General features: G+C 46.7%; 3 protein-coding genes across 8 annotated transcripts; 2 read left to right on the forward strand and 1 right to left on the reverse strand.

The window, feature by feature from the left end:
• Positions 1–14,270: 14,270 nt before the first annotated feature.
• TNFAIP8L2 (TNF alpha induced protein 8 like 2) lies at positions 14,271–35,341 on the forward strand. 6 transcript variants are annotated; one of them, XM_044275209.1, is made up of 3 exons: positions 14,271–14,565; positions 20,455–20,525; positions 33,951–35,341. In XM_044275209.1, exon 3 carries the CDS (start codon positions 33,954–33,956, stop codon positions 34,512–34,514), a length of 561 nt encoding a protein of 186 aa, XP_044131144.1. In that variant the 5' UTR covers positions 14,271–14,565; positions 20,455–20,525; positions 33,951–33,953; the 3' UTR covers positions 34,515–35,341. The 6 variants fall into 6 exon arrangements, with proteins under 6 accessions (XP_044131144.1, XP_044131146.1, XP_044131149.1 ...); XM_044275211.1 differs by having other exon boundaries at positions 20,460–20,525; XM_044275210.1 differs by lacking the exon at positions 14,271–14,565 and adding an exon at positions 15,612–15,754.
• Positions 35,342–40,026: 4,685 nt separating this feature from the next.
• On the reverse strand, positions 40,027–45,005 carry LYSMD1 (LysM domain containing 1). The gene is made up of 3 exons (XM_044275207.1): positions 44,626–45,005; positions 41,263–41,552; positions 40,027–40,935 (listed from the first exon to the last, which is right to left on the reverse strand). The coding sequence occupies exons 1-3, from the start codon at positions 44,788–44,790 to the stop codon at positions 40,773–40,775; spliced, it is 618 nt and encodes a 205-aa protein (XP_044131142.1). The 5' UTR covers positions 44,791–45,005; the 3' UTR covers positions 40,027–40,772.
• A 105-nt stretch (positions 45,006–45,110) lies between these two features.
• SCNM1 (sodium channel modifier 1) lies at positions 45,111–59,838 on the forward strand. Its single transcript, XM_044275206.1, has 8 exons — positions 45,111–45,198; positions 45,743–45,813; positions 46,121–46,209; positions 54,411–54,508; positions 54,598–54,689; positions 54,870–55,021; positions 59,290–59,413; positions 59,519–59,838. The coding sequence occupies exons 1-8, from the start codon at positions 45,148–45,150 to the stop codon at positions 59,616–59,618; spliced, it is 777 nt and encodes a 258-aa protein (XP_044131141.1). The 5' UTR covers positions 45,111–45,147; the 3' UTR covers positions 59,619–59,838.
• Positions 59,839–60,948: the final 1,110 nt, after the last annotated feature.

The following is a 60,948-nucleotide window of genomic DNA, read 5'->3' on the forward strand; positions in this document are numbered from 1 at the left end:
TTTGTATGCTATGCAATATAGAAGGGATTCAAATAATGTTGGTGGCGATATATATTCCCCCGCCATTCACATTGACCCCTTTGAGAATGATCCTAGACTTTTTAGCAGGATATTCGTGAATCCCTTGGTTGCTTATAGGGGATTATAACTGTACTCCGGATGACCGGCTAGATAGATGTAGAATGGGGGGCGCTGGGAGATCTCCAGGGAGCTCTGCGCTACGCAATATCATGAATGAGGTGGGTCTGATAGATGTATGGAGGGTGAGACATCCTGCAGAACGTAAATACTCTTGCTGCTTGTCCACATACCAGACCTGATCCCGAATAGATTTGGCATTAGTGAATGATGCAATGTTTCCGTTTATCCACTCCTCCGTTTAGAGCGCTATCAGATCACTCCACATTGAAAGTGGAACTGAATCTCGGGGGGGCTAGGCCGGGGCCGAAATTATGGAAATGCAATGCAGTATGGCTACAGATTTTGGGCGACCTGACGGGCATGGCTGAATCCATTACAGAATACTTCACTTTAAATGCGGGAGCGGATACTATGAAGTCATATCTGAGGGGGCTATTGATTAAGGCGATTAGTGTCCATAAAACTAGATCTAAAGAAGCAGATGTGAGGGCTCATACAACCGTAACGGAGGCGGACGATGCCTTTTGGGGCAGCACCTTCACAAGTTACCAGCAGGACATTGAGAGATGTCATCTGCTACAGGCTGTAGACTGGAAACGTATCTTTTATAAGCAACGCATACTGTATTTGCAGAAGGAGAAAGAGTAGGTCATATGTTAGCTGTCATCTCTAGGGCCCAGCAGGTATCGTTATGCATAACGGAGCTGGTAGATCCTCAGGGGAAGCCCTTTGTGGATACAGGGGATACCCTGAGAATATTCAAGTATTTCTACTCCTCCCTATATACCTCTAGGGCCTCTACTTCGGAAGAAGAGCTATTAACGTTCCTTAGGGAGGCGGCATTGCCTACACTATCTGCAGATGATAGGCTCCTCTAATTGTTCCCCATTACTCTGGAGGAATTAGAGGTGGCTCTAAAAGATATGGCCAATGACAAAGCCCCGGGTTCGGATGGTATTCCAGTGGAAATGTATAAGAGTTTCCAAGGAGTATTGCTGCCGGAATTACTCAAAGTCTTCAAGTACTCGTTGGAGGCGGGCTTGCTCCCGGCTTCTATGCAAGAGGCCCTTATAGTAGTGATCCCAAAGCCTGGGAAAGATCCGCGCATTCCAGACTCATATAGACCGATATCCCTTTTAACGTCAGATGTCAAACTTTTAGCAAAGGTCCTAGTATACCAGTCTACAAGTTCAGGTGGATAATTGTGGAGATAGAGCTATTCTATCTCTTGACGCCGCTAGGGCATTTGACAGTGTGGAATGGGGGTTTCTTTGGGCTACATTGGGCTGTATGGGCTTTGGACAGAGGTTTATCAAATGGGTGCAGGTCCTGTATTCAAGCCCGAAGGTGCGGATTAGGTCTAATGGGGGAGTGTCTGACTACATTCAATTGGCTACGGGAACAAGACTGGGGGGTCCTCTCTCGCCTCTGCTATTTGCTATAGCCATTGATCCTCTAGCGGCAGCTATTTGCTATAGCCATTGATCCTCTGCTATGTTTGTGTACAAACCTTCTTTCCTCCAGACGCAGAGGATGTCCCCTCGTCACACTCCTGGGGATAAATAGCTGATGGGAGAGATCTCTGTACTGACCCCTGATATATTTATACATAGTAATTAGATCTCCCCTCAGTCGTCTTTTTTCTAAAGTGAATAACCCTAATGCTGATAATCTTTCAGGGTCCTGTAGTTGCCCCATTCCAGTTATTACTTTAGATGCCCTCCTCTGGACCCTCTCCAGCTCTGCTATGTCTGCCTTGTTCACAGGAGCCCAGAACTGTACACAGTCCTCCATGTGTGGTCTGACTAGCGATGTGTAAAGTGGTAGGACTATCTTCTCATCACCGGCATCTATGCCCCTTCTGATGCAACCCACTATCCTATTGGCCTTGGCAGCAGCTGCCTGACACTGGTTTCTACAGCTTAGTTTGCTGTTCACTAAAATTTCTTGGTCCTTTTCCATGTCAGTGTTACCGAGTGTTTTACCATTCAGTTTGTACGGGTGACTTGCATTATTCCTTCCCATGTGCATAACTTTACATTTGTCAGTGTTTAACCTCATCTGCCACTTATCTGCCCAAGCCTCCAATCTATCCAGATCCCTCTGTAGCAGTATATTGTCCTCTGCAGTAGATATACAGTATACTGTCCTCTGTAGTATATATACAGTATACTGTCCTCTGTAGTATATATACAGTATACTGTCCTCTGCAGTATATATACAGTATACTGTCCTCTGCAGTATATATACAGTATACTGTCCTCTGCAGTATATATACAGTATACTGTCCTCTGTAGTATATATACAGTATACTGTCCTCTGCAGTATATATACAGTATACTGTCCTCTGCAGTATATATACAGTATACTGTCCTCTGCAGTATATATACAGTATACTGTCCTCTGTAGTATATATACAGTATACTGTCCTCTGTAGTGTATATACAGTATACTGTCCTCTGGAGTGTATACACAGTATACTGTCCTCTGTAGTATATATACAGTATACTGTCCTCTTCAGTGTCAATCACTTTACACCATATACGATGGTGGATATTTCTAGGGGGGGGAGATCTAATGTGGATACTGGAGGGAGCAGGGATCCATAGATTGGAGGGGAATTTCCCCTTAATAGGGCTTATAAAAAAAGTATGGACTAAGAAGGTTAAGCAGCTGAGAGGGGTCCTGGGTGTCAACGAATTATCTCCGCTATGGAGCTGCCCCCTTCTACTGGAATTTCTCTCTCCATCAGAAATACAGGATTGGCAGAATGGGAGGAATCTTAGGATAGGTGATCTATTAGATAATAGAGGCTTTAGGTCCTTCATGGATTTACAGGAGAGATCTCAGATCCCTTGTACAAGTTTTCTTCAGTATCTTCAGCTGCATCGTGCGTATGGTACCACGATTAAAAAAGGCACTAATATAATTAAGTTAGAGATGGCCCAAAAATGAACGCTCACTGGGGGTGATATCTGCGCTATACACATTACTAATGGATACGTTTTTGGAGTCTCATCCGTTGACACAAATGAAGAGCTGGGAGAGAGAGATATGGGGAAATATCACAGGATCAATGGGAAGATATTTTAGAATCGGCCCCCCCGATGTCATTGAGTGAACAGGGGAAACTGTCCCAGCTCTTTATTATTCATAGAGTGTACAAAACGCCAATATTTTTGCAGCACATTGGAGTCAGAACTGATGCGAGATGTCCGAAATGCTCGCGGGAGCCATCTGACCTGCTGCACATGCTGTGGCAATGCCAGAGTCTGGACGGATATTGGAAAGGAATATTAGAGACAATACATCAAGTATTCTCGGTGAGAGCGGACAGAGATCCCAAAATATGTGTATTAGGTTATGTCTCTAAAATTGGGACAGATGAATATAGAAAGGTCGCGGTGGGGAGGCTGTTATGTGTAGCCAGAAAACGGATAGCCCTGCACTGGCTACAGGAGAAGCCTCCATCACTGGAGGAATTCCGGATAAAAGTGCATAATATGTTGCTGTGTGAAAAAGCTATATTCCTCAAAAAAGGATGCCCACAAAAGTATGATAAATTATAGAGTGACGGTTGTCTCACAGTCATATTGTGATTTAAAGGAAAATGTAGGCGGAGAGCCATTGCCGGAGGGAGTAAGGGAGGGGGTTTGGAAAGTAGATTTCAGTGAACGTATAAATCTCTCTCTATATAAATAACTTGACAGAACACAACGGATTGTACCCAATAATTTTTATTTTCTGCTAAGATGTGATATACTAAACGTGTATCTGTAACAATTATTTTGTTAATAAAAAAAAAGGCATATGTCACCCACCGAACTAACAGACAGATTAACTATATAAATTTCCAGAGCAGGTATACCTCACACCAAAAACGCCACCTTCACCCCATCTCTGACCTCCTAACTGTATGAGCCGGCCTCGATGGTAGGGGGGCTCATACTCCGGGACCTATAAACCCTGGAAGTAATGTTGGGGCTCAGAGACGACCGGTTCATCCACAATTCGGTCGAATCAGAGTCTCCCACAAGCCTAGCAACCATTAGCAAAAGGGAAAACAACAACATTACAATCATGTTCTAGAGCGGGTCCACCTGACCCCTAGAACATCACCACAACTGTAGGAATCCCCATAGAAACACATAAACAGAAAACACAGTGAGAAACCAAGAGGGTTGGCAGGTAAGAACCCAGAGACAGGAATCAGACCTGGATAACAAGGTCTGGGGTACATACACTCATCTGCCGCAGCAAAAGGAAGAAAGATCCTCACTGCCTAGACTTATGGTTCACCCCTCCGGGAACCATGGAGCCCACTTCCGCAGGCTGGTGGTCAACGCTGTTCCCCCTCCGAGGAACACAGAAGCCCCCTCACCGGAGGCACAACACCCAGGGTAATGCCTTGCATACATACCAAACATAAAACTGACCGGACATGTAACAACAACAAGACGAGACGCCACACCCTAAACATAAAACCCACGCCAAACAACCACACAGGTAAGGTATGGGAACAAGAAGGATAGAATGGGAAGACAAGCTATGTTTAACAAGATGGCTCTCAAGCTGGACAGATGGAAAAGTCCAGGATGGCAGCATACCTCCAGCTCCACCAGAAGCTGAAGTCAACTCTGACCTCAGGCTCCAAACGCCAGTACTATAAGAGCCAAGAGGCCACACCCAGCTCCAGCTTGCTCACACCTTAACCCCATACACACCAGAAATGGGAAGGGAACCAGACTAAAAGGGAAAGTGTCAAAACATGCTACAAACTACACGTTGCCACCAGCAACAATCGCTATAGGTCACCCACAGAATTAACAGTGAGATTTGTTATTATATTTCTGTTTCAGGGGTGCAAAGCTGGTGTATTGCACCCACAAAAAATCATTATAGGTCACCCATAAAACAAATAGCCAGATTCCTAACACTCTCCCTCGCTTCAGTTGCCTGTCCCTACACTACTCAGAGCTGATGGGGGTGCTACACGTGATCCAGCTTGTATAGAGGCTGGGTCACATGATGCACCGGCCAATCACAGCCATGCCATTAGTAGGCATGGCTGTGATGGCTTCTACGTGCCCACAGCCGGGGCGGACACAGACCTCAGAGGGCCCCTGTGCAAAGAATGTGCCTGGGCCCCCCCCCCCCCAAACCACACATACAGAAGTAAACATATACAATACGTGCATAATCCTGGAAGACCAAGCAGCAGATAAGGACCAGGAGCGCAGCGCTGGCCCAGGAAGCAACATTTAATAAGTACAGTAACAATGAAAAAGGGGGGGAAATGAAAAAAATAAAAAATTTGATACAGGGACCCCTTTAAGGCTGCACAGTGCTTTTGGGCAACAATGTGTCGTGCAACCAAGGATCTCAGCAGCACAATTCTGCTATGCACCGAGTTAAAATGAATGGGGTCGCATTGTGACCTTGAAGTTTCTTAAAATCACAATCGAAAAGTTGCAGGAAATTCAGCAGGTTGGATTTTTGTGACAGTCAGGTCACGGCCCCATTTACTTCTACTAGTTGTGATGTATCGTAGTGTCACTGCAATCTTTGCTGCACAATCTGCCACAAGGTGGCGCCAGCCTAAGGGCCCATTTAGACGGCTGTGCTTTACAGTCCGCAAATTGCGAATCCACAAAATACGGAGACTGGCCGCTTGCGTCCTATGATAGAAAATGTCTATTCTTGTCTGCAATTGCGGACCAAAATAGGACATGTTCTATCGTTTTTGCGGGGCTGCCGAACTGGCTGCGGACAACACACGATGTGCCGCTCGCATCTTCTGCGTACCTGTTGAAATGAATAGATCCACACCTATTCTGAAAAATTGCGGAACAGATGCGGACTCCTTCATACGGCCATCTGAATGAACCCTAACACATACTGGACTGTCATACATGCAACCACACATCCTCACACATGCAGTCACTGTCACATACACACACTGTCACATACATACACTCACATACTCTTGTACACATGCAATCACTCACATACACTGTCACACATGCAGGAACTATTTTACACTACATTACATATAGATCCCTTCCTCACCTCCTGGCTCTGTATTGTATTGCTGTTTCTCATGTCCTCAGCCAGGCTCCTCCCCTCTCTGTAGCAGGCTCAGGCTCCTCCCCCTCTCTGTAGCAGGCTCAGGCTCCTCCCCCTCTCTGTAGCAGGCTCAGGCTCCTCCCCCTCTCTGTAGCAGGCTCAGGCTCCTCCCCCGCTCTGTAGCAGGCTCAGGCTCCTCCCCCGCTCTGTAGCAGGCTCAGGCTCCTCCCCCTCGCTGTAGCAGGCTCAGGCTCCTCCCCCTCGCTGTAGCAGGCTCAGGCTCCTCCCCCTCGCTGTAGCAGGCTCAGGCTCCTCCCCCTCTCAGTAGCAGGCTCAGGCTCCTCCCCCTCGCTGTAGCAGGCTCAGGCTCCTCCCCCTCGCTGTAGCAGGCTCAGGCTCCTCCCCCTCGCTGTAGCAGGCTCAGGCTCCTCCCCCTCGCTGTAGCAGGCTCAGGCTCCTCCCCCTCGCTGTAGCAGGCTCAGGCTCCTCCCCCTCTCTGTAGCAGGCTCAGGCTCCTCCCCCTCTCAGTAGCAGGCTCAGGCTCCTCCCCCTCTCAGTAGCAGGCTCAGGCTCCTCCCCCTCTCAGTAGCAGGCTCAGGCTCCTCCCCCTCTCAGTAGCAGGCTCAGGCTCCTCCCCCTCTCAGTAGCAGGCTCAGGCTCCTTCCCCTCTCAGTAGCAGGCTCAGGCTCCTCCCCCTCTCAGTAGCAGGCTCAGGCTCCTCCCCTTCTCAGTAGCAGGGCTCGGTCTCCACACAGCAGCAGTGGGTCCTTCCTCACTGATTAGCAGAGTTGGCCCATTGGAGGAGAGGCTGTCAGCACTTTTGAGCGACAGTTTTTAGACCAATCAGCTCTCCTGGTCAGTAAGGTTGGGTCCTATTTTTGAGAAAATCGCAACAAAATGCGGTGTTTTTTTGCTGTGCCTTTGTAAAAATCAGACCCTGCGGACCAGAAGTGCTGATTACACTGAAACCTGTCAGCCCTCCTATGAATCAGCCCCTGAGCAGCACATTATCTTTCAGTCTGAAGTTCAGGAAGGGGGCCCATCTCACCAGTGGACCTGTCCAAGCTGTATGGGCCCCCCGCACGCTGGGCCCCTGTGCAGCTGAACCAGCTGCACAGGCAGTATGTCCGCCCCTGCCCACAGCCTAAAAGCTTGTTGATTGGCTGCCCTGCAGCCTTTCAAAAACTTTATTAAATGCCCGAACACCGAACTCGAACCCAAACTTTTCCGGCAAAGTTTGGGTCCGGGTACCCGAACTCGCAAAGTTTGATTACGGACCCGAACTTTACAGTTCGGGTTCGCTCAACACTAGTGACAGAGGACACCAGGGGCTGTGGCACTAAACATATGGACACCAGGGGCTGTGGCACTAAACATATGGACACCAGGGACTGTGGCACTAAACATATGGACACCAGGGACTGTGGCACTAAACATATGGACACCAGGGGCTGTGGCACTAAACATATGGACACCAGGGGCTGTGGCACTAAACATATGGACACCAGGGGCTGTGGCACTAAACATATGGACACCAGGGGCTGTGGCACTAATACCCTAGACACAGGGACTAAGCACCAATCTACTGTAAACCTTAGGACTAAGGTGTTTTACACTTCCCACCAGGGAATGGATGCCTGACGCTGGACACCATATGAACCAACAAATACTGTATGCCCTAAGAACCTGATGACTAATCCACTAGACATCAGGGATCATCGTACTAGGGACTTGAGTAATAGCAACACTGGACATAATGGTTTGGGGAAACCCTAAGTAATTATAAGAAACTGGGATAGTAACCCTTTAAAAAAGAGGTTTTAGTTTACTAAACCACTAGACAGCAGGGATCAAAAAACAAAACCACAGGGACTGAAATACTAAACCACTAGACAGCAGGGACTGTAGTAAGAAATGACTAGACACTACATTAGATAGCAGGTGTCTGGGTAGCAGGGACGTTGCTAGGGCCTCAAAAAATCCCAGGCCCAAGCCCCAATACATATGGCCCAGTTCTCTAAGTCGAAACCCCCTCCCGCATTTTGCTGTACTTGCTATACAGCAGAACATACCTGTCACATCCAGGGCCTTGACGTCTCCTCCGATTTATATCTTCTTTGTCATCATCTTCTCCACTCGGTCCAGACTTCTTTCAGCTGCGCCTCGTCTCTGCAGAGTGTGACACACAGACATCTTAAGTTCCTCACGTTTCTATCATCATCCCCCAACTTGGAGTCCCCACAGTGTTATCCTGCTGCTCGCTGTGCCACCCAAATACTTTCCTAAAAGAAAATGAGTGCCCCCCATAGTAATAGTGCTCCTCATAGTCCCACCAACAGTAATTCCCTTCTAGAATGCCCTTATTAGTAATACTGCCCTCTACTGGACCCAACAGTGATAATGCTCCCCAAGAATGCCCCCATTAGTAGAAGAGCCCTCTATTATTAATAATACCCTCACAGAGCCCCCAGTAGAAATAAGGCCCCCTATTGTTCCCCCAGTGGTAATAAAGCTCTCTACAAGCCCCCCATAGTGTTCTTAGTAGAAATAAGATAGATTTATAAGTCCCTACAGAGCCTCCAGTAGTAATAAGAATGCCTATAATGTCCCCTGGATTTATAATACCCCTACAGTGCCCCCAGTATTTATAATGCCCCCTGTAGTTATTTTCCTCCCTCAACCATACAGTAAATAATATCACACCATCTCTCCTGCCCCCTCCAAAATATAGTCCTATGTAAATAACATCACTCCCCTCCAACATACAGTCCCATGTAAATAACACTATTTCCCTTCCTCCACCATAGAGTCCCATGCAAATAACATCACACCATCTCTCCAGCCCCCTCCAATATACAGTCCCATGTAGATAACATCCTTCTGTATCTACAGCCTCCTCTAAAATACAGTCCCATGTAAATATCTCCCCCTCCCCAGCCGCCTCCAACATGCAATCCCATGTAAACATCACCCCAACATTCAGTCCCATGTAAATAACATCATTCTCCCCACCTTTATTATACAGTCCCATTTAAATAAGATCACTCCCTCCCACAACCGCCATCAATGTACAGTCCCATGTAAATAACATCACTCCCACCCACAGCTGCCTCCAACATTCAGTCCCATGTAACATCACTCCCTCCCCCAGCCTCCTCCAACATTCAGTCCCATGTAAATAACATGACCCCCTCCCCAGCCACCTCCAACACACAGTTCCATGTAAATAACCCTCCCTTCAGCCCTAACATACAGTCCCAGTTAAATGACCAGAACTCCTAGCATTGCTCTGCTTCTCCCTTCACTTACCTCTCCTCATGTAGCGGACATCACCACAGCTTCTTCCCCCAGGACTTCTCCTCTTCACTTCTGTCCTCTCCTGCACTGGTCACATGATGGTGACATCATCGCAGGTCCTTCTCAATCACTGCTTGTTTTACTGGTCACATGACCTGTGATGTCACCACAGGTCCTACAGCTCTTCTAGTGCATTAGATTCAATTGTATTGCCGTCCTGAGGACAGCAATTCAGTTGTATCTAGCAGGCAGGCAGGACATTCGGGGCCTGGGACAAAACATCAGGGGCCCAGGTCCCGACTGTTTTAACCTAGCAACGCCCCTGCTGGATAGTAAACCACTAGACAGCTGGGAGTATAATGCACACAAGCAGACACCACAGATCAGTATACAGAACCACTGTGCATCAGGAACTGGAGTGCTAAACCACTAGACATCAGGGACCGGAATGCAAAAGCCCTGAGCACCAGAAGCTAAATCAAAATCACTAGCTATCAAGAAATGAAAAGGGAGTGCAAAGAGATTATCCAAAGTGGAGAACCCATTTAAAAATGTAAAACATATGACCATCTCGGTCTATAATTAATTTGAACGCCACCAAAGTTTTCAGAGGCATCTGCTGTTTAGAAAAAGAGTGGGTAGCGTGTAGGGAGGCTGAACACGTAAACTATTACTTATATACAAGACACAAAAAGAAACACATGAGAATTGCTGAAAAAACACAGATCAAATAACAAACATAAACTGCCTGAGCCAATGTATTATATAAAGGTTGTAAATGAAAGGACCTCATCCATAGAGTAAATGCAGTAATACTTCTCCTATATACAAGGCTAAAACTACTATAATACTGCTCCTATGTACAAGAATATAACTACTATAATACTGCCTCCTATGTACAAGAATATAACTACTATAATACTGCTCCTATGTACAAGAATATAACTAGTATAATACTGCCTCCTATGTACAAGAATATAACTACTATAATACTGCTCCTATGTACAAGACTATAACTACTATAATACTGCTCCTATGTACAGGAATATAACTACTATAATACTGCTCCTATGTACAGGAATATAACTACTATAATACTGCTCCTATGTACAAGAGTATAGCTACTATAATACTGCCTCCTATGTACAAGAATATAACTACTATAATACTGCTCCTATATACAAGAATATAACTACTATAATACTGCTCCTATGTACAAAAATATAACTACTATAATACTGCTCCTATGTACAAGAATATATCTACTATAATACTGCCTCCTATGTACAAGAATATAACTACTATAATACTGCTCCTATGTACAAGAATATAACTACTATAATACTGCTCCTATGTACAAGAATATAACTACTATAATACTGCTCCTATGTACAAGAATATAACTACTATAATACTGCTCTTATGTACAAGAATATAACTACTATAATACTGCTCCTGTGTACAAGAATATAACTACTATAATACTGCTCCTATGTACAAGAATATAACTACTATAATACTGCCTCCTATGTACAAGAATATAACTACTATAATACTGCTCCTATGTACAAGAATATACCTACTATAATACTGCTCCTATGTACAAGAATATAACTACTATAATACTGCTCTTATGTACAAGAATATAACTACTATAATACTGCTCCTATGTATAAGAATATAACTACTATAATACTGCTCCTATGTACAAGAATATAACTACTATAATACTGCTCCTATGTACAAGAATATAACTACTATAATACTGCCTCCTATATACAAGAATATAACTACTATAATACTGCTCCTATGTACAAGAATATAACTACTATAATACTGCTCTTATGTACAAGAATATAACTACTATAATACTGCTCCTATGTACAAGAATATAACTACTATAATACTGCTCCTGTGTACAAGAATATAACTACTATAATACTGCTCCTATGTACAAGAATATAACTACTATAATACTGCCTCCTATGTACAAGAATATAACTACTATAATACTGCTCCTATGTACAAGAATATAACTACTATAATACTGCCTCCTATGTACAAGAATATAACTACTATAATACTGCATCCTATGTACAAGAATATAACTACTATAATACTGCTCCTATGTACAAGAATATAACTACTATAATACTGCTCCTATGTACAAGAATATAACTACTATAATACTGCATCCTATGTACAAGAATATAACTACTATAATACTGCTCCTATGTACAAGAATATAACTACTATAATACTGCTCCTATGTACAAGAATATAACTACTATAATACTGCTCCCTATGTACAAGAATATAACTACTATAATACTGCTCCTATGTACAAGAATATAACTAACTCCGCCCTCCTGGTGTAGTCTTAGGTACTTTCACACTGGCATTTTGGCTTTCCGTTTGTGAGATCTGTCATGGGCTCTCACAAGCGGTTCCAAAACGGATCAGTTTTGATCTATTGCATTCTGAATGGAGAAGGATCCGCCCAGAATGCATCAGTTTGCCTCCGTTCCGTCTCCATTCCGCTATGCCTGCAGTGTTTTGGTGTCAGCCTAACGAAACTGAGCCAAACGGATCCGTCCTGTCGCACAATGTAAGTCAATGGGGACGGATCCGTTTTCTCTGACACAATCTGGCACAATAGAAAACTGATCCGTCCTCCATTGACTTTCAATGCAGTCCATGACGGATCCGTTTTGGCTATGTTACAGATAATACAACCGGATGACGGATGCAGATGTTTGTATTATATGAATGGGTGTATTTGTGCAGATCCATGACGGATCCGCACCAAACGCGAGTGTGAAAGTACCCTTCGCCTTCTGAATGCTGATGCAGCAGACGTTTGATGTGTATAACTGGGAGCTGTCCGTGACTTGCCTCTTTCTGTTCACACAATCTTCATCCAAAATCAATTATTTACAGTGTGGGTCTTTGACCTCCAGAGCTTCGCTCATTGGATTGTTTTGTTTTAGCTGTCAGCTGGATGGAGATAAATTTGCGCAGTTTGCTATGGCATATGTACTCTTCACAATAAAGAATATGCCACGATACGAGTTACTACCATAGTGTGGACAGATAACAGAGCCACACATTGCCACAAACACCCTGTAAACTAGTCGCTAAATAACAGTTCCATACAGTGTCCATATAATACTGTCATATAGCCAGGGGTGCACCCAGCCTTTCTGCTGCCTGAGGCGAAAACTGAAACCCATGGCCCTTTTGGCTACCCCTCTTTTGCCCCTACCTGGTGCTGCCTGAGGCGTTCGCCTCACCTGGCCTCATTGGTGGTGCACCCCTGCATACAGTGTCCTCATAATAATATCATAGAGTGCTCACATAATACTACCTTAGGGTGCATTCACACGACCGTAAGTGTTTTGCGGATCCACAAAACACGGATACCGGCCGTGTGCGTTCTGCATTTTGCGGACCGCACATGGCCGGCGTCACATAGAGAATACATATTCTTGTCCGCAACCGCAGACAAGAATAGGACATGCTCCATATTTTTTTCGGGGCCGCGGAACGGAACAACGGATGCGGACAGCACACGGCGTGCTGTCCGCATCTTTTGCGGTCCCATTGAAATGAATAGGTCCGCACCGTTCCGCAAAATTGCAGAACGGATGCGGATCCATTTATACGGCCGTGTGAATGCACCCATAAAGTGACAAATCATAAAACTTTACACTAGTCCCTACGTAATGTAAAATAACAGTTCCGTACAGTGTCTAAACAGGGTCCTCATAGTGTCATAGAGTAATACTGCCAAACAGGGTCCTCATAGTGTCAGAGTAATATAATACTGCCAAACAGGGTCCTTATAGTATCATAGAGTGATACTGCCAAACAGGGTCCTTATAGTATCATAGAGTAATACTGCCAAACAGGGTCCTCATAGTATCATAGAGTAATACTCCCAAACAGGGTCCTCATAGTATCATAGAATAATACTGACAAACTGGGTCCTCATAGAGTAATACTGCCAAACAGGGTCCTCATGGAGTAATACTGCCAAACGGGGTCCTCATAGAGTAATACTTCCAAACGGGGACCTCATAGTGTCAGAGTGTTCACGTTATACAGTTAAGAGATAAAAGTACCCATACTGTTCATAAAATTGTGCAACCTAGTCTCTAGATAATACCACCTTACAGTGCCAACAGTTTCATACAGTTTCCATATAATACTGTCACACAGTAGTGTCAAAAGATTTATACGTAATATGACCCTATAGCAAACAGAAAGAAGTATCAGTGCTATTTCACACTGCTCATGAAACCTTCCAACCTAGTCTCTAAATAATACCACCCTGCAGTGCCAAATATCATTTCCATACAGTAATACTGCCATACAAGGTTTCCATAATAGTGTCACAGACTGCTTACATAATACTACCATATACTGACCAGATAAAAGTACCGTACACTGCCCACAAAACCCTGCATTATGGTCGGCAACCAATACCGCCAGACTATGCTCAAATTCTACCGTATATAGAACCATAACGTCTGCTCACAACATGAAGCCAGGCTGGAGGTTTAGAGTGGGCAGGTTGGGAGGGGTAATGGGGGACGATAAATGGTAGAAGTTCGGGAACAATTGCCCCATGTTGATTTTTGATTGCTTGGCTGCACCTAAAAGCAGTGTCTTGCAGCGCGTGGATGAGGGTTGGGAAATATTTGCTCTGAGGAATCTGCTGATAGACTGAATGTTTGTTTCACTGTGGATTAGAGAGTCAGCCGGGGCGGTGATGAAGGCCTGAGACCCCGGGGTCATCGCTGAAGCTTCCTGTAAACAGGGTGGGGTGTTCCGAGCCTCCTCTTGGCCGGAGGAGCCAGAATACAACTGAAAGGCGTCCAGAGCCCTGGATTCACAACTATGGGGTGAAATCTGCTGCACTCTGGCCAGAGAAAAGACATCTGAGACATCCAAGTCCTGGACAAGCCTCCTGACCACTGTCCTTCACCCTTGGTCCACCATGAATTATCTTCTATCCATGACCATCGAAAGAAGCCACAGGTCAAGCGCCCAATAAAGGTAAAAATCTTTAGATTCTTATATTTATGAACCTTCAAACCCAAATGGTTCTTTTGTTTGGATTAGGATCCAAATGGTGGATCTAATGAGACAATTGAGGAGGACTTCTCTGCAGTTAGAATTTTCCTGCAGCGCCTCCAAAGGAAAAACAGTGCATTACAGGTTGTCCACTGAAATCCGTCCTCTAAAGCTTTAATCTGTGGTATGCTCAAGAGGGTCCTATGCCTAGTATGTCCAGAGGTGTGATAAGGGTGGTACATGACCATCTTATTGACTACATGGAGTAATCTGATCCACCCTCTGCCTAAAAATGTCCCCCTCTCGGTAAGATATTACAGGATATATGGTGGGATGTGACATCACGCCATGAGGGCTTCATGAAATAGAGAAACCTGTGGCCATCCAGCCGTTGCAAAACTACAAATCCCAGTATGCCTAAATAGCCTACAGCTATTGGGTATGCTGGGAGTTGTAGTTTTGCAACAGTTGGAGGGCCGCAGGTTGAGCATCTCTGATCTAGAGGATGTAGGCCTATAGTACTCCAAGGTCTCCATCTTGCTGGGCTCCTAGTAGGTTTGGACATTTCGGAGGGTGGACATAGATCACCATATGGGACATGGCTCAGAGGGGCCAGGGTGATTGGATCCATTACAGTCCACCCTCCTACCTGCAGCACCCATAACCTACAGTAGGCATGTGGGAGGTAAGTTCTCAGACACAGTCCTCCAATGGATTAACCAGAAGAGTCCTGTCACCTCTTCGAGTGATTGTCTACACTCAATCTATTGTTGGTGACGGAGAAGGTTACCATTAATTAGGGGTAATATTAACATCCCCCAGCTGTGCATACAGCAGCCGTGGTGTTGTGGTGCCCCCGTAACAATAGCACGTGCGCCGCCCCCCACCATTCTTCTAGGTTCGCAGCAGAAGAGATTTGTCAGGGAGGAAGCAGAGCTGTTCAGTATGGTTTCCTGCCCTCTTCCTGTTTCTCGATGGCTGCGGGGAGGATGTGATACTATATAGGGTGCTATTCTCAGAGCTGCTCCGGAGGGCGATGCACTCGGGGCGACGCTGCGGTTCCCTCAATACCCCAGGTGGGGAGAACAATTGGCGACCGGTGGGTTCCTCTTATAACGCGGTTACGTCCGTTGTATCTGCAGCAGCGCACAACAATAGTGGTGGAATAATGGTGAGAAAATAGTAATGCAGATGAGGAGGAAGGGTCTGCAGCTGAAGGCGGCCACTCACACGGACCGCACAACATGGACGGGTATAAAAATGACAGGTCCCACCACCGTGACCGCAACAGTACCAATTAGTGTGCCACCATATCGGGGAAACCTACTGTGCCTCCTACTATCCACAGCCACTGTGCCCCATAATAAAGACAGTCACAGTGTCCTTATAACTGTGGATGCCACAGTACCCCCAAGGCAGCCAGAGTGCCGCCATAATGGTAACAGCCACAATGCTCCTATAAGTCACTGCAACAGTGTCAGCCACAGTGACCCCATAACAGTGCCAGTCACAGTGCCATCATAGCAACAAAAGCTATACTGCCCAATACTGTCAGCAGCCACAATGCCCCCATAACAGTGACCACAGAGCCCCCATAACAGTGACATCCACAGTGCCCCCATGACAGTGACCTCCACAGTGCCCCCATAACAGTGACATCCACAGTGCCCCATAACAGTGACATCCACAGTGCCCCCATAACAGTGACATCCACAGTGCCCCCATAACAGTGACATCCACAGTGCCCCCATAACAGTGACATCCACAGTGCCCCCATAACAGTGACATCCACAGTGCCCCCATAACAGTGACATCCACAGTGCCCCCATAACAGTGACATCCACAGTGCCCCCATAACAGTGACATCCACAGTGCCCCCATAACAGTGACATCCACAGTGCCCCCATAACAGTGACATTCACTAATCCCCCCCATAACAGTGACATTCACTAATCCCCCCCATAACAGTGACATCCACAGTGCCCCCATAACAGTGACATCCATAGTGCCCCCATAACAGTGACCTCCACACTGCCCCCATAACAGTGACCTCCACAGTGCTCCCAATAACAGTGACATTCACTAATCCCCCCCATAACAGTGACATTCACTAATCCCCCCCATAACAGTGACCTCCACAGTGCCCCCATAACAGTGACATTCACTAATCCCCCCCATCACAGTGACATCCATAGTGCCCCCATAACAGTGACATCCACAGTGCCCCCATAACAGTGACATCCACAGTGCCCCCATAACAGTGACATCCACAGTGCCCCCATAACAGTGACATCCACAGTGCCCCCATAACAGTGACATCCACAGAGCCCCCATAACAGTGACATCCACAGTGCCCCCATAACAGTGACATCCACAGAGCCCCCATAACAGTGACATCCACAGAGCCCCCATAACAGTGACATCCACAGAGCCCCCATAACAGTGACATCCACAGAGCCCCCATAACAGTGACATCCACAGAGCCCCCATAACAGTGACATCCACAGAGCCCCCATAACAGTGACATCCACAGAGCCCCCATAACAGTGACATCCACAGAGCCCCCATAACAGTGACATCCACAGTGCCCCCATAACAGTGACATCCACAGTGCCCCATAAGTGACATCCACAGTGCCCCCATAACAGTGACATTCACTAATCCCCCCCATAACAGTGACATCCATAGTGCCCCCATAACAGTGACATTCACTAATCCCCCCATAACAGTGACATCCACAGAGCCCCCATAACAGTGACATCCACAGAGCCCCCATAACAGTGACATCCACAGAGCCCCCATAACAGTGACATCCACAGTGCCCCATAAGTGACATCCACAGTGCCCCCATAACAGTGACATTCACTAATCCCCCCCATAATAGGGACATCCATAGTGCCCCCATAACAGTGACATCCATAGTGCCCCCATAACAGTGACATTCACTGCGCCCCCATAACAGTGACATCCATAGTGCTCCCCATAACAGTGACATCCACAGTGCCCCCATAACAGTGACATCCACAGTGCTCCCCCATAACAGTGACATCCATAGTGCCCCCATAACAGTGACATCCACAGTGCCCTCATAACAGTGACATCCACAGTGCCCCCATAACAGTGACATCCACAGTGCTCCCCCATCACAGTGATAAGCAAAGTGCCCTCACCCCCTGCATTCTCATGGAGATAGTTGGCACATGAGGAAGAAGTCAGGGGCATGAGGACCGTCCTGTAGGGGGCGGCAGGGAGTGATATGAGGCCTCATGCAGTAGTGCAGGGTTTCGTGCCTGCAGCGGGTTGCATCATCTCTCTGAAGACACGCTGCTGTGAGATGTGGACAGTCTGTGGCCGGTGGGACGAGGTCTACACAAGAACCTCGTACAGGATGACACAAATCTTATAATAGTGTGGGAGCGTTATAAGAGGAGCCGCTGCAGTAGTAATCATGGGGGGCTGGGAGAGGTCCACGCTTCCTATCAATCACTGAGGACAGAGAGCAGTAGACGGAGCGCCCGGCTCTGCTTCTTTCCGGACTCTAATCTCCGACACGTTCCTCATTGTTTGCACTTTGTGGTATTTTTAGTTCCAAAACCCTACGACCCAGCAATAGACATTGGAGGACACGCCCCCCCACAGTCACTCTATAGGGCCCTATATAAGAGTGGGCCATCATGGTCAGCATGGTCCTCCACCAGCAGGCGGCGGCCCAAAAGAACCACTTAAGAACTGCCAAAAAATGAGTCCAGTGATCGAGCACTGATGAAACGCTGACCAGTGGGCAGCTGCTGACAGTAATGATCACTGTCTGGGATGAATGATCGCAGAAGGGATTGTTAGCTCAAACCTACAATAAATGCTAAATGGAAGTAAACAAACGCTGACTTTCTGCATGGCAGATATATGGGCACGGGGAGGCACAGAGGTCTGGGGGGACACTGCTGTAGAGATTGTTATGGGGTCACTCTAGCTGGCACTACTATAGGAGAGTTGTGTCTGACACTATTACGAGGGCACTGTCTGGCACTGTTATAGAGGAACTTTGCCAGTGTTACTAAGGCACTCTGGCGGGTTTCGTTATGGGTTCACTTGGATTGACATTCCTATCAGAGCAGGGTGGTACTGTTATGGGGACCCTGTGGCACTGACTGTTAGGGGGATGCTGAGTGGAGCTTCAATGGAGGCTGTCACTGTTATGGGGGCTCTGTGGATGTCGCGATCATGAGGGCACTGTGGGTGTCACTGTTATGGGGGGGGCACTGTGGATGTCACTGTTATGGGGAGCACTGTGGATGTTACTGTTATGGGGGCATTGTGGATGTCACTGTTATGGGGGGAGCACTGTGGGTGTCACTGTTATGGGGGGCACTGTGGATGTTACTGTTATGGGGGCACTGTGGATGTCACTGTTATGGGGCACTGTGGATGTCACTGTTATGGGGGCACTGTGGATGTTACTGTTATGGGGAGCACTGTAGGTGTCACTGTTATGGGGGCAGTGTGGATGACACTTATGGGGGGGGCACTGTGGAGGTCGCTGTTATGGGGGCACTGTGGAGGTCGCTGTTATGGGGGCACTGTGGAGGTCATTGTTATGGGGGCACTGTGGAGGTCATTGTTATGGGGGCACTGTGGAGGTCATTGTTATGGGGGCAGTGTGGATGACACTGTTATGGGGGCACTGTGGATGTCACTGTTATGGGGGCACTGTGGATGTCACTGTTATGGGGCACTGTGGATGTCACTGTTATGGTGGATACTGTGGATGTTACTGTTATGGGGAGTACTGTGGATGTCACTGTTATGGGGGCTCTGTGGATGTCGCTATCATGGGGGCACTGTGGGTGTCACTGTTATGGGGAGCACTGTGAGTGTCACTGTTATGGGGAGCACTGTGGATGTCACTGTTATGGGGAGCACTGTAGGTGTCACTGTTATGGGGGCAGTGTGGATGACACTTATGGGGAGGCACTGTGGAGGTCGCTGTTATGGGGCACTGTGGAGGTCGCTGTTATGGGGGCACTGTGGAGCTCATTGTTATGGGGGCACTGTGGAGGTCATTGTTATGGGGGCACTGTGGAGGTCATTGTTATGGGGAGCACTGTGGATGTCACTGTTATGGGGAGCACTGTAGGTGTCACTGTTATGGGGGCAGTGTGGATGACACTTATGGGGAGGCACTGTGGAGGTCGCTGTTATGGGGGCACTGTGGAGGTCGCTGTTATGGGGGCACTGTGGAGGTCGCTGTTATGGGGGCACTGTGGAGCTCATTGTTATGGGGGCACTGTGGAGGTCAATGTTATGGGGGCACTGTGGAGGTCATTGTTATGGGGGCAGTGTGGATGACACTGTTATGGGGGCACTGTGGATGTCACTGTTATGGGGGCACTGTGGATGTCACTGTTATGGGAGCACTGTGGATGTCACTGTTATGGGGGCACGGTGGATGACACTGTTATGGGGGCACTGTGGCTGTCACTGTTATGGGGGCACTGTGGCTGTCACTGTTATGGGGCACTGTGGCTGTCACTGTTATGGGAGCACTGTGGATGACACTGTTATGGGGGCACTGTGGCTGTCACTGTTATGGGGGCACTGTGGCTGTCACTGTTATGGGGGCACTGTGGATGACACTGTTATGGGGGCACTGTGGATGACACTGTTATGGGGAGCACTGTGGATGTCACTATTATGGGAGCTATCTGAACAATCCTGCTCAGTATTCCATGCTTCCCATAGGGTATTTTCTGGATAACTGCATCCTATTGCTTTACCATCTGTGGACTGTCAGGGAATGCTGGGAGTTGTAGTCTCACATCAGCTGGTGGATGGTGTCATGTAATATGTCCGCCTTTTGTCTCCCCGTCTCAGTGTAGCTGAGGATCAGGCCAGGTGTGATCACGAGGAGCGAGGTGCCCGTGCTCAGCCACTATCGATGTCAGGTAAGTTGACCCGTCATCATTTATTTAGTGTCAGCCGGAGAGCGGCGAGTAAAACCTGAGCGCTCAGGAGGGGAGAATACACCCCATGATAGGGGCAGAGGAGCAGCCGACGGCAGGAAGACTCTCCGCCACCATACGTGGTCCACTGCAAGCCTCCTCACTGCCACCATAGACTGGGAGCTCTTCAACATGAAAGTGTCTCCCTTCTCAGTCCATCAGATCCATATTTAGCACGAAACTCTACAGTATCGCACATCATAGGCTTAGATACACACCTCAGCAGACAGTATCGCACATCATAGGCTTAGATACACACCTCAGCAGGCAGTATCAAACATGAAAGGGTTGGGTACACTTCTCAGCAGGCAGCATCACACATGCTTAGATACACACCTCAGCAGACGGTATCGTACATGATAGAGATTATTCTATCAATCAGTAAGATCTCATGATGGAGGACGCGGTGTTACACGAGGTTTCAGGTTCCTCGCTAACCACCCCGTTCCTCCGCATCCCCCTGACCACGAAGCCCTCAGGTACTGCCGCATTTTCATGACAAAAGCCTCAGGTTATTCTAAATGACATCACTGAAGCTTATGCGGCTCCCCCCTCCCCAGTCGGAGGGCGGGACAGGTCTCAAGTTCCTCAAGGAAGTGCCTGAGAAGTTGTTATCGGAGAAGTTTGTGCTCTGTCAGAGGCGGGAGAGTCTATCATCCAAGGTGCCAGCTGCTGGGCTCCCAGGAGAAGTGCACAAGTAAGTGAATGGAGGGAAGACGGGACTGACAAGCGGGAGCGGGGCACCCAGCGCACCCGTAGGGCTGGTTCCTTTGGGCAACCACTTCTTCTTAGGTCTCCTGTGTAAGCAGCAGCTGCCTCCTTACTTCATGTTAAACCGCAGAACAAAGAAGAAGTCGGTCATCTCAGCTGTAATGTGGCCTGCTTCACACTTCCCCATGTGGTACTAGTACTCTGTTTTCCACCGGGGGCACCGGCATCTGCTAGCTGTACCATCGGTGACGTAGGTATTTGTCAGGTAGAGGTTAAGTTCTGGTAAGAGAAGGACTATGTCTTATCTCCTGGCCAGAGCAAATCGGATATTCTTTGCACAGGGAAATAGTCACAGGTTGGAGGTCTGACGCCTCATCGTATAACCATCATAAACCTGCCGGAGAAGAAACGCTAACAGACTGCAATGAATTGTGTCTTGTAGGGACATGCCGAAGGAATGTGCAGCCTTCATGGCATACGGAATAAAATGTCACCTGCGATGGGGAATTCCACCAGATGTGCCTTATTGTTTGGGGAGCATGGGGGTGTCAGTACAATGAGAACGGGCTAAGACGTCAAATTAGATGATGGCACTCAGTCCTCTATAGGGACCCTGAACTTCATTCATAGCTGCTGTGGCCTATCAATGCTTGGCAAGGAACCGCCATGGGGTCCACGTTGACCCCTGTGCCCACATGTTGGAAAGTCCTGATTGATTGCTCACTTTCATTCAGCAGGTTCGGTTCACATGGTGGTGCTTGATGCTGGTGGATGTGTAGAGGGAAGACTGTCGCTTGCTGTCACTTCTGTCATCTGTAGCCCTGAGGTCTCAGAACATTGTGCACTTGTTCCAACCTCTTCATTGATTCAGGTCATACCGGCTGTACGATGGTGGCTGATCCTGTGTTGTAATGAGACTTCAGCTCCACGAAGGAACCTGGAGAAGGACTCCACCTGGTCTCTCCTGCCATCTTCTGCCCCTCTCAGCCCTTGTATCCTTCCGTTGTCTCGCTCACTCTGTCTCTACTAATAGTTGTCTCTATATATCTTTCTCCAGGTCTCTCTATTTTATCTATCGTTCTTTCTCCTTGTCTCTTTCTCACTTGATCTTTTATCTCTGAATCGTTTTCTTTCTTTTTCTCTCTCTTTCTCTTCACCTCAATTTCCCTTCATTCTCTCTTTCTATATAGATTTCATTCTCCATCTTCATCTTTCTTTTGTTCTCTCTCTTTGCCTTTCTCTACATCTATCTTTCATTCCCTCGTTTTCCTCTGTCCTTCATTCTGTGTTTCGTCTCTTTCTTTCCACCTTCATCTTTCTTTCGTTCTCTCTCTTCCTCTTTATTCTTCTCTCTGTCATTCTTTCCTTCTCTATCTCTGCAGTCTAAAGATATAATGGGGTCTCTATATTTAGGGTGGGGGTCGCGCTGTATTGATGGGGCACTAGTGGTCTGTCGCAGGAACCTGTCAGTCATCAGGAGGTTGAGGATGGACAGGAAGCAGACGGCTGTCATGTCGCAACCCTGCCATTAACCCTCTACTTCCTGCAGACATTACACCACAGGCTTACCAAGAAGATATCGCACAGGGTAGGCTTAGATACACAGCTCAGCAGACAGTATCACACAGGATAGGATTAGATACACAGCTCAGCAGTCAGTATCACACAGGATAGGATTAGATACACAGCTCAGCAGGCAGTATCACACATGATAGGCTTAGATACACAGCTCAGCAGACAGTATCACACAGGATAGGATTAGATACACAGCTCAGCAGACAGTATCACACAGGACAGGATTAGATACACAGCTCAGCAGACAGTATCACACAGGATAGGATTAGATACACAGCTCAGCAGACAGTATCACACAGGATAGGATTAGATACACAGCTCAGCAGACAGTATCACACAGGATAGGATTAGATACACAGCTCAGCAGAGAGTATCACACAGGACAGGATTAGATACACGGCTCAGCAGACAGTATCACACAGGATAGGATTAGATACACAGCTCAGCAGACAGTATCACACAGGATAGGATTAGATACACAGCTCAGCAGACAGTATCACACAGGATAGGATTAGATACACAGCTCAGCAGACAGTATCACACAGGATAGGATTAGATACACAGCTCAGCAGACAGTATCACACAGGATAGGATTAGATACACAGCTCAGCAGACAGTATCACACAGGACAGGATTAGATACACAGCTCAGCAGTCGGTATCACACAGGATAGGATTAGATACACGGCTCAGCAGACAGTATCACACAGGATAGGATTAGATACACAGCTCAGCAGACGGTATCACACAGGATGGGATTAGATACACAGCTCAGCAGACAGTATCACACATGATAGGATTAGATACACAGCTCAGCAGGCAGTATCACACAGGATAGGATTAGATACACAGCTCAGCAGTCAGTATCACACAGGATAGGATTAGATACACAGCTCAGCAGACAGTATCACACAGGATAGGATTAGATACACAGCTCAGCAGACAGTATCACACAGGATAGGATTAGATACACAGCTCAGCAGACTGTATCACACAGGATAGGATTAGATACACAGCTCAGCAGGCAGTATCACACAGGATAGGATTAGATACACAGCTCAGCAGGCAGTATCACACAGGATAGGATTAGATACACAGCTCAGCAGACCGTATCACACAGGATAGGATTAGATACACAGCTCAGCAGACAGTATCACACAGGATAGGATTAGATACACAGCTCAGCAGACAGTATCACACAGGATAGGATTAGATACACAGCTCAGCAGACAGTATCACACAGGATAGGATTAGATACACAGCTCAGCAGACTGTATCACACAGGATAGGATTAGATACACAGCTCAGCAGGCAGTATCACACAGGATAGGATTAGATACACAGCTCAGCAGACAGTATCACACAGGATAGTATTAGATACACAGCTCTGCAGACAGTATCACACAGGATAGGATTAGATACACAGCTCAGCAGACAGTATCACACAGGATAGGATTAGATACACAGCTCAGCAGGCAGTATCACACAGGATAGGATTAGATACACAGCTCAGCAGACAGTATCACACAGGATAGGATTAGATACACAGCTCAGCAGACAGTATCACACAGGATAGAATTAGATACACAGCTCAGCAGACAGTATCACACAGGATAGGATTAGATACACAGCTCAGCAGACCGTATCACACAGGATAGGATTAGATACACAGCTCAGCAGACAGTATCACACAGGATAGGATTAGATACACAGCTCAGCAGACAGTATCACACAGGATAGGATTAGATACACAGCTCAGCAGACAGTATCACACAGGATAGGATTAGATACACAGCTCAGCAGACTGTATCACACAGGATAGGATTAGATACACAGCTCAGCAGGCAGTATCACACAGGATAGGATTAGATACACAGCTCAGCAGTCAGTATCACACAGGATAGGATTAGATACACAGCTCAGCAGACAGTATCACACAGGATAGGATTAGATACACAGCTCAGCAGACAGTATCACACAGGATAGGATTAGATACACAGCTCAGCAGACAGTATCACACAGGATAGGATTAGATACACAGCTCAGCAGGCAGTATCACACAGGATAGGATTAGATACACAGCTCAGCAGGCAGTATCACACAGGATAGGATTAGATACACAGCTCAGCAGGCAGTATCACACAGGATAGGATTAGATACACAGCTCAGCAGACAGTATCACACAGGATAGGATTAGATATATAAATGATAGGTTCAGATACAGTTTCTCAGCAAACATGGGAGATTTGGATACATTGGCACATGAGGCCGTATCACACATAGAAGGCTTAGATACTCCAGCACAGTCGAAACCACTAAACTGAAAATGTAGAGGGGAGGATAAAGGACATAGGATTATAATGGATTTAGGACCAAACCGGTCTGTCTAGAAGTGACAGAGAAGTCTCCTCTGCAGATCTGAGGCAGATAACGTCCCCCAGGACCAGAGCTTCCAGGGATGAATCCAAGGATCCTGGAGGTTCCTGGAGATCAGGACACTTGAGGACATGCGGCTGACCTGGTTCTGACCTCATTTTCATATGGTTATGCTCCCCACATGCTGCCATGTTAGGGTACTTTCACACTAGCGGCAGGATGGATCCGACAGGCTGTTCACCCGAGAGGCCGCAAGACTAAAAGTACTATGTCCGACTTTTTAGTCCGACGGCCTCTCGCTGTGCACTGCCATGCTGCGCCGGAGCTCCGCCCACATATAGTCAATGGGGACGGAGCGGCGGTCCGGCGGCACGGCGAAATAGTGGCAGGACTCTGAGAGTGCAGCCTATCCATCACTAGAGATCAGCGGTGACATCACTGAGAATGCAGCCTATCCATTCACTAGAGATCAGCGGTGACATCACTGAGAATGCAGCCTATCCATTCACTAGAGATCAGCGGTGACATCACTGAGAATGCAGCCTATCCATCACTAGAGATCAGCGGTGACATCACTGAGAATGCAGCCTATCCATTCACTAGAGATCAGCGGTGACATCACCGAGAATGCCGCCTATCCATTCACTAGAGATCAGCGGTGACATCACTGAGAATGCAGCCTATCCATTCACTAGAGATCAGCGGTGCCATCACTGAGAATGCAGCCTATCCATTCACTAGAGATCAGCGGTGACATCACTGAGAATGCCGCCTATTCACAAACATATAAGTTATTCAGGTGAACTACAAATCCCATGTTACCCACAGTAGTCAGGGATTTCACTGACTGCTGTTTTGCTTACACAAAAGAGCGCTGCTCCCGACACGCTGTGTGCCAAACACGCACACGTACACGCTACACCGCTGCCAGTGTTTACACTGCTTACTAAACACAAGTTATCTGGGGGTGAGTCAGCCGCGTCTAGTAATGCAGGTCCCCGGCTGCAAACATAATATATGGTTTCAGCCAGCGCCCTGTACAGAAGGGGTTAATGCTCGGCAGTGCGTCTCTGCCGCTTATACCTCAAAGCTGTATATGACAACAGCGCCAATCACTGCCATGGAGGACGAATAATGTATGAGCGCAGGGCACCTATAGAGCGGGGCCTCTGCGCATTGTATAGCACTGGTATTAACAACTACTGACTACACATCACCGACTACCCCATCATACACAGATCTAGTCTGCATGCTATACTCCTGTACATAGGGGGCAGTATTATAGTAGTTATACTCCTGTACATAGGGGGCAGTATTATAGTAGTTATATTCTTGTACATAGGAGGCAGTATTATAGTAGTTATATTCTTGTACATAGGGGGCAGTATTATAGTAGTTATATTCTTGTACATAGGAGCAGTATTATAGTAGTGATATTCCTGTACATAGGAGGCAGTATTATAGCAGTTATATTTCTGTACATAGGAGGCAGTATTATAGTAGTTATATTCTTGTACATACGAGCAGTATTATAGCAGTTATATTTCTGTACATAGGAGGCAGTATTATAGTAGGTATATTCTTGTACATAGGAGCAGTATTATAGTAGTTATATTCTTGTACATAGGAGCAGTATTATAGTAGTTATATTCTTGTACATAGGAGCAGTATTATAGTAGTTATATTCTTGTACATAGGAGCAGTATTATAGTAGTTATATTCTTGTACATAGGAGCAGTATTATAGTAGTTATATTCTTGTACATAGGAGCAGTATTATAGTAGTTATATTCCTGTACATAGGAGGCAGTATTATAGTAGTTATATTCTTGTACATAGGAGGCAGTATTATAGTAGTTATATTCTTGTACATAGGAGCAGTATTATAGTAGTTATATTCTTGTACATAGGAGCAGTATTATAGTAGTTATATTCTTGTACATAGGAGCAGTATTATAGTAGTTATATTCTTGTACATAGGAGGCAGTATTATAGTAGTTATATTTTTGTACATAGGAGCAGTATAATAGTAGTTATATTCTTGTACATAGGAGCAGTATTATAGTAGTTATATTCTTGTACATAGGAGCAGTATTATAGTAGTTATATTCTTGTACATAGGAGCAGTATTATAGTAGCTATATTCTTGTACATAGGAGGCAGTATTATAGTAGTTATATTCTTGTACACAGGAGCAGTATTATAGTAGTTATATTCTTGTACATAGGAGCAGTATTATAGTAGTTATATTCTTGTACACAGGAGCAGTATTATAGTAGTTATATTCTTGTACATAGGAGCAGTATTATAGTAGTTATATTCTTGTACATAGGAGGCAGTATTATAGTAGTTATATTCTTGTACATAGGAGCAGTATTATAGTAGTTATATTCTTGTACATAGGAGCAGTATTATAGTAGTTATATTCTTGTACATAGGAGCAGTATTATAGTAGTTATATTCTTGTACATAGGAGGCAGTATTATAGTAGTTATACTCTTGTACATAGGAGCAGTATTATAGTAGTTATATTCTTGTACATAGGAGGCAGTATTATAGTAGTTATATTCTTGTACACAGGAGCAGTATTATAGTAGTTATATTCTTGTACATAGGAGCAGTATTATAGTAGTTATATTCTTGTACATAGGAGGCGGTATTATAGTAGTTATATTCTTGTACATAGGAGGCGGTATTATAGTAGTTATATTCTTGTACATAGGAGCAGTAGTATAGTAGTTATATTCTTGTACATAGGAGGCAGTATTATAGTAGTTATATTCTTGTACATAGGAGCAGTATTATAGTAGTTATATTCTTGTACATAGGAGGCAGTATTATAGTAGTTATATTCTTGTACATAGGAGCAGTATTATAGTAGTTATATTCTTGTACATAGGAGCAGTATTATAGTAGTTATATTCTTGTACATAGGAGCAGTATTATAGTAGTTATATTCTTGTACATAGGAGCAGTATTATAGTAGTTATATTCTTGTACATAGGAGCAGTATTATAGTAGTTATATTCTTGTACATAGGAGCAGTATTATAGTAGTTATATCTTGTACATAGGAGCAGTATTATAGTAGTTATATTCTTGTACATAGGAGCAGTATTATAGTAGTTATATTCTTGTACATAGGAGCAGTATTATAGTAGTTATATTCCTTGTACATAGGAGCAGTATTATAGTAGTTATATTCCTGTACATAGGAGCAGTATTATAGTAGTTATATTCTGTACATAGGAGCAGTATTATAGTAGTTATATTCTTGTACATAGGAGCAGTATTATAGTAGTTATATTCTTGTACATAGGAGCAGTATTATAGTAGTTATATTCCTGTACATAGGAGCAGTATTATAGTAGTTATATTCTTGTACAGAGGAGGCAGTATTATAGTAGTTATATTCTTGTACATATGAGCAGTATTATAGTAGTTATACTCTTGTACATAGGGGCAGTATTATAGTAGTTATATTCTTGTACATAGGAGGCAGTATTATAGTAGTTATATTATTGTACATAGGAGCAGTATTATACTAGTTATATTCTTGTACATAGGAGCAGTATTATAGTAGTTATATTCCTGTACATAGGAGCAGTATTACAGTAGTTATATTCCTGTACATAAGAGGCAGTATTATAGTAGTTATATTCTTGTACATAGGAGGCAGTATTATAGTAGTTATATTCCTGTACATAGGAGCAGTATTACAGTAGTTATATTCCTGTACATAAGAGGCAGTATTATAGTAGTTATATTCTTGTACATAGAAGCAGTATTATAGTAGTTATATTCTTGTACATAGGAGCAGTATTATAGTAGTTATATTCTTGTACATAAGAGCAGTATTATAGTAGTTATATTCTTGTACATAGGAGCAGTATTATAGTAGTTATATTCTTGTACATAGGAGGCAGTATTATAGTAGTTATATTCTTGTACATGGGAGGCAGTATTATAGTAGTTATATTCTTGTACATAGGAGGCAGTATTATAGCAGTTATATTCTTGTACATAGGAGGCAGTATTATAGTAGTTATATTCCTGTACATAGGAGCAGTATTACAGTAGTTATATTCCTGTACATAAGAGGCAGTATTATAGTAGTTATATTCTTGTACATAGGGGCAGTATTATAGTAGTTATATTCTTGTACATAGGAGGCAGTATTATAGTAGTTATATTCTTGTACATAGGAGCAGTATTATAGTAGTTATATTCTTGTACATAGGAGGCAGTATTATAGTAGTTATATTCTTGTACATAGGGGGCAGTATTATAGTAATTATATTATTATACATGGGGAAAGTATTACAGTAGGTATTGTCTAGTGTTTGAGTAGACTGATTGGAAGCTGATGTTTAGATATACATATTTTTTGTCAGTTAGTTATAATCTCTGCTCTGAGATCAGATAATTTCAATGAAAGCTTCCATTATCTCAATTTATGGGCAACTGTCCCCTATTCTTGGTGAAGCTGTTATCTCGTATATTGGCCTCTACTCCATGTCTCATGACTAATCCCCTCTACGGAAGTGGTGACTTTCGTGTAACTGATTCAGCTTTCTATAGATTGGTAATGTTGCATTTAACTATTAATGTCTCTCATGGTTGTCAATGTATTGTGAAAATATTTTCGATACGTATCATAGAGACAGCCCTTGGAAAAAGTGGAGGTAGATCAGGTTGGTCCTCCATTGTATGGCCGGCAGTAATGGCCTGTAACCCCACCAGCGGAAACTGGTTCCAATTCCCCCAGAGGACTGCCACAGTTTAAGACTGCTTCCGATAAATGACTTTTCTGGTAAATTATGTACGGTGGGGGTCTACTAGCTTGTATATCGGCCATGGGAAATTGGTTGTTCCACCTCTGTTCCCCACATAGACGTGGAAAATCATGAATGGTTTCTTTGTATATAAGTCAATGGAAGCAGCCAACAGGTAACCCAAATCTAAGAATTGGCAGGGATTATTTTATATCCAAAATATATTAGGCAGAGCACCCCTTTAAATTAAAGGGAGTTTTTTTTCTTGGGACAAACCCCTTTATATTAGGACATATGTATGAAGCCATACGAAAACTGAACTACTGAGCCCAGTCCTATCCATCCGCTGCCACCTAAAGGGACGGTTTTGACGAAAAAGTGAGACTAACTCCTTTGAAACCGTGGTCGCCATGTTTATTAGTCCGAGCTGTGGGGAAGTGTCATGTGACTTCTCTCTGCTCTGTCGATTGGTTGAGAGAACTCTCAGAGGAGAGTCTATTTTGACAGTCCGCTAAGGGGGCACAACAGCGTCCTGGAGGCTAAAGGAAAGGATTCATGTCCCTTAAAGGGGTTGTACACAATTTTTTTTATGTCCCCCAACACCCACATGAGTCCCGGGTCCTGTGTACTGCATTTCTAGTCCCCTGTGTGGATGGTTTCACGCAGGCTGCTGCAGCCAATAACTGGCCTCAGCAGTTACATGTCCCCAAGCAGGAACCAGTGCTAGAACTGAGCGTCGGGGAGCTGGTCTGGCAGCATGGGTTGGAACTAATAAAAAAAATGTAAATTATGGACAATTCCTTTAATTACTACAATAATGGGAATTATCAGCAGTCGCTCAGGAGCGGTTTGGGCGAGGGGCTCGTTATAATGGTATCGGCTTTAACTGGTTAATTTCTCCCTCGCTGATTTTTTTTCTGAATGTTTCTAAAAGAACATAAACAGGATTATTTCTTAAGACGAGCGAAGACATCTTCCCTTGCCCCAGGAAGGAGAAGGGATCAGCCACAGCGGGGGGAAAGACTCCATGTTCCCAAAATATTTACCGCCATTAAGCCTTGTATCCTTTTTCTGGGAAAGCTGGGTGACAACTGCTAAAGGGCAGATTGGCCTTGTCATAAAAGCAGGGGCCGCTCGGGACTCTAGAAAAGCTGGGTGATCTGTAAGGAGGACCACAGAGTCCTGAATACCACAGCAGTGGTGACGCCTAAGTGGTTCTATTCTCGAAAATCATGCTTTCCCAGGAACAACCCTAATATTAAGAGTGAAGGGTGTAAGGGGTTAATTGGACATTTACGAAAGAAGAATTAAATCTTGCTTGCGTAGTCTTTTGGCTGCTTCTTCTCAGGGCATATGACACACGGCGGGGGAGGGGGTTGTTACTTGCGACGGCGGGTGAGTCGGGTTGGAAATCTGATGCGTGGGGACAATAACCGCGCAGGGCACCTGATAACAATGAGCGGAGATTTATTTATTTTCGGTTGCTCCTGGTGAAGTGTCAGACATAATGGGTGGTTGTTTGCACAGCTCCTTCTATCCTAATTAAACAGGAAGTACTTCCTGCATCCTGCGGAGCGCGGCTCATCACGGCGCACACGGCAAATACAGTCTGAAGAACGCAGCCTCCAGCTATTTATTACTGGCGCTATGAAGACTTGCCCCAATATATCACCCCTATCATACCACCCCTTATAAAATCCACGTAAATCCTACATTTTTTGGGGGGGGGGGGTTCCGCAAATTTTTGGATTCACCATCTAATAATCCACGGTCATTTTAAAGGTTTGCTTTACGTGAAAAACATGTTGACAGGTTTTGTGTAGAATTGCATTAGATTTATTTGAGCTGTGCTGCAATACCAGACTCGGCCCAAGGACAGGGGTGGTGCTGTTTCTGGAAGAAATCCACCACGTTTTTCTAAGCCTATGCAACCTTTGATGGCCCATGAAGAGAGTTAAAACGACTTAGATAGACCTTATTACTAGGAGATCACTATGGAGTCGTGGATCTACAATGATAGACTACAAAAAAAAAGTATTGGGTTGCTCCTCCTGGCAATGTCATGCAGGACTACGTCATCAGGCCAGAGATAATTAGTTCAACATTAAGCCCTTTCAACAAAAATTAAGCTGGAATTGGGACCAACCAACCATCCAATGGGCATGGGGACCTCTTGATTGTCAGGATAAAGAAGGTTTGAGCTATTGGATTCCAACATGCCCAATCCTCCAGTTCTCTAGCACCAGAGGTGTCTGGCAATCACTTATTTCCTTTCTACCTACTGAAAACATGTGCAAGCTCAAGTATGCATGTGTACGAGGAGTGGGAAGGAATAGCTGTCAGTCGAAAAAGTATTTGGCCAACAGCTATCTAAAATATATGGCCAACCTTAAGGTAACAATATGAGGTGATGTAAAATTTTCAAATTTTCTAAAATTAAAATGTCCTACAAAAATTTTGGGCCAAGAAACTTCTATTCCTGAGAAGTCAGAAATTACCTTTGTTGTCTAGACAAGTCTCTCAAGACACACATCACTATCTAACCACTTACTGTACCTTCTGAGAATGTATAAGTATGGGTATACTCAACATTCCCAAAAGTGCGAAGTTGATGGGTCAAAATTCTTCCCTTGATAAATCTCTCAACATGGATACCACTATCTGACCACATACTCTATCTTCTGAGGCTTGTAGTCTAAGTGTATCTCTACGTGGCATCATTCCCGAGAGTGAGAAGTTGATGGGTCAAAGTCACCTTGGTTCCCTTGAGAAGTCTCTCAACATGAATACCACAATCTAACCACCTACTGTGTCTTCAAAGATTAAACCTGTAGATGGTTGGCTAAATCATCACTAAAAAAGGTTCGTAGAAACACAAGTTAGCGATGATCTGCTTGTGTAAAGATGCAGCTTATTCCTCAATGAACAAGCAAATGTTAGTGATGGCATTAGCGATCGCTCCTCCCCATACTGTGGAGGAGATCACTGCATGTAATAGAAGCCGTCTACTTCATTGACGAGCTGATGGAAGGAAGCGTTCCTTCCTGACAATCGTCAGCCTCATCTGCAGGTCTAATATAGGTCAAAACTTGTAGTCTGAGTGTATCTGCACAATGTAAGGTCAATGTTAGTACTGCTGACTGATAGGAGTGTGAAACTATGCCCAAATCTGACCAGGGTCTTCTAACCATATCCATAAAGGCTTATTCAGAAGCCAAAAATATGCTGGCAGTCCATCTTGATATCTGTATTATATTAGCTCCAGATAAAAAACACAAAAATGGTTCTAATTATCTCCAGCATTAAAGGGGTTATCCAAGGCTATAAACTGCCCCCCCCCCTATACTCCGGCTCCTCACTTTGAATATACTTACCCCGCTCCCTGCGCCGCTCCTGGTGCCCACACCACCACTGCTGCCTCTTCCTGTGCACGGATGAAAACATCTGGTGGGGGGGAGCAGCCAATGGCAGAAGGGGACAGGTAAGAGCCTCCCTAGCATCGCGGGTGACGCTAGGGAGGCTCGTCCCTGTCCCCACCTACCATTGGCTGCTCCCCCCCCCCGACATCGGATCTTTTCATCTGTGCACGGGTAGAAGAAGGAATGTAAATACTACTAGTAGTATGCTATTTTGAGCTTCGTATGAGGGAATTCTTGGTTTGAGCCCAAGGATCATGATACCTTACAATTAAATTAATTTGTTTAGTCTTGAAAACTGGACCATTGCAACACTGGTCTTGAATATTGGGCTCTAAGAGCTCAGAACAGCAAGGCGTATTTCGTTATCATCTATGAAACTGGTCAGTGAGGAAAATGTGGTCAGACATTAGAAGCTAGTAGGATATATTGACTATCTTCTCAACAACAAAAAAACTGTCTAGAATGGAGTAACATTGTTTTCATACATACAATTTATTTGTGTCTTCTCATTGCAGACCATGGAGACCTTCAGTTCCAAAGATCTTGCCCTTCAGGCTCAAAAGAAAATCTTGAGTCGCATGGCCAGTAAGTCCATGGTCAACATGTTCATTGACGAGACAAGTAGTGAAGTCCTAGACGAACTGTACAGAGTATCCAAAGAGTATACTAAAAACAAATCAGAGTCACAAAAAGTCATCAAAAACTTGATCAAAATTGCTGTGAAAATTGGCGTACTATATCGTCACAACCGTTTCAGCCACGAGGAACTTGGCCTAGCTCAAGATTTCAAGAACAAGCTACATAATGGAGCAATGACAGCCATTAGTTTCTATGAAGTAGAATTTACTTACGAGAAGGGGGTGCTCCCTGAAATCCTCACTGAATGCAAAAACTTGCTCCTTCGTCTTGTTGACAAACACCTCACCCCAAAGTCCCATGGCCGCATTCAACATGTGTTCAACCACTTTGCAAACCAGGAAATGCTCAGTCAACTATATGACCCCAAGGGGTCTATGAGGCCCCATTTACAGAAGATTTGTCATGGAATGAACAAATTGATTGATGATGGAAAACTGTGAGGGATGTTGGACTCAAAATGGGAATTGTGCAGGTTGTTGAACTCAACTTGGAGCCTAAAAAAACATAAACCAGGATTTAGTCCTGGAGGGTATCAACCTCAGGAGCTGTGAACTGGTGTTTAAGAGATAAATGAAAGGATTTCCATGTGATGTCAAAACCTAAAGACAACAAAAGTGGCACAATAGGGACACATTTGTGTTTTACTGCTTATGGTGGATGTTCCAAAAATGTGGTCTTCAAGAAGCCACTTTTGAAAGGATGGGCTGTTTTTCATCATATCTCAGTCCAAAGAAGTTGCTAACTCTCGAAGGACTAGTTCCACACTTGCCGTAAGATTTCTCTGGTGGAGATGACCGGTATCACTCTATGGTTTTTGAGGGGCTCCATGCCAGCATGAGCTCACACATTTGTTCCGCCTACACTTGAACTTTTGTCTACATCTAAGTGTTTACATCATAGGAACATGCCTGGAAAATATATTCATGTTGCATGTTCTGTGACTTTGAAGTATTTGGTACACATAGGGCTTCTTTGTTGTTTTAAGAATTACGGAGACTAAAGACAGCTCTGAACAAAAATTTTGGTTCAATGATTGATGTGATAGTAGGGCCTACAACCCCGCCCTGGGGTCTCATGATTGTTCCTGGGCAAACTAATGTTTACAGACTCTTTGGAAATTTTCTCTTACTCTATTTACATCGGAAATAAATATATAATGTTAAGTGAACAGGAGCTAATTGGCCATAGACCTTACAGGGAATTTTCCCGGTGGGCCGATGCCCAGGGGGCCGCCTGAGCCCTCCTCACAGCCGGCCAGTGGAAGTTTTTGGGGATGTTTTTTGTGCAGCTGGCAGTATTTTGTGATGGACTGTGGTATTTGGCTCTTTTGGGGTGGTATAATGTGCCACGATATGGTATGCCCTGCCTTCCATCAATTTGGACCCGACTACAAATTGGGGCCACTCTTAATATTTTTTCCAGAGCCACTTTAAGTTCCCAGTCCGCTCCTGTAAGGGAATTTATAAATTCAGTGGTCCTCTGTGGAGGCTAGGTCCAAAATGAAGAATCCCTTAGCTTCCTTTTACACAATAAAGCTAATAAATCTCTGACCAAAGATAAAAAAAAAACACCACGTCAATGCTGGCTAGAGTCCCACATCACAAAATAAGTCTTTTTGTACAGAAGGGTAAAAATGTCCTCCTGAAGAAATTGCCCAGCCACTGTTCAGGTTGTTGGACAAATGATCGATCAACCAACAGTGACCTTTTATTATTTCTCCTAACTAAGTATATAGTTGGTAAGTGGTGAAAAAATTGTACCACCTGTTGGATCACATTTTTCCACCGATGAGACACCTTTTTGTTGGAGTCTCAACTGTGTAGCCAGCCACACAATTTTTTTTATGGGGGCAGTTTTAACATTTGAGTACAAGTCAACTCAAACATTTATTGTATAGATTTTAAATGGGTTCAGCAAGGGGCGATGGTGTGCACTGAAGAAAACGCCTAATTATGGACACTGCACACAAAAATGTATTGTCTTCTGAGGGGCTGTACTTGTATAATTCAGGTCTTGCTTAGATTAGAAAAACATGGCTGCTGTCTTCCAAAACCAGCACCTGTCCACAGGCTATGTTAGGCATTACAGCTCAACATTAGACACTTTATTGGGTGGAGATGTAATACCAGACACACTCCAAGGTGTTGACAAGATGATCAGTGGTTCATCCATGAAGATGTCCATGAAGGATCTGTGTTTGGAACGTGTGTCATCTGTAGTCTATGGACACTGCTAGGCTGAAAATTAGTTTCCAGAGCATCTCCTAGCAACAATTTGTGAAACAATGCACCAAACATGGATGGTGTCTGTGCTTTTCAGGGAACCATAGACTACATCATGCGTGAGGGATCCGTAATCAAGGACAAAATAGGACATGCTTCCATGGTGTCACCACTGACTCACGGTCCATGGAAAACCACTGATGTGTGAATGCAAACATAAAAGTCAATGGATATGTCAGCAGTCCATGGAGACCACAGACAGCATAGGTACTTGATCCACTGATGCGTGAAATAGGCCCAAGCTATGTTTTTCTAATCCTGGTCAACCCCCTTAACCACTATGTGTGTTAAAGATTTTTTTTTACATTTTTTTTAAAGGGGAAATGCATTTACTAATATAGGAAGACCCGGAACCTTCTTTAAACCGCATTTAGTGGTGTAGAAGCTTCGAGGAGCTGTACACGTTCCACAGATGAGGTGCAGTACCAAAAACTATGTACTCTTCAGGTACATACAAATGAAATAATTTATTTGTAAATTTTTTAAAAATTAAAACCTTAAAGGGAGTCCGTCATCACATTTTCCCCTTTTTACCCGTTCCCATAGCTCTCTAGTAGCCAAATAGTTGATAAAACTGGCAAAAATGATCTTTGTTGGATATGTAAATGAGGGCTCGCAAGTGCCCAGGGGCGGCGTCAACCTCGTTAGTGCCCAGGCAGCACTGTCTTTTCGTCGCTTCCCCCCGCCCATCTTTTCCCTCTGCCCGCCCATCTTCTTACTGTTTCTCTCGCCGAGATCTCTTGGCCGGCGCATGCGATGCCCATTTCTGGTACGGCATTGCAGTAATTAATGCGCATGCGCCGGCTAACGGCGCGAAAACACCACAAAGGAGGCGGTCCATCGGCACATTAATTACTGCGATGCCGTACCAGAAATGGGCATCGCAGTGCGCATGCGCCGGCCAAGGGACTCAGCGGGCAGGCGCGGAATCTTGGCGAGAGAAACAGTAAGAAGATGGGCGGGCAGAGGGAAAGGGTGGGCGGGGGAAGCGACGAAAAGGCATTGCTGCCTGGGCACCAACGAGGTTGACGCCGCCCTGGGCACTTGCGCGCCCTCATTTACATATCCTACAAAGATCATTTTTGCCAGTTTTAAAAGTCCACCGATGCTTATAAAGGTAACGTTTTTATCAACTATGTGGCTACTAGAGAGCTATGGGAACGGGTGAAAAGGGGAAAATGTGATGACGGACTCCCTTTAAATATTTCTTTTTTTCTATATTTGTAATATATAATTTTTCCATAGATTCCATACATTTTAGGGTATCCATCTTTAAAATAACCTAAAAACAATCAAAATGCCGCAATATTTTTTGTGCCTTTGGTATTCTATTTCTTCAATAAATGCCTTGTTGTGGTATGGGATTTTATGTTTTATGTGCTTTTCTGTGTTCTTTTTTGTTACATATGGAAGAAAATCTACTTCCGATGAATCCATTAAAGAGGTTGATCCATAAACATGTATCAGTCATTCACTGGATAAGTAATAAATGTATGATCATTGGGGGTCCTACTACTGGGACCCCCAGCGATCACAAGAAAGGGGGTCCTGAGTCACCCATTGGAAATGAGCATTGGTTCACTCTCTATGGAACTGAGGAGGATAACCAAGTACGGTGCTCCGTCAGACCCATAGTGAATGGAGTGGTAGAGCACATGCCTGACCACCAGTCAAACGCGGGACTCTTGTTCTCTTGAGTAGACGAGCCCCCAACGATCACATATATCCAGTGGATAGGTAAAAAATGGTGTTCGAGGGCCTCTACCTTTTTAAGTGAAATTCTCCCAGGTGATAAAATGTCACTTGAAGTTCTAAGACAAAAACTTGTCCGCGCCTCGTTTTCTATAGGGCAAACAAAGGAAAACTTTGCTTCCTCGTGATCTACAGAAATCCTCCTTCTCAGATGTCTAGGATGACAGGTGGTAAGAGAGGCTTTGTCTTCAGATTCCAGGGCAAGGTGTGGCGGCTTCATGTACACGTTACGAGCTTTATTTTTCCGTCTCCTTGGCCTGTGATGTGGAAGGAGGAAGAAATGACAATTATAATACGTTGGGGGGGATTAAAGAGAAACGATCCATCTCCGCTCCACCGGCTGAGGTCACATTGCCGTTATTCAAGGCTTACGTCCACCTGACCATTTATCAAATAAAGCTGCTTCAAGATAGCACAAGGAACGAGGCTTCATCCTCATGGAAACGGGGTCAGGCCTAATGATAATTAACTTTCTAATGTCCAACCCTGAGAATGAAAAATTAATGAAGACAAGACGCATTGTTTTTCATGTTTTTTTTTATTGCCCAACTTCTGACAGTTCACTAAAGATAATCTATACAAAATTTCTAGAAAACCATCTTTTATCCAAAAAGAATCCGTGAGTGTCTATAGCATTCCCAACAGTCCCAATTTTGCTGAAGCACAAAAGGGGTGGGGTTTATAGAAACCCCACCCAAAAAACCATAAATGGGTATTCCTGGCAGTTTGGGGGCGTTCCCTGGAGGTGGGGCTTAAATGTTCCAATTTTGGCTGTGCCAGAGTTGACCAGCGGCCGATGCAGTGTGAATTTACTTCTAGTATATACTGGTCAGAAAACTGTAAAAGAATTTGCGTAAAGGATGCGGACCCATTATTACGGACGTGTGAATGGAGCCTAAATGTAGCGATAAAATAATAAGATCACAATACATCACATGGGCACGTATACGGTAATTATTATTGTGGTCGTGCTGTAGAGAGCACCCCCACAAAAAAATTACGGCTCCTTGCAGACGAGCATGCCCGGATGCGTTCAGTGAAAACTGCGCGATTTCGCAAACCAGTACATTCAGTTTTGTTTGCGATCGCGTTCAGTTTTTTCCGCGCGAGTGCAGTGCGTTTTGAACGCGCGTGATAAAAACTGAATGTTTACTAACAACATCTCTTGGCAACCATCCGTGAAAATAGCATCGCATCCGCACTTGCTTGCGGACGTGATGTGTTTTTCACGCAGCCCCATTCACTTCAGAACATGTTGCGATTTTCACGCAACGCACAAGTGATGCGTGAAAACCAACGCTCACGTACACAAGACCCATTGAAAATAATGGGTCAGAATTCCGTGCGGACGCAACGCCTTCGCATCAGGCATTGCACCCGCAAGGAATACTTGCTCGTCTCAAAGGGGCCTTAGTGATCGGAGAGCTGTGGCCGACCAGGGGCTAGCCCGACTTAGAGAAGCATGGCTGTTCACAGGATGTGTGTGGTATTGCAGTTCAGCCCCCATTCACTTTAATGGATGTGAGCTGCAATACCACAAGCAACCTATGGACAGTTGTGGCGCTGTTCCTGGGGGATGTATGAGTTAATAACTAGGCTGATTTACTGTGCAGGTGCCGGGGATAGCAGGGGTGCGACAACTCTCAGAACTCTCACCATATCCACGTCTTAGTATACAACCGTGGTTCATAGGTCGTTGTCTGCCATGGCCAGGACTTCGACCTCATTTACCGCTCTGCTGCTTAAAATCTGAGACTAAGGGGAAATCATCCATGAATGGGCTTCACCTGAGCAGCAGTGTAACAGACATCCTCGCACATCCGTCCCTATGAACTATAATATATCAAATTACATAAAAAACATTATTAACGGGAAAAAAGTGTCGAAAAATGAAGCTAAACCCTAGTAGGAAGCGTTCTAGGCACAAAGACAGAGCTTTATTGCATGAAACATTGTACAATGGCGCCCCCTTCTGGTGAATTGCTGGAAAGAATGATGCTACCAGCGCTATATATGTAATGTATAATCCTCTCCAAAAATATGTGCCCCCCCCCGGTTATACCAAATCCAGCGTAGAGGTCGCCGTAGGATGAAAGTCGGAGGAGGTCAATGTGGCACCTTCACAGGATGTCACCTTTCGGTCAGATATCTGCCCTTCGAGAGCTTCCCCGATCATCTGTGAGGCAACGGCAGCAGAAGAACCGCTCATCAGGAGCTGTGCACAATGCCAAGAGGCTGCTGGAGCCGCGTAAAGCCGGTCCTTATCAGTCCACGTGGTTTCGGAATAAGATGTTTCATGAGCACATACGGAGGAGCATACTTTGGCCACGGGGCGTGTAGATCCTAAATGTATGAAAAGGGCGTGCCCGTCAGAGAGAGGAGGGCCGCTACTATGTGTGCATAGGATTTCTAATTCATAGACCCTGAGATTAAAAAATAAAAAAATTTGTTCGAAAAACATATTTATATTTCTCCATAAGAAATAAAATAAAAAAACTAAAAGGTCAAAAACCTGGATATAACCAATTTAACGCCCTTGGATACCGCGTCTGTTGTAGGTTTATTTCAGATGGTTTTTTTTGGGCAGAATTTCCAGAAATTGAAATTTTAAAATAATCGGCAAAATAAAAAAATTGAAAGATAAAGTAAAAAATAGCTTAAATATCACAGTTTAAATATCTCATCTTCTCGATCGCGGAGGGTAGTCGCCCGCGTGATGATGGTGAGAGGGACAGGTCCAAGCAGGGAACGCTGGGCCGTTTGGGGGGAGTCCTGTCTCCTGAGGCCTTGGTAGCTTGCGTCTGTGGATGAGTCTTCTTCTTGGGCTCTGAAAGTACAAACTATGGTCAAAATCCTCTTCTGTGAGTTCCGTTTGGTCGCTGCTACGGTCCCCACTTCCTGCCGCCGGCTCGACGCGCAGGAAGTGGTTGGAGATGCCCTCTCAGCCAATAGTTGAGGCCAGGGATAGGTTGATGCGCATCTCCAGAAGAAGGAAGAGGAGAACCCCTTTAAATCGACGGGGCCACTTACATTAAAACTAAGGTGCTATAGTCTTCGCCAAAAAATAAGAAAATTGCCAGTGTAATAAGATGGTGGATGTAGTTATATCATAAATGGTCGACCAATCAGATATGAGGGTTAATACGTTACTTACACAGACTCCGCCTCCCGGATCTTCTTGACGGCCGCCCTCTTGGAGACACGGATTCTGGTGTCCAGTTTGCTCATGAAGTCGACGACGGAGACGTCACCCTTGCGCGAGTCCACGGACGCACTGCGCTGAGGCCGGCTCACCGCGCCCTCCTCCTTCTCGCCCTGGCCTGCTGTAGAGTGCGCCCCATTGGTCAGCTCTGGTTGTTCGGTGAGGACGGGGATGCTGAGGTATTTTTTAAGGAAGATGGAGTCATTGGTGTAGAGTCGATTCGCTCTCTTGATCTGCTCGATCTGTGGGGAGAGACACACCCGATTGGAGGAGGAATCTCCAGGGGATTGAGTCATGTGACCTGGTGAGGGGGAAGTAGCCATCTCTTCTTACCACATGATGGTAGTCACATGACTCATCACAATGTTCTTTTACTTCATTGTTACCGCGCCTTATCACCTGGATGAGGCAACGATAAAACTCACACCTCCTATCATTACAGTATTGGAAATATTCTGGAAAAACAAAATGTCTGCCTCACTGGTTCCCACCTGACTCTCTCGGCTTCCTAACTGGCCGAGACCCTCCCTTTCTATATGTGAGATCTATCACATCAAACTAGCGGTCACCAAGAAACGGCGGAAGAGTTAGGCAAGAAGATGGCGTAAGAACTAAAGTTTACTGGAACTTTTCAGTATTTTAAGGGGAAGTCCTCATAAACCACAAGTGACAGCAGCAACATCCACATGAGGCTGTCTGGACATTTAAAGAGAAACTGCCGCTGACACAATTACTGCACCCTCTAACACCCCGGACACAGTCACTGCACCCTCTAACACCCCGGACACAATACCTGCACCCTCTAACACCCCGGACACAATAACTGCACCCTCTAACACCCCGGACACAGTCACGGCACCCTCTAACACCCGGGACACAGTCACCGCACCCTCTAACACCCGGGACACAGTCACCGCACCCTCTAACACCCCGGACACAGTCACTGCACCCTCTAACACCCCGGACACAGTCACTGCACCCTCTAACACCCCGGACACAGTCACTGCACCCTCTAACACCCCGGACACAGTCACTGCACCCTCTAACACCCCGGACACAATAACTGCACCCTCTAACACCCCGGACACAGTCATGGCACCCTCTAACACCCGGGACACAGTCACCGCACCCTCTAACACAGTCACCGCACCCTCTAACACCCCGTACACAGTCACCGCACCCTCTAACACCCCGGACACAGTCACCGCACCCTCTAACACCCCGGACACAGTCACTGCACCCTCTAACACCCCGGACACAACTGCACCCTCTAACACCCCGGACACAGTCATGGCACCCTCTAACACCCGGGACACAGTCACCGCACCCTCTAACACAGTCACCGCACCCTCTAACACCCCGGACACAATAACCGCACCCTCTAACACCCCGGACACAGTCACCGCACCCTCTAACACCCCGGACACAGTCACGGCACCCTCTAACACCCCGGACACAGTCACTGCACCCTCTAACACCCCGGACACAGTCACTGCACCCTCTAACACCCCGGACACAGTCACCGCACCCTCTAACACCCCGGACACAATAACTGCACCCTCTAACACCCCGGACACAGTCATGGCACCCTCTAACACCCGGGACACAGTCACCGCACCCTCTAACACGCCGAACACAGTCACCGCACCCTCTAACACCCGGGACACAGTCACCGCATCCTCTAACACCCGGGACACAGTCACCGCACCCTCTAACACCCCGGACACAGTCACCGCATCCTCTAACACCCCGAACACAGTCACCGCACCCTCTAACACCCCGGACACAGTCACCGCATCCTCTAACACCCCGGACACAGTCACCGCATCCTCTAACACCCCGAACACAGTCACCGCACCCTCTAACACCCGGGACACAGTCACCGCATCCTCTAACACCCGGGACACAATAACCGCACCCTCCAACACCCCGGACACAGTCACCGCACCCTCCAACACCCCGGACACAGTCACCGCACCCTCCAACACCCCGGACACAGTCACCGCACCCTCCAACACCCCGGACACAGTCACCGCACCCTCTAACACCCCGGACACAGTCACCGCACCCTCTAACACCCCGGACACAATAACCGCACCCTCTAACACCCCGGACACAATAACCGCACCCTCTAACACCCCGGACACAGTCACCGCACCCTCTAACACCCGGGACACAGTCACCGCACCCTCTAACACCCCGGACACAATAACCGCACCCTCTAACACCCCGGACACAATAACCGCACCCTCTAACACCCCGGACACAATAACCGCACCCTCTAACACCCCGGACACAATAACCGCACCCTCTAACACCCCGGACACAATAACCGCACCCTCTAACACCCCGGCCACAGTCACCGCACCCTCTAACACCCGGGACACAGTCACCGCACCCTCTAACACCCGGGACACAGTCACCGCACCCTCTAACACACCACGGACACAGTCACGGCACCCTCTAACACCCCGGACACAGTCACGGCACCCTCTAACACCCCGGACACAATTACTTCACCCTCTAACACCCCGGACACAGTCGTCGACACCTCCAACCCCCCGGGCACAGTCGCCGCCCTCTCCAACACCCCGGGCACAGTCGCCGCCCCCTCCAACACCCCGGGCACAGTCGCCGCCCCCTCCAACACCCCGGGCACAGTCGCCGCCCCCTCCAACACCCCGGGCACAGTCGCCGCCCCCTCCAACCCCCCGGGCACAGTCGCCGCCCCCTCCAACCCCCCGGGCACAGTCGCCGCCCCCTCCAACACCCCGGGCACAGTCGCCGACCCCTCCAACCCCCCGGGCACAGTCGCCGCCCCCTCCAACCCCCCGGGCACAGTCGCCGCCCCCTCCAACACGCCGGGCACAGTCGCCGCCCCCTCCAACACCCCGGGCACAGTCGCCGCCCCCTCCAACACCCCGGGCACAGTCGCCGCCCCCTCCAACACCCCGGGCACAGTCGTCGACCCCTCCAACCCCCCGGGCACAGTCACCGCACCCTCCAACACCCATTATAGTACCACAGCAACCTTTCAAACATGAGTCTGTCTGTACGACAGTGACTAGCGAAGTGTTGTATGCATGCTGGGAGTTATAGTACCACAATGGCTGCCTGTCCAGACACTAATGGGCTATTGAACATGCTGGGAGTCATAGTACCGCACTAACCTTTCAATTACGAGTCTGCGTGAACGTATGCAGCTATCGGTCCTACAGGTGGTGTTGCGTGCATGCTGGGAGTTGTAGTTCCACAGGGGCTGCTTGCCTGCGGTCTCTGGGACATGCTGAGACTTCTGGTCCCCCCATTACTCACCGTGACCCCGTACTTTAGGGCCAGCCCCGGCAGCGTGTCCCCCGGCTGGACGAGATGTTCCACCTTCCGGACCCGGGCCGGGGAGTAGGAGGACTGGACCAGGCTGCCATAGGAGCGCGCCCTGGGGCCCCGCAGCAGCCCTGAGTCCCCATCCCTGGAGGCCATGCTTCCTGCAGCACAATCAGGCTCCTTGTCACTGTCACATGAGGAGATGAATCAATTACTGCCCTGACTACATGCTGCCATCACATGACCTCAGTGACCACCCTCAGCCGCCCTGGAAGCCCCTTCTACTGCACAGCCCTGTCAACAGCAGCTGGCCAGCGGTGACAGCAGCAAAGCACCCTGGGAAGTGTAGTCGCAGCGCCTAGGACAGCCGTAGCGGTCTCAACCCGGAAAAGACTACAAGTCCCGGCATGCAACGGGGCGACGTAACTCGCGAGAACAGACGCGTCCGCCGCAAGCAAACTACACCTCCCATGATGCTTTGCGCGGCAGTACGGTGGCCGGTTGGTGTTTAGGATGTCGTTTAAACGGGACGGAGACGATGGCAGCCAGCTGAACGTGTTGAAAGTGAGTAGTGGCGGGGAAGAGGGGAGCTACATGAGGACTGGGGGAAGACGGCTATTTACTGGGGGACTACAAGTCTAAGAATGTCCTGAGCAGATTCCAGCTACTGCAATGGACATGCTGGGATTTCTAGTGCCCTGTGGTAAGGCTAGGGCTATGCTGATAGAGACGTATTATCTCCCTGCTAAGCGCCATCCATTAGTGTAACTCCACCTCCCTTAATCAACGCTCAGTCCCATCTCACCATGGACCACCCCTTTAAGGACACACCCTTTAAGAGCCATTGACTTTTTATTATTTTTCAGTTATATAGAGATGGTGGACGCGGGGGCTTCACTGTCCCCCTCCCCCTGCCAGCAGCCTGGCGCCACGGTCAGATACATTAGATGTGGCGGGCACTATATCTAAGGGGTTAGACAGGATCAGAGGCTGCTCCGACCCCGGCCGTATGTCTCTGCCATGATATTATGAAGGGGTTAAGAGGGTGGAGTCAGAGAATCTAATATGGCCGATACCCTAAAGCCTCTCCCTGTTCATTTCCTTATAGAAAAGGAGGGTCGCCGACCTACTGGCCGGTTTCATCCCCGAGGACGAGGCGCTGCTCCTTAATAATGGAAGGTAAGTGACGTCCAGGCGGTTCTTACCCACCTGCTGACCGCGTTTTTTGCTGACCCATTGAAATGAAAGGGTCCGCATCCTATCCGCCAAAAAAAACGGAACGGACACGGAAACAAAATACGTTTGTGTGCATGTAGCCTAAGAGGATGGGCATGCTGGGTGTTGTAGTTTCAGCAGAACCAAAGCCTATAGATGACAGGTGTGACACCTGCTCCCTTGTACTTACCTTTCAGTTTATTTTCTCTATAATCCAGACTACTGGGCGCCAGATTAACGGGATTTTCCTGTACGACCCTGTGTTTCTCAGGTACGCCTGCACCGTGTGTCACCACAGGCCGGTCTTCGATACCATCGATATGCTGTCCGTGCACCGGAGTGGAAGGAAGCACGTGGCCTGTGAGTACATGTAGAGCAAATCACCGTCCTGATCCCATGACAACACTGCCTGTCAGTCAGGTGGACATGGTGCACCTACATCTCCATCCAGGTCCAAGGTGGGGAATGATCAGTAATGCACTCCCTGACATATAATATACCGCACCAGGAAAGAGATAAGTGTACAAGGTGAGATACGGCCTCTACCCTGCACACAAGGTGAGGTGCGGCCTCTAGGCTGGACGGGAGGTGAGGTGCGGCCTCTAGGCTGGACGGAGGTGAGGTGCGGCCTCTAGGCTAGACGCGAGGTGAGGTGCGGCCTCTAGGCTGGACGCGAGGTGAGGTGCGGCCTCTAGGCTGGACGCGAGGTGAGGTGCGGCCTCTAGGCTGGACGCGAGGTGAGGTGCGGCCTCTAGGCTGGACGCGAGGTGAGGTGCGGCCTCTAGGCTGGACGCGAGGTGAGGTGCGGCCTCTAGGCTGGACGCGAGGTGAGGTGCGGCCTCTAGGGTGGACGCGAGGTGAGGTGCGGCCTCTAGGGTGGACGCGAGGTGAGGTGCGGCCTCTAGGGTGGACGCGAGGTGAGGTGCGGCCTCTAGGGTGGACGCGAGGTGAGGTGCGGCCTCTAGGGTGGACGCGAGGTGAGGTGCGGCCTCTAGGGTGGACGCGAGGTGAGGTGCGGCCTCTAGGGTGGACGCGAGGTGAGGTGCGGCCTCTAGGGTGGACGCGAGGTGAGGTGCGGCCTCTAGGGTGGACGCGAGGTGAGGTGCGGCCTCTAGGGTGGACGCGAGGTGAGGTGCGGCCTCTAGGGTGGACGCGAGGTGAGGTGCGGCCTCTAGGGTGGACGCGAGGTGAGGTGCGGCCTCTAGGCTGGACGCGAGGTGATGTGCGGCCTCTAGGCTGGACGCGAGGTGAGGTGCGGCCTCTAGGCTGGACGCGAGGTGAGGTGCGGCCTCTAGGCTGGACGCGAGGTGAGGTGCGGCCTGTAGCTTGGCGTCTCTCCTAGATATGCGGTGGCTGGGTTTGGGGTAGCCCCAACGCTACATTGGTTCCCCTGGACATTGTCAAGGTGTCACCACTTGTTGCTGCTCTCCGGAATGGTAAGATGTGGTCACCCCAATGGGAAATAAGTCCAGAGAGTTGGGGTCTGCCGTAACCAGGGGGCTTCTTTACTCGAGGAATCCAGATGGAAAACAATATGGGCGAGGCATAGGGCTAGCTTCTCCAGTCTCCTCCCTGGCAGAAGGCACCCTGGTCAAAGGTTGGAGGGCCGCAGTCTATAGCACGTTAGTCCAGGTGGTTCCTTGGTCACAGGGCTGGTGACCCATAAGCATTCCTATCACAGCTTCTTCTGGTCACTCACTCAGTAGTCTGACAGTCTCCTCTCCAAGCACTGGTCCCTAACTGCAGAACACTAGGGGCTCTGACTGCGCTCCTTATATACCATTTCTAGCTAGACTGGAACCATCTAGTGGTAGGGGTGGAGTAGAGAAGCTCAGCACAAACAAATACAATGTTACAACTCCTGTCTCTCATAGACTTACATTAGAGCTTCAGTGATATTCAAAGGTAATGACACAGCAGATTTCCAGACATAACAACAGAACTAAACCAGACATTCAAAAGGTCAGTCTGTCTGGTTTTAGTGGTAAACAAGTCTGGCTTTTTCCTTCCAAAACAAGCTTTTCTTCAAAGCCTATCATAGCTGTGGAAAATTACCAGCTTCTCATTCAATGTCCCAAAAGTCTCTCAGTATTCATTAACCCTTTCCACATAGCCTCGAAAATACAGTGATTATGAACAGGATATATATCACAACATATATATAAGATATACTGTTATTTGGTAGGCGCACTTGCATACTGGAACAGCACTCTATATATTCATATCAAATATTCAGTTTATTAAAACATTAGTAAAAAAAAATGCACCTAGGTTTTTGAGTAGGAAAATAAGAAAAAAAATATTTTGAACCAAAAGGTGTGCTTTTAGTGGGTTTTGAACTAATGGTGAACTGTGGATGACACTGTTATGGGGGGGATCTGTGGATGACACTGTTATGGGGGGGATCTGTGGATGACACTGTTATGGAGGGGGAATCTGTGGATGACACTGTTATGGAGGGGGAATCTGTGGATGACACTGTTATGGAGGGGGATCTGTGGATGACACTGTTATGGAGGGGGATCTGTTGATGACGCTGTTATGGAGGGGGATCTGTTGATGACGCTGTTATGGAGGGGGATCTGTGGATGACGCTGTTATGGAGGGGGGTCTGTGGATGACGCTGTTATGGAGGGGGGGTCTGTGGATGACGCTGTTATGGAGGGGGGTCTGTGGATGACGCTGTTATGGAGAGGGGGTCTGTGGATGACGCTGTTATGGAGAGGGGGTCTGTGGATGACGCTGTTATGGAGGGGGATCTGTGGATGACGCTGTTATGGAGGGGGATCTGTGGATGACGCTGTTATGGAGGGGGATCTGTGGATGACGCTGTTATGGAGGGGGATCTGTGGATGACGCTGTTATGGAGGGGGATCTGTGGATGACGCTGTTATGGAGGGGGATCTGTGGATGACGCTGTTCTGGAGGGGGATCTGTGGATGACACTGTTATGGGGGGGATCTGTGGATGACACTGTTATGGGGGGGATCTGTGGATGACACTGTTATGGAGGGGGAATCTGTGGATGACACTGTTATGGAGGGGGATCTGTGGATGACACTGTTATGGAGGGGGATCTGTTGATGACGCTGTTATGGAGGGGGATCTGTTGATGACGCTGTTATGGAGGGGGATCTGTGGATGACGCTGTTATGGAGGGGGGTCTGTGGATGACGCTGTTATGGAGGGGGGTCTGTGGATGACGCTGTTATGGAGGGGGGTCTGTGGATGACGCTGTTATGGAGGGGGGTCTGTGGATGACGCTGTTATGGAGGGGGGTCTGTGGATGACGCTGTTATGGAGAGGGGGTCTGTGGATGACGCTGTTATGGAGGGGGATCTGTGGATGACGCTGTTATGGAGGGGGATCTGTGGATGACGCTGTTATGGAGGGGGATCTGTGGATGACGCTGTTATGGAGGGGGATCTGTGGATGACGCTGTTCTGGAGGGGGATCTGTGGATGACGCTGTTCTGGAGGGGGATCTGTGGATGACGCTGTTCTGGAGGGGGATCTGTGGATGACGCTGTTCTGGAGGGGGATCTGTGGATGACGCTGTTATGGAGGGGGATCTGTGGATGACGCTGTTATGGAGGGGGATCTGTGGATGACGCTGTTATGGAGGGGGATCTGTGGATGACGCTGTTATGGAGGGGGATCTGTGGATGACGCTGTTATGGAGGGGGATCTGTGGATGACGCTGTTATGGAGGGGGATCTGTGGATGACGCTGTTATGGAGGGGGATCTGTGGATGACACATATATAGCATCTTATGCTACCCTATTTTTCCCTTTATAAGACGCACCTAGGTTTTTGAGGAGGAAAATAAGAAAAAAAAATTTGAGCCAAAAGGTGTGCTTTTGGTGGATTTTGAACTAATGGTCTGGGGGTGACACTGTTATGGGGATCTGTGGATGACACTGTTATGGGGGATGTGTGCTATGACACATAGGGCCATGAGGGGGGCCAGCATAAGATGCTATATGTGTGGATGACCCACATATAGCATTTTATGCTGCTCCCCCCCATGGCCTTATGTTTCACAGCATTACAGTACTGTATTTTTTGTATGTAAAGTCTTTCTTTAATCCTGAATCAATCGCTCTCCTTTTGATAAACTATCCTAATAGCCTGCATCAGTACTCGCTATGTATGCAGCGTGCGGTCCGGCCGGCGCAGGACTTCATCCTGCTCCTGCTTCATTAATGAAGTGGGAGGAGCGTGACTGAGTGACGTCAGTCACACGCCGGCCGGACCGCACGCTGCATTCATAGCGAGTACTGATGCAGGCGATTACGATAGTTTATCAAAAGGAGAGCGATTGATTCAGGATTAAAGAAAGACTGTAACTGGTGTATCGACGGCCACGCTGTGCGGCATAGCGGCCGACGATATATCGGTGTCGGCCCTGTAAAAAAAAAAAAAAAGTCAAACATCAGTCAACGTCTTATAAAGCGAAAAATACGGTATATATGTGTCATCCATAGATCCCCCCATAACACTGTCCTTGTGTAAATAGTAACCCTCCCCAATACAAGGGGTGGATTCCGGCAACTTGTGTTGGAATCGCAGCGGGGCCCGGTGCAGTCACTGTTCTCTATTGCACCGGGCCCCGCTCACAGCAGTATTTATTAAGTGAAGTCATGGGTAAAGCTTTGTTAAGGTATAGCAATCCTCTGCAGCAGTAGCGCACGTAGTATTCATTACGAAACTCCCGTAGCGGGCAGGCTGGCCAGTCACTGACTTGCTCACGCACATGCTCCTCCCACTTTATGAATGAAGCAGGCGGAGCATGCGCTTGACGTTACGCTGCCGGCCAGCCTGCCCGCTACGGGAGTTTCATAGTGAGTACTACGTGCGCTACTTCTACAGAGGATTGCTGTACCTTTAACAAAGCTTTACCCATGACTTTACATAATAAATACTGCTGTGAGCGGGGCCCGGTGTAATAGAGAACAGTGACTGCACCGGGCCCCGCTGCGATTCCAACACAAGTTGCGGCCTCCAGAGCCGCCCCGCTGATAAATCGCAGACCGCGCTGTGCAGCATCGCGGCCGGCGATGTATCAGTGCAAAGTAAAAATGGCAGCATTCGCCCCCTAATACGGTACATGATTAAAAATAGAGATAAAATAAGGAACAATTCATATACTCATTATAAACATTACACCTTCTGAGAGGTCGTCATAAATCTATGTGTGGAATCGTCAGTGATATATGGGACTGATGATCCACATATAGATTTATGACCACCTCTCAGAAGGTGTAATGTTTATAATTGTTCCTTATTTTATCTCTATTTTTATTCACGTAAATTATTTTTTTAACTTATGTTTTAATAAACGGAATATTTGATCTTATTATATAGAGTGCCGTTCCAGTATGCAAGTGCGCCTACAAAATAACAGTATATCTTGAGTATTTTTGGCAGTGGGTGAGACATTGGTCAGAGCACCTTAATCCATTATAACCAGAGGAGAGAGCCACTAATTATTATAAACATATATCTATACATAGAAAATGCAGTTACACAGTATAAACATAGTAACATAGTATATAAGGCCGAAGTAAGACCTTGTCCATCCAGTCCGGCCTGTCATCCTGCAAGTTGATCCAGAGGAAGGCAAAAAAAAAAACTGTGAGGTAGAAGCCAAGCCAGAACTGTACACAGTACTCCATGTGTGGTCTGACTAGCGATGTGTAAAGTGGTAGGACTATGTTCTTATCACGGGAATCTATCCCCCTTTTGATGCAACCCATTATCTTATTGGCCTTGGCAGCAGCTGCCTGACACTGGTTTTTGCAGCTTAGTTTGCTGTTTATTAAAATTCCTAGATCCTTTTCCATGTCAGTGTTACCCAGTGTTTTACCATTTAGTATGTACGGGTGACTTGCATTATTCCTTCCTATGTGCATAACCTTACATTTGTCAGTGTTAAACCTCATCTGCCACTTATCTGCCCAAGCCTCCAATCTATCCAGATCGCTCTGTAGTAGCATACTGTCCTCTGTAGTATATATATACAGTATACTGTCCTCTGTAGTATATATACAGTATACTGTCCTCATCAGTGTTAATTACTTTACACAGTTTAGTGTCATCTGCGAAAATTGATACTTTACTGTGCAAGCCTTCTACAAGATCATTAATAAATATATTGAAGAGAATAGGGCCCAATACTGACCCCTGAGGTACCCCACTAGTGACAGTGACCCAATCTGAGTGTGTACCACTAATAACCACCCTCTGTTTTCTATTACTGAGCCAGTTACTTACCCACATACAGACGTTTTCTCCCAGTCCGAGCATTCTCATTTTATATACTATATAAGTCAGTGCAAGGTAACCCTTTCAATTGAAATAAAGTAAGAAGTTTATAACTTTGCATAGGGGAAATAGGCAAATGTCCAGACTTCAAAGTACCTCTGCTCCAGGGTACTACAGATACACAATGAGATGTGGCCTCTAGCACGGTTACGAGATGGGATACGGCCTCTAGCCCGGATACAAGGTGAGATACGGCTTCTAGCACTGATCCTAGCTGAGATACGGCCTCTAGCCCAGATCTAAGATGAGAGATATGGCTTCTAGCCCAGATCCTAGATGAGATACAGCCTCTAGCCTGGATACAAGGTGAGATGCGCTTCTAGCCCTGATCCTAGCTGAGATACGGCATCTAGCCCTGATCCTAGCTGAGATACGGCATCTAGCCCTGATCCTAGCTGAGATACGGCATCTAGCCCTGATCCTAGCTGAGATACGGCATCTAGCCCTGATCCTAGCTGAGATACGGCATCTAGCCCTGATCCTAGCTGAGATACGGCATCTAGCCCTGATCCTAGCTGAGATACGGCATCTAGCCCTGATCCTAGCTGAGATACGGCATCTAGCCCTGATCCTAGCTGAGATACGGCATCTAGCCCTGATCCTAGCTGAGATACGGCATCTAGCCCTGATCCTAGCTGAGATACGGCATCTAGCCCTGATCCTAGCTGAGATACGGCATCTAGCCCTGATCCTAGCTGAGATACGGCATCTAGCCCTGATCCTAGCTGAGATACGGCATCTAGCCCTGATCCTAGCTGAGATACGGCATCTAGCCCTGATCCTAGCTGAGATACGGCATCTAGCCCTGATCCTAGCTGAGATACGGCATCTAGCCCTGATCCTAGCTGAGATACGGCATCTAGCCCTGATCCTAGCTGAGATACGGCATCTAGCCCTGATCCTAGCTGAGATACGGCATCTAGCCCTGATCCTAGCTGAGATACGGCATCTAGCCCTGATCCTAGCTGAGATATATGGCTTCTAGCCCAGATCCTAGATGAGAGACGGCCTCTAGCCTGGATCCAGGATGAGATACAGTAGGTCATAGAGACACACAGGTTCTGTATGGTAGCATGAGGCACACTTCCCCACAGATGATTCAGCTGGGCTTGTAGATCCTTCACACTTGTAGGTTGGTGATGCTGGTGTCCCCGCTGGTCCCGATGACTGGGCAGCCAAGGACATGTTGTAATCTGGGGGAGACATTCCTGGGGAAACCTTCTGTACGGTTGAGCAATATCCTGCTGATAAATGCCAGTTGGAAGTCCTGTCATGAGAGGAACATGTGGCCGCAGGATGTCCTTCACATATCACTGAGCTGTTAGTGTCCTGGTATCAGTACTATGGGAGACCGACTGTCGTATGCGATAGCTCCCCCAATCATCACACCAGCAGTTGGGGCAGTGATTCGCTGCACGGGAAAGGCAGGATTGAAGCTCTCACCATGAGGCCTCGATACTCCAACCTGACCATTGTGGGATCCCCAACAGAACCTGGATTCATAGCTGAAGATGATACAGGTCCAATATGAAGCAATCCAGGATTCTGTTTCATGTCACCACAGCAAACGAAGGCGACGGTGGCTGTTAATGACGGGACACACCTAATGGGCACTGTGACACCAAATGTTCTTCTGCTAAACACCTGGACATGGTCCGGGCAGAGACAGGGGTGTAATAAAGGGGCCACCTGTGTCTGGATGGGGGAATAAAAGACCAGTGGGAGCTGCCCGTGCTTGTCAGAAGACCAGATGATCCCCTGTGCTGGTATCTGTGTGAGCCGTCCAGAGCCTGCTGACTACATGTGCCCTCACAGTAACACTGCTCCCAACACCCCTTAATAGTTAGGTCAATACAGCCTAGATGGTGTACATCAACATGACCTTCCTGCTTCTCAGTCCAATGATGTACCCCCTTCTCAAAGTCTGTCAACTGGGCAAAATGTCTTTGAGCACATTGTAGTAGCATGTCTAGCACTTAATAATCTCTTACCAAGAGGTACACTACCCAAAGGTAGTCTCTGATAGCCTTTTTATAGGAAGCAAGTCCCAATGTCCAATCAGACACACCTGTAATCATTTCTATATCTGCCTGAGACATAACTGCATGACGAGTTTTGCAGTAAACCAGCATTTTTGTCTGGGTGTGGTATGTTTTTTTTAGATATCCTCCTTATTTCTCGTGGGGTTATTTTGTGCTCCTGTGGGTTTATGATTCTCCCTCCTGCCCCCCCAGATATGCAGAGATTCTATGGGAAGAAGGCGGCTCACAGGAACGAGGTCCAGAAGCGACAGCACGAGCGGTACGTCCGGGCAGAAGAAGCCGGGGAACAGGTGAGTGCACCCGGGGGTTATATTCTATGGTATCTGGTGAGGTAAAGGGGTATTCTCACCTTATGTCATGACGTGTCCTTTTCCTACAGCCCCCAGCTCCGCTGCTGGAACAGACCAGGAAGATTACCCAGAATGCATTGCTGAAGGCTGCCCCATATAACAGCTGCTGCACCAGAAGCAGGTACAAGGCAGCACCGCTGTTCTTAGAGGGATGTTACATTTTAAGGGTGTTGTGGCGAGGTTTTCTTTCCTACCCCTATTGGCTCTTGTGGGTTGTCATTCCTGCATCTAGCAGAGATGAGATCCGACAACTCAACTTGATCAAGCAGAGTTCCACTCTTTATCTCCCTGTTTATTCCAGGCCAGGAGATGTGAGGAGGACGAGCAGTTCTAAGGTGGAGGAGCCGCCCCAATCCTCGCCTTCTCCACAGAGCAGTTCAGTATATACTCAGCAGGACCTGCACAAGACCCCAGCCGAGACCTCCAGTCCTGATCCAAGGAGCGGCTCCACAGGTGAACATGCTGCAATAACCTGGGTATAAGTTATACAGCTTCTTGTATACAGTAATATGGAGCATGCTGGTATAACCTGGGCATCTCCTGTATATAATTATATATGTACAGCTGGTATAACCTGGGCATCTCCTGTATATAGTGATATGGAGCATGCTGGTATAACCTGGGCATCTCCTGTGTATAATTATATATGTACAGCTGGTATAAGTTATACATCTCCCTGTATATAGTGATATGGAGCATGCTGGTATAACCTGGGTATCTCTTGTATATAGTGATATGGAGCATGCTGGTATAACCTGGGTATCTCTTGTATATAGTGATATGGAGCATGCTGGTATAACCTGGGTATAGATGTATGTGTACATTAACCACCTCCCGACCGCTGTACGCACATATGCGTCCGGGAGGTGGTTGCTTTACTCCTCCTGGACGCATATACGCGTCATCTCGCGAGACGCGAGATTTCCTGTGAACGCGCGCGCACAGGCGCGCGCGCTCACAGGAACGGAAGGTAAGCGAGTGGATCTCCAGCCTGCCAGCGGCGATCGTTCGCTGGCAGGCTGGAGATCCGAATTTTTTAACCCCTAACAGGTATATTAGACGCTGTTTTCATAACAGCGTCTAATATACCTCCTACCTGGTCCTCTGGTGGTCCCTTTTGTTAGGATCGACCACCAGAGGACTCAGGTAGGTCAGTACAGTCCCACCAAACACCACACTACACTACACCCCCCCCCCCCCGTCACTTATTAACCCCTTATAAACCCATGATCACCCATGATCACCCCATATAAACTCCCTGATCACCCCCCTGTCATTGATCACCGCCCTGTCATTGATCACCCCCCTGTCAGGCTCCGTTCAGACGTCCGTATGATTTTTACGGATCCACAGATACATGGATCGGATCCGCAAAAAGCATACGGACGTCTGAATGGAGCCTTACAGGGGGGTGATCAATGACAGGCGGGTGATCACCCATATACACTCCCTGATCACCCCCTGTCATTGATCACCCCCCTGTCATTGATCACCCCCCCTGTAAGGCTCCATTCAGACGTCCGCATGATTTTTACGGATCCGATCCATGTATCCATGGATCCGTAAAAATCATGCGGACGTCTGAATGGAGCCTTACAGGGGGGGTGATCAGTGACAGGGGGGTGATCACCCTGATCACCCCTGTCATTGATAACCCCCCTGTAAGGCTCCATTCAGACGTCCGCATGCGTTCTGTGGATCCGATCCATGTATCCATGGATCCGTAAAAAATCATGCGGATGTCTGAATGGAGCCTTACAGGGGGGGGTGATCAGTGACAGGGGGGTGATCACCCTGATTACCCTGATCACCCCCTGTCATTGATAACCCCCCTGTAAGGCTCCATTCAGACGTCCGCATGCGTTCTGTGGATCCGATCCATGTATCCATGGATCCGTAAAAAATCATGCGGATGTCTGAATGGAGCCTTACAGGGGGGGTGATCAGTGACAGGGGGGTGATCACCCTGATTACCCTGATCACCCCCTGTCATTGATAACCCCCCTGTAAGGCTCCATTCAGACGTCCGCATGCGTTCTGTGGATCCGATCCATGTATCCATGGATCCGTAAAAAATCATGCGGATGTCTGAATGGAGCCTTACAGGGGGGGTGATCAGTGACAGGGGGGTGATCACCCTGATTACCCTGATCACCCCCTGTCATTGATCACCCCCCTGTCATTGATCACCCCCCTGGTAAGGCTCCATTCAGACATTTTTTTTGGCACAAGTTAGCGGAAATTTTTTGTTTGTTTTAGTTTTAGTTTTTTCTTACAAAGTCTCATATTCCACTAACTTGTGTCAAAAAATAAAATCTCACATGGACGCACCATACCCCTCACGGAATCCAAATGCGTAAACATTTTTAGACATTTATATTCCAGACTTCTTCTCACGCTTTAGGGCCCCTAAAAAGCCAGGGCAGTATAAATACCCCACATGTGACCCCATTTCGGAAAGAAGACACCCCAAGGTATTCCGTGAGGGGCATATTGAGTCCATGAAAGATTGAAATTTTTGTCCTAAGTTAGCGGAAAGTGAGACTTTGTGAGAAAAAAACAAAAAAAAATCAATATCCGCTAACTTATGCAAAAAAAATAAAATTCTAGGAACTCGCCATGCCCCTCATTGAATACCTTGGGGTGTCTTCTTTCCAAAGTGGGGTCACATGTGGGGTATTTATACTGCCCTGGCTTTTTAGGGGCCCGAAAGTGTGAGAAGAAGTCTGGGATCCAAATGTCTAAAAATGCCCTCCTAAAAGGAATTTGGGCACCTTTGCGCATCTAGGCTGCAAAAAAGTGTCACACATGTGGTATCGCCGTACTCAGGAGAAGTTGGGGAATGTGTTTTGGGGTGTCATTTTACATATACCCATGCTGGGTGAGAAAAATATCTTGGTCAAATGCCAACTTTGTATAAAAAAATGGGAAAAGTTGTCTTTTGCCAAGATATTTCTCTCACCCAGCATGGGTATATGTAAAATGACAGCCCAAATCACATTCCCCAACTTCTCCTGAGTACGGCGATACCAGATGTGTCACACTTTTTTGATGCCAAGGTGGGCAAAGGGGCACATATTCCAAAGTGCACCTTTCGGATTTCACCGGTCATTTTTTACAGATTTTGATTGCAAAGTACTTCTCACACATATGGGCCCCTAAATTGCCAGGGCAGTATAACTACCCCACAAGTGACCCCATTTTGGAAAGAAGACACCCCAAGGTATTCCGTGAGGGGCATGGCGAGTTCCTAGAATTTTTTATTTTTTGTCGCAAGTTAGTGGAATATGAGACTTTGTAAGGAAAAAAGAGAAAGAAAAAAAAATCATCATTTTCCGCTAACTTGTGACAAAAAATAAAAAATTCTAGGAACTCGCCGTGCCCCTCACGGAATACCTTGGGGTGTCTTCTTTCCAAAATGGGGTCACTTGTGGCGTAGTTATACTGCCCTGGCAATTTAGGGGCCCAAATGTGTGAGAAGTACCTTGCAATCAAAATGTGTAAAAAATGGCCTGCAAAATCTGAAAGGTGCACTTTGGAATATGTGCCCCTTTGCCCACCTTGGCTGCAAAAAAGTGTCACACATCTGGTATCGCCGTACTCAGGAGAAGTTGGGGAATGTGTTTTGGGGTGTCATTTTACATATAACCATGCTGGGTGAGAGAAATATCTTGGCAAAAGACAACTTTTCCCATTTTTTTATACAAAGTTGGCATTTGACAAAGATATTTTTCTCACCCAGCATGGGTATATGTAAAATGACACCCCAAAACACATTCCCCAACTTCTCCTGAGTACGGCGATACCAGATGTGTCACACTTTTTTGCTGCCAAGGTGGGCAAAGGGGCGCATATTCCAAAGTGCACCTTTTGGATTTCACCGGTCATTTTTTACACATTTTGATTGCAAAGTTCTTCTCACACATTTGGGCCCCTAAATTGCCAGGGCAGTATAACTACGCCACAAGTGACCCCATTTTGGAAAGAAGACACCCCAAGGTATTCTGTGAGGGGCATGGCGAGTTCCTAGAATTTTTTTTTTTTTGTCGCAAGTTAGTGGAATATGAGACTTAGTAAGAAAAAATAAAAAAATAAAAATCATCATCATTTTCCGCTAACTTGTGACAAAAAATAAAAAGTTCTATGAACTCACTATGCCCATCAGCGAATACCTTAGGGTGTCTACTTTCCGAAATGGGGTCATTTGTGGGGTTTTTCTACTGTTTGGGCATTGTAGAACCTCAGGAAACATGACAGGTGCTCAGAAAGTCAGAGCTGCTTCAAAAAGCGGAAATTCACATTTTTGTACCATAGTTTGTAAATGCTATAACTTTTACCCAAACCATTTTTTTTTTGCCCAAACATTTTTTTTTTATCAAAGACATGTAGAACAATAAATTTGGCGAAAAATTTATATATGGATGTCGTTTTTTTTGCAAAATTTTACAGCTGAAAGTGAAAAATGTCATTTTTTTGCAAAAAAATCGTTACATTTTGATTAATAACAAAAAAAGTAAAAATGCCAGCAGCAATGAAATACCACCAAATGAAAGCTATTAGTGAGAAGAAAAGGAGGTAAAATTCATTTGGGTGGTAAGTTGCATGACCGAGCGATAAACGGTGAAAGGAGTGTAGTGCCGAAGTGTAAAAAGTGGCCTGGTCATGAAGGGGGTTTCACCTAGCGGGGCTGAAGTGGTTAAGTAGTTCTCCCCATTTCTTAGGTATGTGCAGACGGTCTCAATCCCAGACAACCAGTAAAACTAAGAACAAGATTCAGAAGGGTGAAGATTCGAATGACGACCCTGAGAGAAGGCGAGTAATGGAGCACTATCTGTCTCTGAGGAGGTAAGCGTCTCTCTGCCTGGTGCTATCTACCGGTGAGGACTATGGCTCTCTGTGGTGACACCTGTTGGGCACCTTCTGGTAGTTGTTCTCACCTTCTCTCCACAGCTCTGGGTGGATTCCAGATGGCACAGGGAAATGGGTGAAAGATGAAACTGTGGAGTTTGATTCTGATGAGGAGGAACCTCCAGCAATGCCACCACCATGACACAAGGTCAGGGACAGAGATGCAGAGCACCCAGCTGGACCTCCGTCACTGGGAACCTCCTTATGTATTGCTGTACACCTCTTAACTTGCAGTTCATCTCATGGCCTGCTAGAGGGTGCTGTATCTATAAGAATTATTTTCTGTAAGGTAAAATATATACGAGCGTTTGTGTTTATTGTACTGAAAATAACTTGAAAAATAAAACTATTTTTGTACATTCTTTATTGTCGTTTGTTGAGTATTCAGATGTACTGAACTAACAGGAAGTGATACACGTCACATTGTTATCATGAGATAAAGGCCATCCAAGACCGATGGAAAAAATATGGATTGATTGTTTATTTTATGTGTCAAGAATGAAGATGAAGACCGCCATGACGTGTGAATTGCTAAATATATCAGTTTGAAGGATTATTACCGATTTTGAGTAGATGTTGAGTGTAATTATTTAGTTGAGCTTATTATACAGACAACACAATGTGATGTAGGGTTTAGAAAAATCTATGGTTCCTTTGGGCAATCTTATTTACAGGCAGTGTTGGACTGACAAGGGTCCTAATGTTTAATCCGTAAAACGTTCTCTACCCTATCACCGTCTGTCATTGAGTTATTTTGGACTCCGCTAAAACCCTTGGATTTAGCTATATGAAGTGAATTTATTTTGAACCTGAGTTATTTCTTCGAGAATATGTGGAACTGTTTAATGCTTCCCTGAGCGCAGGCTGTATCTGCTCATAGAGATCCAACTAGACAGAGAAGTGCCACAGATCCTCCTCTATTACATGCAGATTCTGTACAGGACGTCACCACACGTTTCTCTGTGATGTCTCTATCCTGCAGGCCAGGCTGGACCTGGTGCATTAGTCAGACAATACTAGAGACGTCACATCTCAAGGAGCAGTCAGCAGTTTATCTCATAGACCTAACAATGGTGCAGAACATAAAATAGAATAAACTCCATGTATAACGTGTGCCCCACATGTCTCAGTCCTGTACACATCTCTTATACTCACCGTAATGTCTCTATCCTGCAGGCCGGACTGGACAGAGCCTCCATCAAGTCACTGAAGTGAGGAGCAGACAGCAATAATGTCCTCTGTTTATACAATGCCTCCCTTTCCCCCATAGTGCCCACAAAAATGCAAAACACCTCACTCCTGCAGTCTGTGATGCAGGGTTCTTGTGGCACGTTGCCTTGGGTGCCTGCTTCCCGTCTTAGGTGGTCGTGATGACATAATCGTCGGGTCTGGAGCAGTGTAATGACATCATCACATTGCCTAAGACTCTGAGCAGGAGGGTCAGGGCTCATGCCCACGAACGTGTTCCGGCT

Source organism: Bufo gargarizans, unplaced genomic scaffold (genome assembly GCF_014858855.1).
Source record: "Bufo gargarizans isolate SCDJY-AF-19 unplaced genomic scaffold, ASM1485885v1 original_scaffold_975_pilon, whole genome shotgun sequence".
Lineage (NCBI taxonomy): Eukaryota > Metazoa > Chordata > Amphibia > Anura > Bufonidae > Bufo > Bufo gargarizans.

Excerpts from the sequence above, each read along its gene's own strand:
- TNFAIP8L2 (XM_044275209.1), top strand. The coding sequence starts at position 33,954 with ATGGAGACCTTCAGTTCCAAAGATCTTGCCCTTCAGGCTCAAAAGAAA.
- LYSMD1 (XM_044275207.1), bottom strand. The coding sequence starts at position 44,790 with ATGGCCTCCAGGGATGGGGACTCAGGGCTGCTGCGGGGCCCCAGGGCG. Across the intron at positions 41,553-44,625 it reads CCCTAAAGTACGGGGTCACG|ATCGAGCAGATCAAGAGAGC; the intron begins GTGAGTAATGGG and ends CTCTCCCCACAG. Across the intron at positions 40,936-41,262 it reads ATCCGGGAGGCGGAGTCTGT|AGCCCAAGAAGAAGACTCAT; the intron begins GTAAGTAACGTA and ends TTGTACTTTCAG.
- SCNM1 (XM_044275206.1), top strand. The coding sequence starts at position 45,148 with ATGTCGTTTAAACGGGACGGAGACGATGGCAGCCAGCTGAACGTGTTG. Across the intron at positions 46,210-54,410 it reads TGGAAGGAAGCACGTGGCCT|ATATGCAGAGATTCTATGGG; the intron begins GTGAGTACATGT and ends CTGCCCCCCCAG. Across the intron at positions 55,022-59,289 it reads TCCAAGGAGCGGCTCCACAG|GTATGTGCAGACGGTCTCAA; the intron begins GTGAACATGCTG and ends CCCATTTCTTAG.